Source organism: Mus caroli, unplaced genomic scaffold (assembly GCF_978045245.1).
Source record: "Mus caroli unplaced genomic scaffold, Mus_caroli_1 scaffold_6, whole genome shotgun sequence".
Lineage (NCBI taxonomy): Eukaryota > Metazoa > Chordata > Mammalia > Rodentia > Muridae > Mus > Mus caroli.
In genome coordinates, this window is record NW_028227261.1 from 8,064,702 (window position 1) to 8,136,007 (window position 71,306).

Genomic DNA, 71,306 nt, shown 5'->3' on the forward strand with positions numbered 1-71,306 from the left:
CTGTCCGTGGTGCTGAAACAGTCCCGGGGCTGGCCTCTGTCTATGGATTCCTCAATAGCCTCTCTCAGGATTTCTAGACCAGGAGATAATTTTTATTCCCTATCTTGATAAAGAGGCGTGTGGTTTCTTTTGCTCTTGTATAAACACGGGTGTGTGCATTTGCTGGGAGAGTTGTGTGCTTAATTTCATGTTCTCTGGGCCGTTGCGCTGCATTTAGCTACCCCTGCCATTTGCCCTTTTGGAAATCAGAGCTTCCCTATTCCTCTGATGCTGTTGAGCCCATTGCACATCCGTCCTTCCTTCCTCCCACGCTTTCCTGGGAGATTTCATCAGGGCACCTCTGAGTGCATCTATTTTGGTGTTCTCACTTGGCAAGCAGGAACAAGAGGCCAGATACAAAAGGACACTAAATCCAAGAAGTGGGTTCTAGTAAACCTGGGGCCAGCACCTAACACTTCTAACTGCCTGTCTGTCTCATCCCCATCACCCCATTCTTCTCTGGGGGTCATGGCCTCTCCTTTCAGATCTCTTTTTCTATACAGAACAGAAGCACTGTCTTTATTTCCGGCTCATTGTGTACCACTTACCGGATGTATGTTTTGCTTAGCCTCTTCTGGGATCACCCCCCTCATAGCGGCGCAGATAAGAATGGAAGCCCCGAGATGGGAAATGGCTTTTACCAGACCACAAAACAGGCATGCGACTAAACTGGAATTAAAATGAATTAGAACTTGGTCTGGGGGCAGTGGCTCAGTTATCAAAGTGCTTTCTGTGTGAGCCCGAGGACCTGAGTTTAGATACCAATAGACTGAACTGGAAGTGACGTTGTATGCTTGTAATCCCAGCACTGGAGAGAGACAGGAGGATCCCAGGAGCTTGCTGGACAGACAGTGGGAGACTATGTCTCGTAAAATAAGACAAAGGGCTATAGGGGAAGACCCCTGATGTGGATGTATGGCCTGCACATGCACCCCAACCCAGGCACAGAAATGTACATGATAAGAGCCCTAGAACTTCTGGGGATGTCTCTTCCCTTCCCTTCCCAATCCATCATAGCAACAAGAGCACCAAGGGATCTACTTGCAGCCACAACCTGGAGACTCTAATGATCCTCCCACAATGTAACTGTTCCAGCTGAAGCCACTCATTTAGGTCTTTGGCACAGTCCTTGTCTTTTCTCTCAGTGCTTTGACTCTGCTACACGAATGTCCCTCTGGGTCTGGTCCTAAGTGACATTCATTCTCAAAAGCATCAGCATGACTGGGTCTTCTGAAGGTGTTGGGAATCAGAGCGAAGACCCCCAGAAACACGGGTGGGGGCTGTGGGGCATCTTGTCAGGAGATGATTATGCGGCAGCGTGAATATTGATAGAGCTGTAATTGGCTCCCTCTTTCAGAGACTGAGCGTCTGCAGGCCCAGTGCTGAGGCTAATTGTTGCAGGCAATTAATAACTTGGATTGTATTCACTCTGGCGCAGGCTGCCTGCTTCCTTGGAGAAGGCAAGTGAGGCTGGGAAAGGAATGCGAGGCCCGGCTGCTTGCAGAACACTGGGGAAGAAAGGCAGTGCTGCCCATGTGCCATGCCCCATCCCCAGCCCTGTACAGAGCAACCCAGACTGAAGCTGGCTTTGTCGTCTCCCCCCAGACTTCTTTCTTCTCCTAAATGAAGTTCAGCCACTCTTTCCTTCGGGAGTTCTGTAAGCTCAGACTCCCAACTGGAGCTTTAGGGAAGAGCAGGCCAGGCAGAAGAAAGATCAGATTTCAGGGCAAGTGCAAACCTGGACCCCAGAAGGCCTGGAATTCAACCCAAGTTCCCCCACTAACTTGTTGTGTGACCTCAAGAGGACAATTTAAGCAAACTCAGGTTAGTTTACCAAGCTCTTTCCTAACTAATTTCACAACTGCTAAAACACAACCAATCATTCTATTATTTATCTTTCTGACTGCATCAAATTAAACTCTGCACAAGAGACTATCGAACAGTTGCCTAGAAACACGTCCTAGTCTGTCATAAAACTTGCTGCAAGTGTAGAGAAGGCAGAGCTCCTCATTAATCCCATCCTGCAGATGGGTAAACTGAGTGCCAGGTGAAGCAAGCTAACGAGCCCAAGTTCACACAGTTAATGCAACACACATGCACACAAACCAACCCCAGATTGCCCCAAAGTCACAGTGTTTGCAGATTAAAAAAAAAAAAAAAAAAAACTACTTCCAAAGGTATTTATTCCCTTCCACCATGCTGGGACAACATGTTAATGTCCCATATTTTTAAAGATAAACACTCCCAACCCTCCCCATATGCTTAACCCTCAGCTGCTCAGCCATCTGGTGAAGTAACCTGATTTGTGCACAATCTTTCTCGCTGATGGAGCAAAGAAACAGGAGAAACTGGTATCCTGGCTCTGTTTTTAGTAGGAGTTTGAAGAAGACCCTGATGTTTACCGAAATCCACAGCTATGCAATGTGCTAAATGCTGCTTTCTCATAGAGATGTTCTTATCTGGTAAACCTTGATGGCTACTGCTGGCAGGCAGGTACTTTCACAGGCTCCATTTTATAAATAAGAGGGGAGGGAAGGCCTCAGCAAGGGGAAGTGACTTCCTTCCCCAAGGGCACACCGCAGCTTGTAAGGAGTGGACTGGGAGGCTTAGCTCTGAGGTCCTGCTTGTGCATAGCTGCCGATCAGACAGAGGAGCATTAAAGGAAGAGAGCCGGGGACAAAGTGGCCCTTTATGGCTCCCATCCCTTTCAAAAGAAGACTTTTCATTTAGTCAGGAAGACAGAGTATTCAAGAAATAGCCCCTGGGCACCAAGAGGCATTTAAATCAGACCCAGGAAATACTTCTGGCAGAGGGAACTGCAGAGCCAGAGAGGACAATGGGGAACTACATTCTCTGCCACCTCATAGCTGGGCCCATCACAGGGCCACTGGAGTCACCTCTGGGGAGCTTCTGGAGGTGAGGGGTTTAGGGGAGTGTTCAGGGAAGTGCCTGAGATGGAACAATGATTTCATATAAGGGGATTAGACAAAGAGAGAAAGAGCTGAGATCAGCCCTAGAGAAGGATTCTCACCGCTTTCCACACTTTGACCTGTTCCACTGCCACGACAGGCTCTCCTTTACAGCAGACATATTTCAAAGGCCTGGTTGGTTCTATTTGCATTTTTAAACCCTGCTGATGGCCTGGGAAAATCAGATCCTTTCAGAATTTCTGAACATCACTCTGCAACACACACACACACACACACACACACACACATACATTCCATGGTCAGGTCCCCTGCTTCTGTACATTCCCTTTGAAGAAGGTCCCTTACCAAAGGCAAAACTAGAAGTGGCCCTCTGGAGATTACCTGGAGGTCTAGAGAGGGGAGAAAGGACTCTAATGAAAGCAGAGAGAGTGTAATCAGGACCCATATCAAATCTACTAAATATAGTTCCCGGGAGAATGGAGGTCATATCCACAAGCAAGGGTTGGTGGGAGGCACAGAACCCTGGGAACACAAATGGGGTGTTCTGTGATTCTGTCAAACTGCAGGGAACAGCACAGGGACTTTGGGGGGGGCATCTTTAAGGAGGCTCCTTGAAACAAACTGAAAAGAACTGAGCCATTCACCAAGAAAAGCAGCCTCTGCTCTCGGCTGGGCTTGGGAACACTTTGTGTCTCCCACTGCTCCCTTAGAAACAAACATTACCCTGGATCTCCTTCCTCCCTCCCTCCCTCTTTCTCTGCCTTCCCCTGGGATATGTTAGGTGGAGCTGGACATTTGCAAGGCACTGCGGGGCTGTTCTATTTAGAGTACCACTTTGGGCTTCTGCTCCTGTGGCAGTAATATACACACCCGCCATTCTAGGTCTTAGTATCTATCTATCTATCTATCTATCTATCTATCTATCTATCTATCTATCTTCTCTCTCTCTCCCTTTCTTGGATCCTTCCTGCCAGGAGCATTTCATAACCCTAATGTCTTCAGGGCGGCATGAATTCACTGCAGATCTTCTGACAGACTTGATGGCTGGCCAGTGGGTCCCCTGAAAACCATTTCTGAGTATGTGGTGCAGGGACGAGAACACCTGGGTAGAAACATTGGCTCTGGTCATTTGCATCTGCACAGATGAGTTCCGGGGCATCCAGGGTCATAAGTAGCTAGATGTCCACCTGACCGCCAGCCAGTGAATGCAGTTCCCAGGGACTGTGTCTGAGAAAGCTGGACAGGTGCTACAGAATCTTTCTATAGAACCCCAAAGTGAGAGGGGTTCAGAGAACTCCCAAGCTGCCTTCTTAATTAAAACTATGTATGTATGTATGTATGTATGTATGTATGTATGTATGTATCGTATGTGTGTTTGGAGGGGATGTTCATGTGTACCACAGTGCACGAGTGGAAGTCAGAAGACAGCTCGCAGAAGTGAGTTTGCCCTGGAGATTGAACTCAGGTTGTCGGGCTTGGCAGCAAACACCTGCTAAGCCATTTCCCAGGCCCCTAGGTTTCCTCTTTCAAAAATATAGATGGGGGCATGGGCTACACAGCAAAGAGCTAGGGGCTTTCGATATTTTTATTTTATAATGATCCTGCATTCTCTTGTATAGAGTGGGGACTTCTTGAAGGCCAAGATTGTGGCTTACATGCTTATCTTCCTGGTTCGTGTCATAATCATCTGGGTGGCCTCTCAGCCGGCAGTGATGTCCCTCCTGCAGCGGGAGGCTGGCGCCAGGTCCTTTTAAGGGTTCCCTTAGCTCTCCTTGGGTGACAACAAGGCCAATGTCTTTGGAGCACTGAAAGAGAAATGAAACCAGGGATAGCCTTGGTTTCTAGGCTCTTTCTTCTTTGGGTATCTTTTCAGCAGGGGGTGTCAGGCGAGCCTTCTGCTGTTACTGGACGAGTGCCTGGTCCCAGGGGCTGGCAGAGCTCTGGGCTCTGCTGCCAGAGAGGTGAATAGAGGAGGGAGGAAGAGATGGTGCCAGGCGCCTGGGCTTGGCAACCACCTCCGGAGGGCACCCGGGGATGCCCTCGAGTGTCCAGTAGGCTGGTGAGGCGCCAAGGCTGGGCAGATGGGACTGAGAACAGCCAGCAGGAGCGCACGCCTGGGAAAGGCCTGGGTGCCCAGAAACCTCGGGGGCCAGTAGGGGACATGGCCAGGTCCGTTTGCAGAGACTAAGACTGACCCCCAGGGGTCGCTGCGCTGTGCTCAGTCCCTGCTCGCCAACACGGGAAGCTGGCTGTACCACCACGCGGCTCCCGCAGGGGGAGCGGCAGCCAGGGCGGCGCCTGGCGGCGGAATCGGGAGACAGCAGCGCGCGGCGGAGAGCAAGCCTAAACCGGACGGTGACGCAGAGCCCGCAGGCGCTGATGCTGGAGGCGCCAGTGGCCGGGGGGAGGCGCGACTCTAGAGGCTGCCCGGGACACCCCCGCACCCCGTGGTAGGAACCGGGACCCAAACAAAGGCGGGCAGCAGATAAAAGGCGGCGGCGGCGGCGAGTGCTTCGCGTGCGCGCTGGGGACGTAGTTGTCACGGACCTGGCGGCGGTCTGCACGCCAGCCGAGCGGAGCTTGGGGGCCGCTGGCCTCCTACAGCTCTGAGGACCTTTCCTCCTGAAATTACCCTCAAGGGACAAGTGTTCGCCGCGGGGTGGCCGAAGCCCCTTAACCCCTGGGGCACCCGTGTATCAGCCTAGCTCGGCTCGGTCAGCGAGGTGAGTGCAACGGCCCCTGGGCGCCATCGGAACTGGGGATGCACTACTCTGGAGAGGGGAAGGGTCTAACGTGCCACATGCGCCCGGTCTGGGGGCGGGGGGCAGTGCGGGAAGTTCTCTCGCTCTCAGGCCACCCTCGGCAAGGGCCTCAACGCCCCGAGAAAGCCGGCTGATGGGACAGAGTTCAGATCTCAGAGCTTGTCCCTGCGCCCGAAGCTTGCACCAACGCGCTGGAGACTGGCTGCAGCTTCGGTCTGCGGGAGCATGTTTAATGTCCAGAATCATCCTGGCTCCCTATCTCCATACCCCTGCTCGTCTCGGTAGGTGTCTGTCTGGGTTCATAAAAGTTGAACGTCAGCCTGAAGCCATCCCAAATCCAGCTGTCCGCCGGGGCTTCAGAGGAGGGAGGGAACAGGAAAAGGTAACGGGCGGCCTCTGTAGCTGTCCCCTACTTGAGCGCACTCACACGCTTGGAGGGACCTTCTTTGAGTCTTGGGCTGCGGTGAACCCGCTGCAGGTGCCGCTGCGTGCCAGGACCTCTGAAGCTCAGACAGGCGATGGAAGTGGAGCGCTAGAGGGTCCCTGGGTTGACCCAGAACATCCATAAAGACTGTGATGGGGTGGCATCTGAGTAGCCATGGAGCACAGTCAGGAAAAGATGACCAGCACGAGCGGCGGCGAGTCCCAAGGGCTAGCCCTGCCGCTGGGAGAACTTTTCCCAACTCTCCTAGGAGACGCCTCCCCGGAGGCTTCCTCTGCTGGATCTCTGTCTGGTACAGGGATGCTTCCTGAGTCTGGGTGCGGGTGCTAGTCTGGTTGCACTCTCGGTCAGTACCTCGGACAGCGCACTGAACCCAACAGCCCCAAGCTCCATGCACAAATGAAGCACACGCTATGTATAGAACACTCGTGAACACTCCACGCACAAATCCACACTCCTTTCTGATAAATATATTCCCATCGTGGCTCGTAGGCGCACACAATGCACACAGAGACCCAGGATTCACTCCCACGTGGACAAGCCTAATCTTCCCACAAGCCCCAGTTTGTGGGCCAGGACTCATCCCTCTTCACGCTCTCGCTGGAGGATGCTAAAATAAACCGGACACCAGAGACCACTGCCTAGGACCCTCACTGATACCTCATGACATGCAGGAGCTCAGGCTGTGTGGGTCACAGACACTGGCGTGCACATACACAAACACACAGGCTCAATCAGCCCCCTCCTCTTCTACTGCAGACCTCCCCGAATCAGAGTATCTGCCAAAAGGAGAGAAGCAGCTGTTAGGCTCAAGGGAAGCTCCGGGCAGCAGCCCAGGCAGGCAGGCAGGCAGGCAGGCAGGCGCCTCACAGTCTTGGTTTGAAGCTCAGTGTCCATTTCGGACTCTCCACCCCCATGACCACTCAGACCTCTTCCTGGCATATATTCTGCCTCCAGGGTCTGCAATCTTTGCTAGTGCTCTTTGCTGGCTGTTCTCCTTCCCAGGGTTATCTTTCAAATGCACACCCTTTGCTCTTTCCCGTCCATCATCCTTTCTGGCTGCCTTCGTTCCTTTTCCTGACTTTCCATTGCTAGAGTCTGTGCTCTGACACCCATGTTGGCACCACTGGCCCTTGGGGCACCACCGACTCGGGTTTGCTTCCTCATCTGCAGTTTCCATCCACCCGATCCTGCCTCTCTGAATATTTGCCGCTCTCTGCCCAATAGCTTCGGCAGCTTTTTACTGACAATCTTGGGAAATTTTCCAGGGCCAGAGCCTCAGGAAAGTGTCTCAGGGTGCCTCAGAACCTGGAGATCGAGAGATAGTACTGGGATCACAGGGGGCCTCAGTCATCACTGCCCCTTCAGCCCACCCCCCTCCCCAGGGCTGTCGCTTTGAAGGATCCTGACCCATACCCCAGCTTGCCCTCTGACACTCTCTTGTTATCCTTAAAACCCTGGAAAGACTTGAGAAAAGGGAGAAAGGAGAGTTGAGGGAGAAATGAACCAGAAGTGGGGATTCCTAGACTCTGGTTTTAATTGGTCATAGGTGCCCAGTGTTCCCCTGGACAGACTTCTGCCATACTCTCAGCTTATGCAGGGCTGCCCATGGGACTGCTTTTTTTTTTTTTTTTTTTTTTTTTTGGTTTTTCGAGACAGGGTTTCTCTTTATAGCTCTGGCTGTCCTGGAGCTCACTTTGTAGACCAGGCTGGCCTCGAACTCAGAAATCCGCCTGCCTCTGCCTCCCGAGTGCTGGGATTAAAGGCGTGCGCCACCACGCCCGGCTGGGACTGCTTTTTGATTTGATTATGAAGAGTGCTGACTCTATAGTGAATGTCCCAACTTGAATGAGCTTGAAACCAGGGTTGTAACTCACAAAGGTTATGGTGCCTCCCACTGCTTCCTGAGAACTCCTCACCTCTGCTAAAGACACCTTGTTCCTGAGTGAGGGAGGCTCAGTTCATTTTCTTAATAGGACCAGAGATGCCAAGTAATTTTCTTACATCACACTGCTCAGGCCCGGTTTCCATGGAGGCAGGCACTGATGTGGCTGTCTGTGTATCTATCCACTGTGCCAAGCCCTTGTTTCTGGAAATGAGGATGTCCCCAACTACCCTGAACACCTGGCCATAAAGGCAGATGGAGTTGCTGGGTTGACGGTCCTTGTCCCCAGACACATGGTCTTGCAGAAGGGACTGTCTAAGATAGATCACCAGTCGGTATGATTTTGACAATCAGCCTCGAGTCTCTAGGACTCAACCAAGCAGGCTGCTCTTGATCCGTGCCATTGAGGGAAGACAGGCTTCGGCACCATTTGGCTAGGCTGCTTCTCACAGCGTCTTGATTTGAGGGCTGAAAAGTGAGATGCCTAGAGAGATGGTGGGCTCCACAAGGGAACTACCCACCCATCACTGGTTATAAATATAGTCACCCCAACATGATGGTCATGGCAGTGGCATAGGAGCTGATAGTAAGAGCCTTGGTGTTGATAACTGACAGCCGCAGCATTTTAACTGGAAGCTTGGTTCTCTATCTCCAGATCCTTTCTCTCCTCTTTGAAGTCATCTCCCCAGCAGTTCCCCCTCGGTGCTCCCTTTCCACTGTGCTCAAGTGTGGGCAGTGAGAATCACTGTCCCTGTCCTAGATGAGTGAGCAAGCGAGGGAGGGGGCTTGTCATCTGAAACCCTCCCTCTTACTGCCCACCCTCCCCTCACTGGAGCCTGTTTCTGCCCATGGAGCATAAGAGGCGTCAAAGTCTGTCAAAACACCCTCCAAAGCTAGATTCCAAAGCACCAATATCCCAGAGAAAATAAATAAAAAGAGCAGCAGCAGCCCGGAATAGAAACACGCACCCAGTCACAAATATGCATGTTTTACACGAGTCGCATTCCACGGGCAGGCAGTGCAGCACGCACTCCAGATGCTCAACAAAGGCCAGAGGCAGGGCCGTTGCCGTTGCCGGGACCAGTTCGGGGAAGCCAGTGGAATCTTCCCAGCAAGCTTGTGCCCCACACTGGGAGACCACAAGGTCACACTCCCCTGCTGCCCTGGCTGGAAGATGCCAGGAGGCAGATGGTAGTTAATGTGTTCCCGAGGCTGTGTCACCAGTTCTTTGGGAAGGGACACACAAAGCCAGTGGTCTCCTGTCTCCTGTTTACAGTGAGAGGATGGCAATGGCAGTACCCGTAACGGCTGCTGCCAATAGCTGGATGCCTGCCGTGTGTCAGGCATTGAACACGTATACACATGCGGTCATATTTAAGCTTTGAGATCTTCTCATGGCATGGGGGTTGTTATCCTCGGGATTTGTGGGAGAACAGGCCTCTGCACAGTAAAAGGGACCTCACAACCTGACGTGTCCAAGTTGGGACTGAATTTTTGTTTGTTTTGGTTTTCAAGTCAGGGTTTCTCTGTATAGCCCTGGCTATCCTGGGACTCACTCTGTAGAGCAGGCTGGCCTCGGATTCAGCATTCCTCCTGTCTCTGGCTCCCAGGTGCCAAGATTAAAGGTGTGCACCACCATACCAGACAGGACCAAATTTTGATTAGAATGCAGCAGAAGTCTCCATTTTGCCCAGGATTCTGCTTCGCTGTAGTTATTTCTTTCTTGTTTGTTTAATATGTTTTGTCAAGAAAACCACTTATACTTGGTGTAGCAGTGCACGCTGTAATCTCAGGATCAGGCAGGCTACTCAATCCAAGCCTGGTCTGGATTATGTAATGAGACTCTGTCTCAAAAATAAAATAAAATGAAATGAAAAAAACAGACCCAGCTATGTGAAAATTTACAAGGAATATAAATTTCCCGCCTGCGTGTTCACGTTAGCATTGTTGCAAATGTCTCTCAGCAATCTGAGCCACTACCCTGCACCAGGTACCTGTGGTTTCTGAGCCATGACTAGGCTCAGGCTAGGTCTGAACACCTCACCTCTGCATCTTAGCCTCTGTCTCCTGCCTTGGGAACCCAACCAGCATCCTGAGAGATGGAGTCCCACTGTAAATCTTGGGCTAGGAAAAAAGACAGCATAATCCAGAAGAGGTTGGGGCCAAACAGACTTTGCAGACAGGGAAGTAACTTCAGAGAAGGCAAGTAAGTTCTCCATCGCCACACAGCATTCTCGTACCAGAACCTCTCAAAGAGGCTTGTTCTGGAGCAGTCCTGGTGGCCCTAGGGGACTGAACTGATACATACAGGCAAGTGAGCCTGGCAGTGTCCCTTCAAGGGCAGAGATGCAATTCCTCCTGTTATAGTTCAAGCCATCCCTGCATCCCTGTGGATGCCAGCTTGAAACTCTCCTTACCCCAGGCCTACAACAACCAGTAACTGAGGTGCATACAGCATGCCAGCCATGTGTCAAGCATGTCGCTGAATGCCCTTTGTATTCTAATGCCCACAGCCACCCCGAAGTTAGGTATTCTTGTTCTATTTCACAACGGAAGGAAGCAAGTGAGACTAGGGGGCTTGAGTCGCTCGCCCAAGGTCATATCGCTAGTTAAGGAGCAGATGGGGCCCGGCAGAGCCCATGCAAGCAGGTTCACTGTGAGATGAGGAGAGGGAGGATTTGGGACCAGAGCCAGAGGGAAGGTGTGGCCGCTGGGCAGCCCAGGCGATTTCTATGACACCTCTCCAGCCTTGTGTCCATTGCTGGTACCAGCAGCCTCTGTGTTCCTGCCAATCCCAGGGAAGCATCTAGGGCATGCTGTCGGAGGATACCCTTAGGGGATCAGGGCATGAGTATCTTACCATAACTCCAGGTAGAGAAGTCACTAGGAAGGGATATCATGGCATGTGGGCCCATGTGCCCTAGATTCTCACACCCTGCTCCCTCCTTATAATGCCCCTCTCTCTAAGGAAGGTAGCCTGGGAACCTAGGAAGTCTGGAACTGCTCTGGCAACAGGCTCAGGTCTCAATGTATCGAGAACTAGGAGGTAAGGACAATGGAAAGATCCGTATGAGTTCCGATGCCAGCCTGTGCCATCCGAGTCCCCTACAGAGAGCCAGGCAAGGCTATCCCAGGAGACAGAATCAGGGTCTTAAACCTCCTGGGAAAGTCTTCTTTAATCCTCTGCAACCCTGAGTATCTATGTACAGCCCCATGGTGTGCCAAGCACCGGACGTTCAAAGATAGAAAGCTCTGACTGGAGACTTGTAGAGTACCATGGAGTCAGTCCCCTACCCCACCCCTGACCCCTGACCCCTGACCCCGAGAGCAAAGGTGATCGATCGGTGATATGTTATTGTTCTCTTGTGTCCCACCAGAAACAGAAAAGGGACCCAAAAATTTCTGGGACTGAGGACCTGATCCAAGCAAGTGGTCTCCCCCAGTTATGGGAATAAGTTTCCATGGGTGCTATAGTAACCAGCATGCTATTCAGCTTCCTGTCTTGGTGGCCGTGGTGGGAGACACCATGGGGCCAGCTCTTCCCAGATGACATCTGGTCTTAATATCTAGCACACACATATGGCACCTGGTCAGTAGGAGAAGAGGCACGACAGGCAGTGGGCAGCCAGATCTGCCCTGAAGGAGAGGTAGTACTTTCCTGACTCTGGGGAAGGTACTTACATGGAGTCCAAGGACAGAAAGATGATGCTAAATTGGGACACTGGGAAGTGATGTTTCCCAATTGCCCTGACCTTGGTACCATCTTGAGGGGCTTCTTATGAGCCTTGCTGGGGTTGAGCTGCAGAGTAGACACCTCAGTGGTAAGAATGACTCCCCAAAACAGGCAGCATACCCTGAGGTTTTAAAATGTTATTTATTTCCTGTGTATGAGTGTTTTGTTCACATGTATATATGTGAACTACATGTGTGCATAATGCCCACAGAGGTCAGAAGAGGTTGTTGGAGCTGGAGTTATGGGAGTCGTGAGCCACCATGTGTGCGTGCTGACTGTCTGCAAAAACAAAAAAACTCAAGAGCCATCTCTGCAGCCCCAGGCTGCAGACTTTGAATCTTTGCGACCCAGGTGGCATTCTGTAGATTTTGTCTTGTCAGTCAGCTGACATCCTGTGCTCACCTGGCAACAGATGGCACTTACTATGTCCATTATAGGGAAGAACACAGGACATGCAGAGAGGTGAAGTGGGAAACAAGAGAGACAGGATTCGAACTCAGACAGGGTGATGACAGACCGCTGTGCGAGGAAGAAGTCCGCAGCTTGACCTTCGCTAACACAATCTGTGAAAGTACCTTTGGATCCTCAATAATTGGTGGTTTATATGTCTGGCTCTGGATGGGGACTGGCTGTTTGCACTCCTGACTTGCCAAGGAGCCAAATGGATCACTTTTCTGATATCCAGATGTGGACAGCATCTGGCTGACTGACGGGCCATCCTTTGGCTTTCATCCAGATGGTTCCCCATTTCCACCCGCTGTAGACACAGGTGGGTCCCAGGTCCCTCTGAGTATAATAGCATCCTGGATGAAAGCCTTGGTTTAAAAGCTTCATTGTGTGGTTCACAAAAATAGGATACTGGTTTTGGCTCTTGCCTGCAGTCCAGACCTGAGAGAAATTAAACTAGAAAGAAATCCAGCTTTGTAAAAGCATCAGCCACCAGATAAAATCCTTTCTGGTCTGTCTGGGGACAAATACTACAGTTGTAAGTAACTGCTACGTGCTACTTGCAAGGCAGCTTGATTGCCCTAGCAGGTCTGACAGAGGCTTGGAGCAGACCATCCCAAGTAATAGCTGTAATCTATGATAAACAGGGAGATGTCAGAATCAAAGATGATCTTGGGCATCAAGAACTTGAGAATGGGTCTAGGGTGTGAATTTCATGAATCCTTTGGGAAGAAGAATTTCACAAAGTCAAGACTAGGATGGTTTAACAAAAACAACAGTCCTTTTATATAGAAAGTACCAACGGGGTGGGCTGGATGCAGGGGTGGATGGGTACATAGATGGATTCATGCCTATATGGATGAGTAGGTGGGCAAGTTGATACATAGATGAATGGATGAATGCATGGATGGATGAGTGGGTAGGTAGATGTATACATACATTCATGGATGGGTAGATGGATGGATAGATGGATGAATAAGTGGATGGATTTACACATGCATGGCTGGCTGGCTGGCTGGCTGGCTGGATGGATGGATGGATGGATGGATGGATGGATGGATGGATGGATGAGTAGGTGGGTGGGCAGATAGATGGGTGGATGGATGGATGGATGGATGGATGGATGGATGGATGGATGGATAGATGGATGAATAAGTGGATGGATTTACACATGCATGGATGAATGCATGGATAGATGGATGGATGGATGGATGGCTGGCTGGCTGGCTGGATGGATGGATGGATGGATGGATGGATGGATGGATGAGTAGGTGGGTGGGCAGATAGATGGATGGATGGATGGATGGATGGATAGATGGATGAATAAGTGGATGGATTTACACATGCATGGATGAATGCATGGATAGATGGATGGATGGATGGATGGATGGATGGATGGATGGATGGATGGATGGATAGATGGATGGATGAGTAGGTGGGTGGGCAGATAGATGGATGGATGGATGGATAGATAGATGGGTGGATGGGTGGGTGGATAGATGCAAAGATGGATGAATGGGTGGATGAGTGGATGGATGTATGGACAGATGTCTACATGGATGCATGGATGAATGGGAAGGTAGGTGCAAGCATGGCTGGGTAGGTAAATGATGGATGTATATATATATTTTTTTTTTTTATTTATTTATATATATATGTGGGCACATGGATAGGTGATTGCATGTATGCATGGATGGATGGTTAGATGGATGGATGGAGCTAATGGACTTTGATGATAAGGGCTTTGACTGGCAGGGCCAAGCCACAGGTACTGACAAAGGAAAGGGTCTTTTTCCCTATCCCTATCTTCAAAGAACTTCCCTTACTCCTGGAAGAGTTGCCCTGTTACTAGAGGAGGTTCTGAGTCGGGGAAACCCGGGGAGGGATCTTTGGCTCTAGATTAGAGACCCTGACAAATTCCTCTCCTGGAGGGATGTATAGTAGAGGAAGCCAAGTCCAAGTCTAGGGTCATGGCAGGGCCTGCCTCTGTGGGGTGGGGAGCAGCTGCTTTCCTGCTACTGCCAGTTTACCCAGGGGCAGCATTTGGATAAGAATCAGGGATAAGAATCAGCTCGGTTTGTTTGCCGCCCTCACCTGCCCAGAAGACTAAGTAGATTTCTCCTTCCTGTGCAGTCCTCCATCAAAGCACGCCTGGAGTCCTGTTCATTGTGTGGGTCTCCTGCACTGAGGTGACATGGAGCCTGCAGACAAGGAGAGGAGATTTGATCCTGTGATCCTCGTTCTCTCACTCCATCTCCTGCCTCACCCCATTCTGAGGGACCCTCCATTATGGGATCCCCTTGGCTCCTGGCTATGGGACCTCCCTTCCCAGCAAGCTCCAGTCTTCTCTCACTACCTACATCTTGACACTTTAGGGATTCTGGAAGACAGAACTGGGTTGTCTTTGAAGCTCATTAGATTCAGCCTACCTGTTTGACAGAGGGCAAACGGGAGACAGAGATGAGACTTTGGTAATATCTCAGAGTGAACAGGAAGGGTGGTTGCTGGAAGAGGGATCAGGTGGCCTTACTGGGTCTTTCCAGATCTCTGGGACTGGAAGCAGCAGTTGTCATCCCTGGGGCCTTGGATCTCCTCAGTATTTTTTTTTTTTGATAAAAATTGCAGAGTTGAGGCTGGACTCTTGAGGTTCCTCTCTCTACCCAGATCTCTTGACCTCAGCTGCTCAGCTCTGACCATTCCTACCTGTCTCAATAGACAATGGACTCATCACCGGGTGGGTTGAGGGTCAGAGCAATGCCAGACTCCTGGCCAATCCTAGGTAAGGAGGAATACTAGGCTCTCCTCCAGCATTGACCACACTCCTTCCATGGATGATGGAGCTGTCAATCAGTGGTCACTGGGAAAGCCACTGACTTGGGCAGGGTACAGAAAGGAGAATTCATCAGGACACCGTCAGTGCGAAGCAGGATGTCAGTCTCTTGGGTTGAAGTTTCCATTCACCTCTCTCCTGGGGCTGCTGTCTTGCCGTCCCAGCTGGGACTCTGCCAAGATTGTACCTAGTATGACTCGGACAGATGCTAGGTGTGCACACCAGCCGGCGCACAGTGCACGCACGTGAACACCACATACCAGTGAGGGTCGGTCAGAAGGGCTGATTTTTAGAGCCCAGCATTTTCAAATATTTCAAACTCAAGTAAAACCTAACAGTGAAAAGTTCAGGTCCAAATGAGCCCCAGTAGTCCTCTAAAAGACGCAGTTTTCTGCTTTGCAAATTGGAAATCATTCCTCGGGGTGGAAAACATGAGACCTAATGGTCTGCAAGCTGGAAACTGCTGCAGAGCCGCAGTGTCCGAGTCCCCTAGGTTGGGAAGACCTAGGATGGGCAGAAAATGGCTCTGGCGTGGGTAGCTGGAGCCTGGGTGGCCTCTTCCCATCTTCTGCCTCTCTCATCTGGGACTGGCATCCTGTGTGCTCTACAAGCCTGCGTTCTCAGGGGAGGGGCTCTGCCCGGAGGTCTCATTCTCTTCCCACCTGGAACCAGTCACAGGGCTCCCCCAAAGCTGGAGCACCCTACTTTAAGCTCCTGTTCATGTCAGAGCTTCTCTATTCCCTCCAGCTTCTCTCTGAGAGGCCACGGACTTGGACTCATGGGTGGAGTGTAGGTGTATCTGGGGCCTTCTCCAGAACACAGCTGCATTATGTCTCAGAGGAGGTGATGGCACCCAACACATACCTACTTGGCTATTCAGCAATCTCTGCTAAGTAGTCTGATGTTACTGCATTGCCCTGCAGTGCCATTTCCTCTCCCCCATTACACAGTAGCTTGTGATGGGGTGGGGGTGGGGGGAAGGAGTAAGGGCGGAGCTCCCCCAGCCCTCAGCTCCCTTTGCCCTGCTTTCTTCACTTCCATTAAGGTAATTCTCCCCCACTCAGTATCTGGTAGGTACGGCACCTACAAGCTCAGAGATGGTAGACAGCTTGTTCTAAGTCACACAGCAGGTCTGTGGCAGGCCAGGACCTTGCTCCAGCCCCTGGCCCATTCTGCTGCTATGGGTGCCCATCACCTGCCCCTGAGCAACCCACCTACCTGGACCCTGAGCAAGCACCAGGAAGAGCTGCCTGGAACCGGGGGTGGTGGGGGGAGGAAAGCAAGAGTGGTTTTACATATTTGCTAATCAGGTCTTAGAGAGAGAAGAGCCCTGGGCTCATCAGCCAGGAAGGAATCCAATTTGGCTTTTATAGCCCTGGTTATTCACCCTCCATTGTGGGCTCTTCTCTTTTTTTATTAGCCCAGAGAACTGCAGAGGCTGCTGAGCCCCAGGGGTCCCAGGCTCCAGAGCCCCTCATGGCACTCGGGACAGTGGCCAGGGTGTGTTGGGAAGGGGTGACAGGGTGGGGTTTCTGGAAGCTTCTGCCCCTCCCAGCAGGAGTACCTGGGAGCCTGTTCTAATTTCTATCTCTATTCATGCCGCCGGTTACATTAAGCTTTCATTGTCTTGTTCTCTGTGATGCCGAGGCTGCTGTAAGGGCCCCAGAGTCTGGGCTGATTGATGGGTCTGGAAAGAGGCCTGAGCTGCACAGGTAGGGGAGAGGAAAGGCAGAGAGGAGGAGAGAACAGTGGGTGGAGTCCCTTTGGCAGCCAAACAGGGTGACTAAAGGGATGGCTCCTGCCTCTAGCCTGCAGAAACTCAAGCCGGCCCTACCCTGCGGGCAGCTGACGGGCTTTGTGAGCTGAGAGCAGATGAGAAACAGAATAAATGAGAAAAGCAGGGAGAGAGGGATGGCTCAGCAACTAAAGGCTCTTGCCTCCAAACCTGAAGGCTGAAGTTCGAGCCCTAGGATCCACGGTAATGAAAGGAAGAAATTGACTCCAGCAGGGTATGCTCTGACCTACATATACACGCATGCACACACACACACACACACACACACACACACTGAATAAATGTAAATTTTAAAAAGCACATAGTGTGTGCAAGGTTACACAGTAGGGCTCAGCTGTCAGTAAGCATCCCACCATACTATCAATGGAGAAACATTCCTGCCTCAGACACCCAGCTAGTGGCAGCCGCAACTCGAACCCAGGTCTTTCTAACTTCACAGCTCTGCCCAGCTCACCCTTCAGCCCTAGAATCAGACCCTGGCTTTAAGTCTCTAATAACCTCTTGTTGTATGGGGGCGGGGACCACTCCTGTCCCATGGAGCCCACCAGAGGGAATCAACAGAAAGGCAGAAATGTCATTGTGAGGGTTCTCTGGAGACACTGGGACAGTATCCTTGGCTGATATACAGCCCAGAGCAAGGCTTGTTTGCCTGATATATATTGAGCTGTTGAGTTTACGAGTCAGCGCCCAGTTTTCTCAGCAGCTGTCAGCTTGGGGAGGACGGCCGTCCTTCATCTGCTCTGTCTCAGCAGCCTGCCCTTTCTGAGAAATGAGAGGCTTGGGCAGGCTTACCACAGCCTTTTCTACAGCCCCTCCATTTCCTCCTCCACCCCACCTAGGTTCCCAGTCAGTAAGTTCAGGTCCATTTGAGCCAACAGGATGGTACTTCCTGGGAGCACATCTCATGCAGGAAGTCTAGACATCTGTCCCAGCCGGGCAAGGGTGAGTGGAGAGATCTCAGTTGGGTCTTTTTGGAGGAAGGAAGAGGGTTCTGAGAAACACCATCTGCCTTCCTTTATAGGTCTGGGGGCTGAGGCAGAGTATTCACCAGTTTAGAATCTGAAATTTTTTTTTTCTGGTACTGGGGACTGAACCAGAGCCTTACACATGCTAGGCAAACACTTTTCTGTTGAGCTATATCTCCATCTTAGGACCTAGGTTTCTTGAGAGAAAATTCGGGAACTGCCCTAGTTGCTACTGTAGGCACCCCTCCCCCCCATTTCCTCTCTGCTTCCTATTCCTCTATATTAGAGTTCTCTAGCAAAACAAAGCTCCTGGATATATATTTATTCTCTGTGAATTTTTTTTTCCTCCTATAAAATGGGGCTGCTCACATGCCTTTGTTTCAAAGTTGATATGAGGCCGACAGAGATGGATAAAAATCCTCGTAGCACAGTGGAACCAGAACTAATTATGATGTTGCAATTATCTTAACGAGTGTCAGAGATTCTAGCTAAGCTAGCCAGGTTTTGGCTTCGTCCCACACATGTGATTTTGTCCCCCATTGAGCATCTAAGCCATCAGCAGTCTCCGAGTTTGATACAGAGTTTCCAAGTCATAGAAAAAGCCTTGGGATGCAGGCATTGGGGAAGGTAGAGCCAGGGCTCAGGACAGCCGTACCTAGGAGCGCCTGTGATCTCTTTGCTTCAGTCTCTTTCCCATGAGCTGGACTTGTGAAAGGGGCAGGCCCACAAGTGTGTGTGTGTGTGTGTGTGTGTGTGTGTGTGTGTGTGAGAGAGAGAGAGAGAGAGAGAGAGAGAGAGAGAGAGAGAGCGCACTCCAGCAGCAACAGCAGAGTGGAACTACTTAACTCAAAACATCTCAGTTTGAACTTCTGCCCAAATCTCTCAACCCCAACGTGAGAGGATTCTAAGGGCTCTGAGCTGTTTGTGGACCGGAGCTGAACCAGGGAAGCGAAACACAGCGAGTCAGGGAGAAAAAGCTGATTAGCTCCTAATTGCCGTTAAATTATATATATATACATATATGTATTTTAAGTAGAATCTGCATGTCTAATGTGATTTTTTGATTACATTTTAATAGTCTGGCTGGGATGAAGGAACGAAGAAGGAAGGAGTCTGTCATCCCTGGCTAGGAAGAAAGTTGCAAACAGAAAGCTTTGGCTTGGGCCTCCTGCCAGGGCACTGCCATGATGGAGAAGTAGGGAGCTGGGTAGGGTGTTAACACCACCTCCCACCAAAGGTCCTTTCCCTGAAGAGTTCAAACCCAGCTTCTCTATTTTGAATGTGTTTATCATCTCCAGGCCTGCTTGTCCCCTGGCGTTGCCAAAACAAACAAACAAAACAGAAACAAACAAACCTACTCCAGGATCTAGTGACAAGATGGAAAACTTCCAGGCAAGAATCCTGGCCCCATTCTGTTGGAATGATCTTGGGTGTCACGACACCTCAGTTTCCCCAGGTGGGCAGTGGAACCGCTGCACTTGATATATTTTGTTTTGTTTTGTTTGTTTTTTTTTTGAGGGGACACATTTTAACATAGCCCAAGCTGGACTCAAATTTGCCATGGAGCTGAAGATGAACTCTAAGTTCCTGATCCTCCCCCTGCCTCCCTCTCCTGAGTGCTGAGGTTAGAGGTCTGTGGTGTGTGGATGCTGGGGATGGAAGCAGGGGATTCATGCGCTTAGGCAAGCTCTCTATAACCAAGCCACACCCCCGGGTCCTTTGCTAAGGGTTTGTGGGCGGTTATTTACTTCCCTCTTCTTTTAAGCCGGTTCCCTCTGCCTCAAGGGACTGAGAGTGTCTGCACATCTTCCCCCCCTCCCTCCAGCCCAATGTTCTGCTTTCTCACTGCTGTGTCCTGGTTCCTTGGTTTGCTTCTTGAAGGCCAGCACTCCCTTCCTGACCCCCAACACCAAGTACATCATGACTCTTTGAAGAGGTAAAGGCAGCTGGTAAAATATGCACACACACACACACACACACAATCTAAATAGCTTTTATTTCGGATTCCAAAAGTAAGACTGTACCCGATCTTTGCAGAAAATTTGGAAACAGACAAGCATAAAAGAGAAAATAAAAATCACCCACAATCCTCTGAAACAGTGATAGCCGTCCTACAACGCCTTGAGTTACAGCAAGACTGGCCTTGAAACTGATTGTATCAGCCAGATAGTACAGTAGGTCATGACTGGCATTCTAGCGCTTGGGAAGTAGAAGCAGGAGGATTGGGATTTTGAGGCCATCCTCAACTATATAGAGTTTGAGGCAAGCTTAGGCTACATGATATCCAGTCTCAAAAACCATAAGGGCAGAACTGCAGAGCTCCGTGGTTAAGAGCACTTACTGCTCTTTCAGAGGACCTAGGTTCAGTTCCCAGAAACGACATCAACTGCTTGTAACTCAAGGTCCAAGGGATCCAACACCATTTGACCTCTGTGGGCAGCTGCACACTCATGATGCACATAGACTCACACACCTACTGACCTGAATACAAACAGCAGGAGTGTTGGTAAGATGGGGTAGGAGGTAAAGACAAGCCAGTTAACTGAGTTCAATCCCTGGGATGCACATCGTGGAAAGAGAGGACTGACTTCCATCAAGGTGTCCTCTGAATGCCATGTGCACAACATGGGTGGGTTTCTGCACGCCTACACAAAGTGAAGGTACCATGGGTGGGTATATGCACACTTACACAAAGCGGGGGGGGGCGGGGGGAGGAGAGAATAGAATGTAATAGAAAGGCAGGAGGGGAGAGAGAGAAGGCGGGAGAGAGAGAACTTGGTACATATTTTCCTTCTTTGCTCCCTGTTAAGGGATAATTCTCTTGATTTTTCCCCCTTCTTCTTTCAAGTCTTGGACTGAGTCTCCTCTGTCATTCTTTCTATTGTGTCTGTCTCTCCTCCACCCCACCTCCCATTATCCCACTCCCCTGCCTCACTCTCTTCTCTGACCTTACCCGTCCCTCCATCCTCTTCCCTACTTTCTCTGACTGACAGCACTCCCTCATTCCTGGGTTGCCCAGCTAATTGAAGGGAAATGCTCCAGACAATGCCAGTGGGAAGTTCGACAGCCTCAGCCCAGCTGCCTCTTCCCTTTCTGCCTGGTGTCCAACTGGATTAGGAGTCTCCCTCCATCAAGGGCCTGGCTACCCCAGGGATCCCGAAGGTGGCCTTTGGGCTACCCTGTGGGAGTCCTCACATCTCACTGAGAGGTGCCTAGCCCTTGCCTGTGCTCAGAGGGCTGCAGTTGCTGGGGCTGCATATTAAGTGGTCTAAGCTTGACAAACAGTGGCTGCAGCTGCTGCATTCAGGGAAGAACTGAGGATATACTGAGGGCTCTGTGGCAGACACCTAGCCTTGGCACAGTACCCTGGGCAATGGCTGAGGGTGTTACACTTCCAAGGGGAAGAAAGGAATCTAATTGGCTGGCAGATGATACTTAACATACTACACAGACCACAGAGTACTTCCACTTCTGACCCCACAGTCCTTTGAGGCCGCCTCCATTTTATGGACGATAACTCTGAAGTTTAGGGTGACTCCAAGTCTTGCCAGTGTTCCAGTTGCCAAGACCCAAATCAGGGCCTGTCTGATTCCAGAGATCATTTCCTCTCCCTCTACTCTGACAAATTCCTGAAGGTTCTTTACCGTTAATTGTTCACTATACACAAGCAGTTGCTATGGAGCCACAACTTAACATCTTAGAGCAGCCTTGAGTTCTAAAGTGAGACAGAGGAACACAGTAAAGATTGAAAACACACACACATAGCTAGAAGCCTTGCTGGCCTTTACCCACCAAAATAAATAAATGTCTTTTCTGTTGCAACTGGCTTACAACCTACCCCCACCCCCGCTTTTAAATGTATGCACATGACTATTTTGCCAGCATGTATGTATGTGCACATATGTGTGCCCCTAGGAACTAGAGCTACAAACCTTCATGAGCAGCCATGTGGGTGCTGGGAATTGAACCTGGGTCTTCTGCAGGAGCAACCAGTGCTCTCAACCGCTGAATCATCTCTCCAGCCCCAGTTCTCCCTTTTCTTTGATCTTGAAAGACAAAATCACCTCATTGGGTTTAATGGGAAAAAGCAATGCGGTTTTCCCGGGAGGAACACATGTTGTTGGCTTCCCTAGAGCGTGGTGAACATATGACGCAACTCCACAGTGGAACTGGTCTCTGCTTGTGGTACCTAGGCTGGGTGAAGCCTGCCCTGTCAAGGCTGCTGACCCGTCCCTTTTCCCTAGGGTATGGACTCAGAGGATGATCCCCTGCTGCAGGATGTGTGGCTAGAAGAGGAACAGCAGGAAGATGAGGCCTGCAGGAGTGTCCCCGGGCCAGGGCTGCAGTCCGGAGCACAGGGCTGCTGGCGACGCTGGACACTGCCCTCCAGGCCCCCGACTTTGGGGTTCTGGAGCACTCTGGGCTGGGCCTTCACCAACCCGTGCTGCGCAGGGCTGGTGCTGTTCCTTGGCTGCAGCATCCCCATGGTGCTGTCTGCCTTCATGTTCCTCTACTATCCGCCCCTGGACATCGACATCTCCTACAACGCCTTTGAGATCCGCAACCACGAGGCATCACAGCGCTTCGACGCCCTGGCCTTGGCCCTCAAGTCCCAGTTTGGATCTTGGGGGCGCAACAGGCGCGACCTGGCGGACTTCACCTCCGAGACGCTGCAGCGCCTCATCTCAGAGCAGCTTCAGCAGCTGCACCTGGGGAATCATTCTCGACCTGCATCCCGAGCTCCTCGCTCAGCACCGAGGGACACTGTTGCCACTCAGACATCAGCAGCCAATTCGAGTGAGCGACGTCGCCGGGAGGCTCAGCCCCCGGAGGGTCAAGTAACCAATCAGAGCCGGGCCCGTCGGGGCGCCTCGCACTGGGATTACTCGCGCACCTATGTGAGCGCCAACACCCAGACACACGCGCATTGGCGAATCGAGCTCATCTTTCTGGCACGCGGAGACGCGGAGCGCAACATTTTCACGAGCGAGCGTCTAGTCACGATCCACGAGATCGAGCGTAAAATCATGGACCACCCGGGTTTCCGGGAGTTCTGCTGGAAGCCCCATGAGGTGCTCAAGGACCTGCCGCTCGGATCCTATTCCTACTGCTCCCCGCCTAGTTCTCTCATGACTTACTTTTTCCCCACCGAGAGGGGCGGCAAGATCTACTACGATGGCATGGGCCAGGACCTGGCGGATATCCGGGGTGAGCAGGCGCACTGATGGAATGGGAACTATGCTGAACTAGGATGGCCAGCATGCAAGGTGTCTGTGAATGTGCGGCTAGGACACCCGCTGGGATTGTGGGATTTAGGGGAGTTAGGTTGAGTCCAGAGAGAGAAAGCATGGAGTGAGACTTAGGGGTGGGGTTGGTTTGAGGGTACCTGGAAGGAAATTTGACTTAGTTAGGTTTCTATCCCGACCAAGCCACTTGCAGAGCAAAGGGTTTATTCCATCCTCCACATCAAAGGAGATCAGGGCAGGAACTCGAGGCAGGAACCTAGAGGCAGGAACTGAAGCAGAGGCCATGGAAGGCAGCTGCTTACTGGCATGTTTGCTCAATGTCCTTTCTTAAACACTCCGGGAGTACCAGCCCAAGAATAGCACTGGCCCCAGTGGGCTGGGTCCTCTTCTGTCATGTAGCAATTAAGAAAATGTTCCCACAAGCCATCTGATGGAGGCGATTTCTCAGTTGAGGTATCCTCTTCCCAGATAACACTAGCTTGTGTCAAGTTGTTAAAATACCGTAAGGAGGAGCATGAAAGTTTAAGGTACCTTTCGGGTAGGTGAGACAGGCTTAAGAGTGGGGTTTGGGTGGAGGGAGGTCACAAGCAGGGTGGGTCTGCAGCAGGTGGGGTTATGGGATTAGTGACAGAGCCTTGGAATCAAAGGATAAACCTAGAGGGAACTGCCTGCTCTGGTGAGGAAATTGTGGTGGATTCTCTAAGCCATTCCTCTGTCCCAGATGGTTCAGTGGCAGAGGGGACTGGTGGGAGCTGGGCACTGAGCTCTTTGGGTTTTCCTGCCCCCTGCAGGCTCCCTAGAACTGGCCATGACTCACCCCGAGTTCTACTGGTATGTGGATGAGGGCCTCTCCGTGGATAATCTGAAGAGCTCCCTCCTGCGCAGCGAGATCCTGTTTGGAGCGCCGCTTCCCAACTACTACTCCGTGGATGATCGCTGGGAGGAGCAGAGAGCCAAGTTTCAGAGCTTCGTAGTCACGTATGTGGCCATGCTTGCCAAGCAGTCCACTAGGTAGGAAGTCCAGCCTCACACTGTGTGTGCCTGTTGTGAGAGGCAACAGGGTGCCTCTCAAGCCCACGTCTCCTTCCTCACAACTGGAACCCCAGGAAGTCTTTATCTCCTAGTTTGGGCAGAGTTAAGAACATCCTCTCGACTCTCCCAAAGGCCTCTTTTCTTGATCATTAGTTCATTAGTAGACATGACAGCTTTGAAGGAAGGAGACAGTTCCAAAACTCCTGTCTCAGAGGGACTGGGTATGGTTGTCCAGAAAGGAGGCAGTCCCTCTCTCCCTCTAACACGCAGAGGTTCCGTGGGCCGAATCGCTTTGTTTCTCTGGGCCTGAGTGTCCCTACTTGTAAGATGGGACTGCGTTTCCTATTACTCTGTTCATTAAGAAGAGAGAGCAGGGCCAGAGAGGTGGTTAAGAGCACCTGCTGCTCTCGGAGAGGACCTGGGGTCTCTTCTTAGCACCAAGTGGCAGCTCACACCTGCGAGTCCAGTTTCAGGGGATCCTACGCCCTCTGCTGACTTCTGCGGGCACAGGGCATGTGCATGGCGCACACACACATCACACAGGCAAAACACTCATAAGATGAATATTTCTTTTAAAGACGTATAGAGGAGCTAGGGCCTGTGGAGATGGCTCAGTTAGTAATGTGCTTGCCACGCAGGCATGAAGATCTGTGTTCACATTCCCAGGACTCATATAAACCCAGGTGTAATCCCAGTATTAGGAATGTAGGCTGGCGAGCCCCCCCCCCGGGGGGGGGAATTTGTGTGCAAGTGGGGGCTGAGGAGAAGACTCATTGGGTAAGACTCAGTGAATTAAAGCACAATGGGTGCAGGGCTCGGTAGTGAAGGGTGCTTGCTTCACCTGAAGATCTGTTCCCAGCGCCCACACCAGGCAGCTCACAGCTGCAGGAGATCCAGGTGCAGGAGATCCGCTGCCCTTTTCTGGCCTCTGACCTGCAATCATGTCCACACACACACACAGAGAGAGAGAGAGAGAGAGAGAGAGAGAGAGAGAGAGAGAGAGAATAAATTAAATCTGGGAGAAAAAAAAAAGCAAAGGCAGAAAATACCAGGAAGATACTCAAGGTAGATGTCTCATCTTTGGTCTCCAGACATACATGTACACACATGTGCACATGCAGGTAGACACACATGTGTACACACATACACACACACACCATTTAAGAGGCCAGCAAGATGGCTCAGTAGAGCCTGCCACCTAGCTTGATAACCTGAGTTGAACCAATAAGGTAGAAGGAGAGAACTGATTCCCACAAGTTATCTCCTGACATTCACAAGCACACTGTAGTATACACATATGACCACACACACACACTTAAGAAAGATCTGATTTGGAGATGGGCTTGTTTCTGGCTCACTTCTGTAAGCCTAGCCCCAGCATGGTGCCTGGCACCACTTGGTAAAGATTGGTCTAAGGCATGAATAAGTGGATATACGGATGGATGGATGGATAGATGGATGGATGGGTGGGTGAAAATACCTCAAGGAAAGGCACCTGATAGGAACTGACTATGGGGGCCACTTCAGACAGCAACGCGTACCTCAGCTGAAATGTTTGGCCACATTTGAAGTGTCAGCCCCACCCCCTCCCAGGACTTGATTTTAATGCCTTCTTTCCGATTCACAAAATCCTTTCCATTGTTGTATTTTTGGTGAGTCGAGAGAAAAACACACCTTGACTTAACGCTGATTTACACGAATCGTCACTTTTACGGCTTCGCTGATCACACCGGGGACTGAGAACACTGGCGTGGCATTTACTGTTCTCCGTCCCCTCGAGGTTTGGTTGTGTGCACTTTAATTGTATCCCTGTTTTAAACCCACAGCCGGTTCTGTCTTGCAGGTTCTGCTCTTTTCTGTTGATCTGCGTCTTTACCTTTTCTGTTGGTCTTCATTACTCTCTGCGGCTTCATGCGTCCCTCTGGGACCACTTTCCTCGGGTCTGAAGATCTCTTTTTAGTATTCTCTGTATGCTGTTTTGCTTCTGGTGACTCATGTTTTGTTTGCCTGGGGCGGGGGGGGGGGCGGGGATCTTTATTTTACTTTCATTTTTCTAATCTGTCTCACTAGTGTGGCATTCCAAATTGGCAGCTGTGTTCGTTTACTGTTTGAAAGACGCCACTCCACTGTCACACGCCTTCCATCGGATTCTGTAGAGAAGTCAGCTGCAAGTCTTCCTCCTTGCTCTTTTTCCCTATTAAAAGTTTTATTGCATTTGTGTGTGTGTGTGTGTGTGTGTACCTGTGTGCCACTGTGTGCGTGTGGAAGTCAGAGGACAACTTGCAAGAATTTGTTCTCTCTCTCCACTGTGTGGATTCCAGAACTCCTGCTGTCCATCTTGGCAGCAAGCACCTTAACCCACTGAGCCATTTTGCCCGTCTATTGTTGCTCTCTTAAAATGACTGGTTTTTTTTTCCTCTGCTTTTAATTTGTTTATTTTTTAAAGATTAATTTATTTTATGTGTGTGTTTTGCCTGTATGCATTTCTGTGAATTATGTGTGTGTGTGTGTGTGTGTGGCACCCGTGGTGCCCAGAAGAGGGCTCAGATCCCTTCCAGCTGGTGTTACAGACAATAGTAGGCTACCATGTGGGTGCCGGGAACTAAACCCAGGCCCTCCGCAGGAACAGCAAGTGCTTTTAAGCACTAAGCCATCTCTCCAGCCCCCTTTCCCCATAAAATACTCTGTATATGCTATATAAATTAATGTATACACAGTAAATGACTGATTTAATGTTCAGCTCTTTCACTCAAAGAAAAATTATCTAATTCATCAAAGTAAGCCGGCCAGAGATTTTTTTTTTCTTGGCTATTATGTATGAGGTTGAGAAAATAAAACATTTGGTGAGGTGTGATTGGCACACGACCAACTATATATACTTAGCATTTTAAAGTTGATTAGTCCTGACACATCCACTGTCAAGAACATAAAATCCCAGCATGTTTCCCTATGCCCAGAGAACCAGCTCAGACTGCATCCTGCTCCCAGCCCCCACCCCAGCAATCACTTTCCAGTTCTTGTTTTGTTTAACTCTATGCATGTGTGTATTTAAGGGCACCACATGCATGCAGTGCTCTGAGAAGCCAGAGGGGGACATCAGACCCCCTGGAGCTGAAGTTGCAGACAGCTGTCTGCTCTCAGGTGGGTCCTGGGAATCGAACTCAGGTCTTCCGCTAGAGCAGGCTGGACTCTTAACTACTGAGCCACGTCTGCAGACCCACTTTCTGCTTTCCACCATCCTTTTTAAGAGCTTTGTATGCAAGGTATCTCCCAGCATGTTCTCTTTTGATGGAACTCGTTCATTCATTCTAGCTTATTTGAATTGTACCCATGCCTTATCGTGTATCAACAGTTTATCGTTGAGCACTGAATCGTGTTCATACCATATTCTGCCCATCTGTTCACTCATTGCTGAGTGATGGCGTCGTTTCCAGGTTCAACCTTTACTGGTAAAGCTCCAGCGACTGTTTGTGTGTAACTCTTTCCGGGAACAAATACTTTGGCCTTAGATAAAAAGCCTCTTAGTGAAATGACCAGGCAATAATGGTGGGCATTTGTGTAACTGGAGAGACTTGCTGAGGTTTCCAAATGGCTTGTACCATTTTGTGCTCCCAGTGAGGGTGAGAATTCCAGGTCTTCTCCATCCTCTTCAACTTGGTGGGGTGTTCTAGTTTGCTTCTCTGTCGCTGTGATAAACACTAGTCCTAACCAACCTAGGGACAGTGAGGCCATCACAGAAGGAGGTCGGGGACCCGGAGGTAAGGAACCAAAGCAGGGGCCATGGAGGAGCGCAGCTGTCTGGCTCGTATCCATCCACCTTTTTCATACCTGTCAGAACGTCCCAGGGATGACACTGCCCACACCAGACTCTCCACACTAACAATCAAGAAAACACCTAAAGGTCAGTCGGACAGAGGAATTTCCTCAATGGAAGTGCCCTCTTCCAGGTGACTCTAGTGTGTCATGTTGACAAAAATTAACCAGCAAATATAGGTAGTACAGTTTTTAAACTGTTCTTGATTTAGGAAGGAAGAATGAGTGAATGAATGAATGAATGAATGAATGAATGAATGAATGAGTCTATTCTAATAGGTGTGTATTAGCAATCCTGCTGTCTCAGGTTTTCATTTTTTTTAATGAGTCATGACTTGGACATCCGTTGTCATATTTCTAAAGGAGATAGGACTTACTCAGCTCATGTTCTCAGTCCTTGGCTTCTTCCGGTCCCCTTGGTTTGGGCCTGTGGTTTGGCAGAGCATTGTACTGGAAACACAGGCTAGGGAAAACTGCCCACCCCACCTCACGGTGATGGAAGCTGAATGAACAAGAGGCTCAGGAGCGTATTTCATCCCTCTAGTTTCTTTGATGAAATATTGATGCAGATCTTATGTCCACTGTAAAATAACATTTGTATCCTTTGGGAATTTTATACATAGATATAATGTATTTGATCACATTCTCCCGCTCCTCCCATAACTCCTCTCAGATCCTCCTCCTCCTGCACCAGTGCCAGCATCAGCACCAACACCAATAGCACCACCACCACTACCGCCACCACCAGCACCAAACGTAATGTCTTTTTCATTTCATTGACTACTGAGGCCAGTTTGTGCTGCTCGGATATTCATGGATGTAGGACCATCCTCTGAGTACAGTAGATCTACCAGGGTCCAGACCCTGAAAGAGAACTGACTTTCCTCCCCCAGAAGCTATCAGCACCCATAGCTTAGCCAGGGCTGGGGACTCATGAGCCCTTCCCATGAGGCTCAAGCCGAAAGGCTGACTGGCTTGATCTTGTGTAGTTTTGTGCAGGCAGACACAGATGATGTGAATCCGTGAGTGCAGAGTCCCTATCAAGTCCAGAAGATACCGTTTCTCTGGTCCTCCTCTACCTCTTGTCTTATACAGTTTTCTCACCTCACTGGAGAGATGACTCAGTGATTACGAGATCTTGTTGCTCATGCAGAGGACCCACATGGCTGCTCACAACCATCTATAACTCCAATTACAGTGGCTCTGACGCCCTCTCTGGTTGCCATGGGCACTGCATGCTCATGGTACAGATACATACATAAATAACATACATACATACATACATACTGCAAGCAAAACACTCATACACATAAAATTAAAGTGAGTCTTTTTTTTTTTAAGTCTTCCCACCTCATTCTTTCCCCATCTTCCCTGAGCCTTGGTAGTATGTCCTGATTGTGGCTGACATTCTACAAATGTTTATTCTCTGTGCTGTGGCCAAGTGTGAGTTTCTGTGTTGGCTGCTGTCCTCCTGTGCCCACTTTTGGTTGGGTTTTTCTGTTTCATTTTGAGTTCACTTTTGAGCATGGAGAAGCTATGGACTGAAGTGTATTATTCTTACAATAACCCTGGTGTCAGGTGTTAGAAGGGCACTTCTTTCTCTGTGCCTCTTTCTTTTTTGCCTTGGACAAAACTTTCTGCCCACAAATGTGGCCGTTCTGTTCTGTTCCATGGACGTGCACTTTGGAACTACACAGTCGTGGTTATCATAACTTCATACCAGGTCCTGTTTCATACCAGGTCCTGTTTGTTTCATACCAGGTCCTGTTTGTTTCATACCAGGTCCTGTTTGTTTCATACCAGGTCCTGTTTGTTTCATACCAGGTCCTGTTTGTTTGTTTTCTTTCCTTCAGAGCTAGTGGTTGAGCCCAGGGTGTAGCACATCCTAGGCAAACGCTCTACCACTGAGATACATCCTGCTCTGTCTGTCTTGAGATCATTTTTTGTCTTTTTTTTTTTAAGTGTAGTTGTTCTAGATCTTTTGCATCTCCAGGTGAATTTTAGAATCAGCTCCTTTATTTCTGAAATAGATAAATGGCCAGTTAGGCCTGCGGTGGCACAAATCTGTAATCCCGAGATATCTGAGAGGCTGAGGCAGAAAATTAATGGTCCAGCCTGTGCTACAGAGTATGCTCAAGGACTGCCAGGATAATTTATCAAGACCCTTGTCTCAAGTTGTTTTTAAAAATTAAAAGTAACTGAGGCTGTTGCTCAGTGGTAGAACATGGGCTTTGTGTGCGTGAATCCCAAGTACCACGAAATAGGAAAGTCCGTCTCCTGGGATCTTGAATGTGATATATATCTTAAAATATTGCATCTTTGGCCCCCAAAACATGATTTTATCTTATCTCTAAGCATTTTCTATTTCCATGCTCCTATAATAGTAAATATTTAAAATTTATTCTCCAGCTGTTAATTTAAATTTATAATCTCCTTTGTGTTTTATGACCTTGTTAAATTTGGGGTTTGTTGTCGTCGATTGGTTTTTTTAGATTCCATTGGATTTTCCACGCAGATAAGCGTTTGTTACACTGATAATGAGAGGTCTGCTCCTTCTTTCCCAGTACAGACACACTTTACCTCTTGTTTTCTTGCCTGATTGCACTGGCCAGCATCTTCAGAACCTAGAGCTGAATAGATGGAAGGGTTCTTTTGTTTTTGTTTTTTAAAAAAATTCTTCTGGGTGACTTATTTCTTGTGCTTTTATTTTAATCTTATTTTCCTTGGTAGCCATAACTCTTAGTGGCTCCTTTAGGATTTGCAGTATGCCTCCTTAAGTATCACGGTACATTTTTAAGATGGAACCATATCACCCTGTCATACCCTCCGTGCTTCCCGTGGCCTCTGCACTACTGTGATCCACAATCTGTTATCCCACGCCACTGTATTATTTTTAAGTAGCCAGTTTTCTTTTGTAACAATAAATAAAAATGTTACATGTCTTCCTCGTGACACCTCCACTTACGGTTCATCTTCTCCTTAGTGTCTCCTGCACGCTGTCATCTGTCATCTTCCTTCCGCCAGAGGGGCCCCCTTAGCATCTTCAGTAGTGTCTGTGTACCAGAGGTAATTTCGGGCTTGTACATCTGAGGGAGTTTTGATTTTTGCCTTTGCTTTTGAAATGTGTTTTTCTGGGTATAGCATTCTGAGTTGAGCTTCCCCTGAGTGTCTGGGGACACGGCTCTGCCATTGTCTGGCGCTGACAACTCTGTCCTTGTTCTTCTCTTTGTTCCGTGGTCTGTTACGTGTCTTCTCCCCACTGTCAGTTTTTCTCCTGGTGAGAGCGTGTGAGCAGTTCAATCTGTGGTGTGTACTGCAGCCCTTCAGTTATTTAGCCTTTGGGTCAACAGGGTCACAGTTTTCGTTGAGTTTGCAGAATGTTCCAGCTGCTAGAGCATCTACTAACTGATCTGCGGGGCTGTCCGGGGTCCAGCAACGCCATCGAGGCGTCAGCCCTGAAACCCACAGTGCCTGCTTTATTTCCTGTCTCAGAGGATCGCCATTCTCTGTGCTCTGGGGCCCAGGGTCCTGTGTCATGTGTTTTCTCTCGTATCTCAAAGGGTTTTTATTTTATTTTATTTTTTAGCTTTGTTTGTTTTTATTTTATGTTCATGAATGTTTTACCTGTATGCGTGTATGTTGCCCACATTTGTGCTTGTCAGGTCCCCTGTAACCGGGGCTGTGTATGGTTGCAAGCCACCATATGAGTGCTGGGAGTCCAACCAGGTTCTCTGTTAGGAGCATGGGTGCTCTTAACTTCTCGGCCATCTCTCCAGCCCCACTTGCTCATATCTTGTGGTTGCAGCAGTCAGGCAGTCCTGATGTGAAACTGTTTTCCCACCACTGCCAAAAATGTCACTCTTGCTTGTATTTTTAAAGCAGTTTGGGTGCCGGAGGGATGGCTCAGTGGTTAAGAGCATGTATCAGTCTTCCGGAGGACTCAGGTTCAAGTCTCAGCAGCCACATCAGGTGGCTCACAAACATCTCTAATTCTAGATCCAGATCTGCTGCCTTCCTTGAACCTCTGTGGGACCCCACACATGCATGACATACACATAAATAAATAAATAAAATAAGTAGTTTGGGATGGCTGGGCGTGATCTTTAATCCCAGGAAGATCCAAGGCAGAGGCAGACAGACTTCTGTGAGTTCAAGTCTAGCCTGGTGTATGTACATAGCATACACACACACACACACACACACACACACACACACACAAAGCACAGCACAGCACAGCACCGAACAAAAGTCTAGTCAGGGAACCATAGTGAGACCCTGTCTCACCTATATATGTTTTACAGTATGAGGGAGTGAGGTTAGGGAGATTGCCCAGTGGTTAGAGTATTTATTGCCTGAGTGTGAGGACCAGAGCTTGGGTCCACAGAGCCCACAGAAACACTGATCCGTGTGGCAGCCCACCTGTCATTGTAAAGCTTATGCAGTGGAGATGGAGCCCCAGAGTGAGCTGGTTAGACAAACTAGCTGTGTCCGAGAACCCTGGGTTCAGTTGCAAACTCTGCTTCAGTGAATAAGTTGTAGCACACAAGGGAGACTCTCTGCGTAGACATTGTGCCTCCACAACCGCACAAACAGAGGTGCACATACACATACGCACGCACACAGGCACATGTGCACGTACACACATGTGAACAGGTATGCACATACCATATACACATATACAAACACACAGAAGAAAAACAGCGTGATCAGCCTGCCTGGGGTTCTTGGGGAAAATAACTTGTCTTGAACACACACTGAATTGCAGTGTGAAGCAGGGTTACCTGCAGCCGGTTTGATTGACTGTAGGCTGCTGTGGACAGTTGAGAACCGGAAGATGATGGAGGGGCTGATTGTCGCTGATTACTATCTGTGTCGAATGGTAGCTCTCAACCTAAGCTACACGTTGAATCACCTGGGAGATCTGGAGGAAAAAAAAAAAAAACTTGCTTCAGCTCCACCCAAGAAATTATGATTTAATTTGCCTGGCATCGGGCCTAGATATCAGGACTTTTGGAAGCTCAAGTGATTTTGATGTGCAGCCAAGGTAAAGAGTCACTGATGAAGGGCATCAAGTGTCCACAGTCATCTTTAATCCCCTTCCTGTCTTTCTCCTCTCTCCATGGCCTCCCTCCCCCAGCAAAGTCCAGGTCCTCTATGGGGGGACAGACCTCTTCGACTATGAGGTACGCCGGACCTTCAATAACGACATGCTCCTTGCCTTCATTAGCAGTAGCTGCATCGCGGCCCTCGTCTACATCCTAACCTCCTGCTCAGGTACCGCATCTCCGAAGGATCACGTGAGCCAGCGCCTTCCCTCCCTGCTGCTCGCACCGGCCTCTTTAAAGATGGTGGAATAGCCCTGAATCTGGTTCCTTAGAGCTGGGCCAAATGGTGCTCAGACACCGTGGTAACTTTGTGTCTGGGTGCCTGGGATATATTTAGACCATTGTGAATCATTCAAGAGCCTACTTTATATGCCATAGCAGACACCCCTTTGCCCCCAGCTCACCTCACCTGCTCACCTACACAGGCCTCCTGCCCAGCCCCTTCTGTGGGAACGAAAGGCTTCAAATTGGTGGTACAGGAAGCTCAGGATGAGGGGCTGTGGTCAGGGTCACTGAAGGGGGTGGGGGGATGTTCTGCGAGGGCCCTCCCCATGGTCCCTTCTGCTCCTTGCCCTGCCCAGTGTTCCTGTCCTTCTTTGGGATTGCCAGCATCGGTCTCAGCTGCCTGGTGGCACTCTTTCTCTACCATGTGGTCTTTGGCATCCAGTACTTGGGCATCCTCAATGGAGTGGCCGCCTTTGTGATTGTGGGCATCGGTGAGTTGTCCTCCAGCCACGGCAGGGGACTCCCACTTGAGAACGCTGTCCCTTCCAGCCACCCACCCCCCACCCCCAAGAAGGCCTTCTAGGTGATGATGAGAGTGGTGGGGAGATAGGAAACTAAGCTTTGGAAGAGTGGCGGGTGGGCCGGGCTGCTTGATGGATGGGGCTTGAACTCAGCAAGGCCACGGTGGCTGGTAGGTGGGACTTGAGACTTTATGGGTGGGTTTTGGAGACAGTGAGTGGAGCCAAGGGGTGATGCTTGGCCACCCAAGTGGGTGGGGCTTGGAGAGGCTGGGTGAGGCTATGATGTCTGGTGGGTGGGGCTGAGGACTTAGTGGGTGGGGCTTGGAGATGCTGGGTGCAACCAAAAAATCTGGTGGGTGGGGCCAAGGAGTCTGGTGGGTGGGGCTTGACCTCTGGATGGAGCCAGTCAGAGGGCCTTGTTAAGCCAGAGGTGAGCCACCTGGCACTGGACCTGAGGCACACAGAAGTGGGACCTGAGCTGAGCTGCCCACCTCCAACCCCGGCCTGTTCTTCCTGCAGGTGTGGATGATGTCTTTGTATTCATCAACACATACCGCCAGGCCACCCACCTGGAAGACCCCCAACTGCGGATGATCCACACCATCCAGACTGCAGGCAAAGCCACCTTCTTCACCTCGCTGACCACCGCCGCCGCTTATGCGGCCAACGTCTTCTCCCAGGTGAGAAGCCTGCCCGTGGTCCTTGTCCCTGCTTCCCATCCGCCCACACGTGGGTGGCTCCTGACCCCAGCACCTTCATCTCAAGGTCCTTGCTCTGTGACTCTGCTGTTCTCTTCTGTGACTAACATGTGGGGCTGTTACAGCAGTCCAGTTAGTGAATATGCACTCTAACTCTGCCCTGGGTGGGGCACCACCATTTCTTTACCATCTGATCTTTACAACCCAAGATAAAAGCTTCACCGGCTCTGTCTTCCTAGCACAGAAACTGGGGCCCAGAAAGGTAAAGGGACTCTATTATGGTCATAGAGCTAGCAAATGGTGGACCCAACAGTCTCCTCGCTCCTGGCCTGAGCTCTTCATGCCACTTCATGCCTGAGTTTGATCTCTTGTACATTCTGTCTGTCTTCCTCTCTCCCCACCCCCCACCCCCCTCACTCCCACTTCCGTATTCCTGAATGAGGCAACGACATCATTGGGAGACTTTGTGACTTAGCCACATAACTCATGTAAACCTCTCTGGGCCTCAGTTTCTCAGTAGATTATTCTGGGTCTGAGATGAGCAGATAGTGAAGTGATTTCACAAACTTCAGGTCTGCCTGCTGATCGGTTAGGGTTTCCACCAATCGCCACAGCCCTGGGCAGGTCCCTGTGAGATTTCAGAGGCTCCCTTCTTCCCCATGTTGGGTACCAACCTTCCCTTCCCCTTCATCATCCTGCAGCCTGGGTTTGTGTGATGTGTCTTCCGTAATGGCCACTACCAGCTGCTTACTCTGGCCATTCCCAGATGGCTGCAGGTCGACCAGAACCTCTGCCCTCAGGTGGGGCAAGCGCTTGCTTCCTCAGCTGCTGTGGCTTCTGGCATCCTCCAGGCCCGGTGCTGTCGTCCTGGAAACTGTTCCTATGTCAGTCGGGAGAGACGCAGCTTTCTGGTTGTCTCCGGACATAGGGACATGCAAGACACTCACAGTGCCCTGTCCTCACTGCCTCCTGGCTGCAGATTCCAGCTGTGCATGACTTCGGCTTGTTCATGTCCCTCATTGTGACCTGCTGCTGGCTGGCTGTGCTGTTCACCATGCCTGCGGCCCTGGGCCTCTGGAGCCTCTACATGGCGCCCCTGGAGAGCTCCTGCCAGAACAGGTGAGCATCCTTCACCCTTCACATCCTAAGTAGCCACCACACCCCGCCCTCTCTCTCTCTCAGCCCTCTAGCATTCTTGTGTGCCTAGCTCTAGGCTAGGCAGGGGACAGGAAAGCTCTTGTCCAGCAGCAGTGTAGTCACATGTGAACAGGAGGTGGGCATACGTTCGCACATCTTTAAAACCACCATCTCCTTAGTGAGCCTTCTCTGCAGGGCCCTAACCTAGGGAATCACGGGCAGCTTTCTCACCCCCGGCCACCCCTTGTGTCCCCAGAGGAAGAGTAGCAGATGAGGGTAAGTGGCTCCAGAAGAAACTCAGCCCCGGGCCGGGGGTGTGGTGGCGCACGCCTTTAATCCCAGCACTCAGGAGGCAGAGGCAGGCGGATTTCTGAGTTCGAGGTCAGCCTGGTCTACAGAGTGAGTTCCAGGACAGCCAAGGCCATACAGAGAAACCCTGTCTTGAAAAAACCAAAAAAAAAAAAAAAAAAGAAGAAGAAGAAGAAGAAACTCAGCCCCGGCTCTCATCGTAGTCACTAGTGCCTCTCGTGCAAGGCAGGAGCAGCCGATTGCTACTTGGGCTCATACCCTTTCCTTGTCCCCATCCTCTCTGACTGTCTCGACTCTTAGCCTCACGCCTGTTCACTGCCCTCCACAGCTGCCACCAGAAGTGCGGCCGCAAGAGCTCCCTGCATTTTCCCGGGGACCTGTTCACGGCTCCGGAGCGGGCTGGGGGTGGCCCTGCTCAGGGTCCCCTCCCCTATCTGGATGATGATATCCCCTTGTTGAATGTGGAGGATGAGCCAGGTGAGAGCGGGCTGGCCTGAGTGGGGGTGACTTTCAGGGGGACGTTTGGGGGATAGGCTGGCCCCAAGGGACCCAGGCCAGAAGGCCAGTGGAGGCCCTCACCTAGCATGTGGGCTTTGCCAGTGGGCTGGGGCAGGCTGTGGCTCAGACTCTGACTGGCTGCCCACTCTGCCTGGCAGCGTCCCTAGAGCTGGGAGATGTGTCACTGGTCTCTGTGCACTGTGAGGGTCTGCAGCCCACCCCTGATGGGAACAGCAGGGGCCAGCTCCTCGCCCAGCTGCAAGAGCTGCTGCACCACTGGGTCTTATGGGCAGCCGTCAAGAGCCGCTGGGTGATCGTAGGTGAGTGTGCCCCAGTCCCTTCCTGAAGGCTGACACACCCACATACTCCACACCCTACAAGCAGCAAGCACTGAGAGTGGAGTAGCTCTCAGAGGTCTGAGCACAGCCTCTTCTCTGCCTCCTCCTCTTCCTGGGTAGGCTGCCCCTGGGCCTCTTCGGCCTCTGCTTACAGGCAGCCATGCACCAGGCAAGAGAGCAGAGTACTCGGGCTTGACCCTGGAGTAGACTAGCTGGCTGCGTTTGAACCCCAGTTCTGCCCTCTGCCCTTGGATGTGCCAGCCAGTCTAACACTTGAGTTCTTGGTCTAAAATTGAGTGTGATAGCAGTGGCGGGGGCCAGGGCATAGCTCAGTACATACCAGGCCTGGGTTCTGTCTCCCTAGCACCAAAAAGAAATAGGGTCTAGGAAGAGAGAAACTGTAAGAATTTTGACGCATATAAAGGTCTTGGCCTGGTGCGGGGCCTGCCAAGTGCTCCGTGTGATCAGAACTACTGCAGGCAAACAGAAGTGCCAGCTCTTCGGGAACAGACAGATACCTGAGACACCAGCTAGCCCTGGTGGAGGAGCAGTCGTTTGCTTGTAGCTTACAGCCAGACCCCAGCAACTCCACCAACACAATCACTGTCATTGCCTCTGTTGGGGCTATCTCCCTCCCTGCTTCCCTCTCCTCCTCCTCCCCCTCCCCCTGCCCTTCACACTGATAACCATTTTGCCAGGATGGGGTGCCAGCCTCAGATCCCTCACAGGGCATCATCTCACACAGCACTTCCTCACAGGGCTTTTCGCCTCCATCCTTATCCTGTCCCTGGTGTTCGCCAGCCGGCTCCGCCCCGCCAGCCGGGCCCCACTGCTCTTCCGGCCGGACACCAACATTCAGGTGCTACTGGACCTCAAGTACAACCTGAGCGCCGAGGGGATATCCTGCATCACCTGCTCAGGTGAGGATCCCCGCCGCCCGGCTGAGCCCACCTCCCTCCTGTGCCGGCTGAGCCCACTGTTGGCCTGAGAGATGGCAGAGGTGCAGTAAGTGGGAGGGTCGGACTTCTGGGCTCAGGGGCTCTATGCTACAGAGTCAGGGACAAGCCGTTACACTAGCAGATTTGTGGAGGAAGGATCGAGTGCTCTGTGGGCATGAATACCCTGGAAGGCTGCCCAGAGGAGGTGTCTAAGCAGATACTTAAAACATGAGAGTCATCAAACGAATAGAGCTGGGGAAGGAAAGAGTAGGTTAGACCCAAAGGAGAGGGAGAAGTTCAGTCAGGCCAGGCTGGCAGGGACAAGAAAGAAAGGGTCTAGGCTGAGGGCTGTGGCAGTGATGGGGAAGGGCAGAGCCAAGACTAAGGGGGAGGGTTGCAGGAGCTGAGACTAGTCAGGGTTCGGGGGGTTGTGGGGTTGGTGGACCAGATGGAGGTGGGCAGGAGACTGGAGCCTTCTCTACAAGAGTCTTAGAGGAGCTAAGGAGTCAGTTTGGGGGTGATTTAATACATGAGGGGTGCTGTCAGGGCAGGTGTAGAGAGGAGCTGGAAGGAGGGAGTGGCTTTCAAGGTGTCTGGTCTAAGCCCTTAGCGCAGGGAGAGTCAGGGTGGAGCAAGGGCGGACAAAGGTCAAGCCATTCTGCCCCCCCAGTCCCCCCCCCATGGGTAGAAGGGAAAAGAGACAAGGTTTAACTGAACTGGATGCCTGAAGCTTGGGAGAAGAGCTCCACTGCTGCTGCCATAATTACCTTCGCTTAATCAGGGCATTGTTCCTATTAACCCAGCCTTCCCTTGGTCATGGCAGGAGCTGAATGCATGATAACAGACTGGAGCTCTGACAGGTACCCAGAGCCTTGCATCTCATAGTCAGCTGTAGCTCAGCCCCCCGGGTCTCCACTGGGGCTCCACCTGTTCACAACACACACTCCTAGGGACCCCGTGCCTGTCCCCTGCCACCTCCACTTCCCAGCAGGACAGACACCAGAACAGCCATCTGTAGGAGAGTCACCTCACCCCTGTACCTGGAATGCACTCTGAACCCCTTTTCATGGAGACCTTTGGTATGGCAGCAAAGAGGGCAGCTCTCCTGGACGCCCCTCACTTCCTGGTCCCTGCAGTTCCTGGTTCTCAAAACCACAGCTTTCTCCTCTGCCGATGAGGTCGATAGCCCCTGCTTCGGGATGGCTATGAAGACTGCTATTTTAAAGTGTGATGCCTCTCTCAGTTAGACAAAAACTTTACCTGTAGCACTATGACAAGGCAAGCCATTGCCCAACCTTACCCTCACCCAGTAGAATTGGGAAAGCCAATTTCCAAAGGGGACACATGGGAACATCGTTGCGTGTCCCCCTCCACATGGAGACGTGATAAACATTTGACATGTTCCTTAGTTTTGCTGAGTCTCCCTCAAACCACTGATGTCCACTGCCTCCAGCCTCTGGCCCTTCATAGATCCTGGCCTACCCTCCTTGCCTCCCAGGCGTGGCCAGAGAGGATCCCATGTCCCTGACTCAGTGGGCCGGTGGGGGGCAGGTCTGTTCCAGGAGAAGCCCCACAGCCTGCAGAACAATGTCAGGACATCCCTGGAGAAGAAGAAGCGAGGTTCTGGGGTTTCCTGGGCCAGCCGCCCTGAGACCACTGCACAGGGTGAGTGGGTGGGGTCCATCGATGCACCCTGGTACTCTCATGTCTGCCTCTATGTGGAGAGCCGGTCACATCTAGAGCCTGTACTCCCGTGGGAACTGGAACCTGTGTCCTTGGGTCGGCTAAGGGACAGCATATGTAGACTTTAGAACCCTCACATCACCTCAGCCACCCACCCTGACTAGAACTCCAGGCTTCTACCTACCGCAGCCTCCTTGAGCCTGCTCTGGTCACCATCCTAAGAGTCCGTATGGGAGTGTCCTGAGCCTTGGCTCACCTCTCCTGGGGTCTCCATTAGAAAGGTTGCTGGGACAAATATACAAGGGAAAATAACCCCAGTGGATATTTATGTTTGTCCCTGTCACTCCACAGTATTGTCACCGTGTCATTAACAGACCTAGCCCCACCTTTCCCATTGATGGCAACACTACCCTACTCCATTGCTGCTATCTTTACCATCATGAGTGTGACTCCATCTGTGACTGCTACCACCTCCCACCGCCTGCCACTAACTACCCCACCCTGTCATCGTCACCTGCCACCATCACTGCCACCGTCCTACCCATGACTGTCACCTCCCACCATCCTTCCTTCCGACCCTTTCTAGTACAGAGGGACAGCAGCAACATCTGGGGATGAGCCTGAGACCAGTGCTTAGCTCCTCGGCCGACAGAGCCAAGGTGGGCTTCTGTCGCATCCTGAGGCTGCTATGGTCACCGTCTTCTCCTCTTCCATCCCTTGCTTACCCTCAGAGTCCATGAGCACTGTGTACATCTCCAAAGTGAAGAGCAAAGGCCACCCAGCGGTCTACCGGCTCTCTCTCAATGCCAGCCTACCAGCACCCTGGCAAGCTGTGTCCCCTGGAGATGGAGAGGTGCCCTCCTTCCAGGTGAGCCCATGCTGTCATGGCGTTAGATATTGAGGAGGGGCTGTTGGTGCCATACTGGTGGATATTGGCCATGTAGGCAGGGAGCAGGGCCCTTGAGGATGGAGCTGTTCCTGGCACACGAGGGTCTGCCATAGCAGTCAGATGGGTGGCGGGGTCTGCAGATAGAGCTGGATTTGAGTCCTACCTCTGCCTTGTGTAACCTGGATGTTGTTGGGCAGGTGATTCAGTCTCTCTGAGCCTCGGTTTCCTGATCTACAGAATGGGGATATAAAAGACAATGTTGGTTGTACAGGGAACAAAGAGCTCTGTACCACCTGACAGTGGAGTGCAGTAACTGTCCACAATGGCAGCCCATAGTTCATCCCATCACAAAGAGATTGCCCAGAAGACAGCCTCCCATGGCCACACCCAGATTCAGTGTCCCCCCCTAAACAGGATCATTCCTGTTCCTTTAATCCTTCCCGCCATCCAGATGACTGGCACAGAGGAACTACCTGTCCTCCCGCCACAAATGCCACTCCTCCCTCAACAGCCCTACCTGGCCTCCCTTCTCAGGATGCCCTTCTCCCTCCCACCTCTCTCACCTGATGGTCTTGTCTGACTGAATCTGGCCCAGCCAGAATCTGACACCATACCCACTGCCATCTCCACAAGGCCAAGGCCTTGCTCATCCTGCCTAGGCTCCGCACCTTAGATTCAGGCACAGAGCCTGTCCCAAGAAGACACCTAGTGTCCTAGTTTTTCTCTTGCTGTGATAAAAAAAAAATAATAATATCCCTGAAGAAAAACAACTTAGAGGAGAAAGAGATTTACTTCAGCGTATAATTAATTGTAGGTTACAGTTCATCATTGTGGGGAAATCAAGGCAAGAACTTCAAATATCAAGTCCTATCACATCCACTGTAATGAACAGAGAGAAATACATGCGTCCGTGTGTTTACTCACTTGCTTGTGCTCAGCTCTATTTCTCCATTCTTAGACAGTCCAGGAGCCCCTGAATAGGGAATGGTACCGCCCACAGTGGGCTGGATCTTCCCACATCAGTTAACTTGAGCTGTCTTCCAAGGGCATGTCCACAGACGATCCCAATGTAGACAGTCCTTCATTTAGACTCTCTTCACAGATGGCTTTTGGTTGTGTCAAGTCAACCGTTAAGGCTAGCCCACTGGAAAAGAAATGAGGTTCAGAGAGGAAGGGGGTGAAGGGAGAGAGGAGAAGTTGACCACTTTCAAGTTCAAAACTAAGCTTCTGAGCTCCGGGTACCAGGACAGGGTGGGAGACAGGCCAAGGAGGGAGGGGACAGACCTTGAGGCTGGGCAGGCTGAGGCAGCCTCCCCGAGTCACGTGTCTTGTCTCTGTCAACCCACTGCTTAGGTGTATAGAGCGCCTTTTGGTGACTTCACCAAGAAGCTGACCGCTTGTATGTCTACAGTAGGGCTGCTTCAGGCGGCGAGCCCCTCCCGCAAGTGGATGGTGACGGCCTTGGCCTGTGACGCCCGGAGGGGCTGGAAGTTTGACTTCAGCTTTTATGTGGCCACCAAGGAGCAACAGCACACTCGGTAAGGGCCATGCAGACGTGGCGCCCAGACCACCATGACTTCGCTTCACTTCCCTCTCTAAAAGTGGGGACACTGGCAAAGATGACTGGCCCACAATCCCCACTCCAGTTTGCCACATTTCCTGTCAACTCTGCAGGGTCACTGTGGCCATCTGGATCTACCTCATGGCCTTGTCAGTCATCCTCTGTACCCAGAACATTCTCCTCATGTCCTGGAGTCTTATGCCTCTGGATTCAAGTTTCTAGCCTCATGCCACCTCCCAGGGGAGGCTGTCCCTATACAGAGCCCCTGCCCCATCCCACATCACCTCATTCAGACTCTCCATGCAGCACCTGCTGCTATTTCTGCCCCCAGTTGCCACCTGCAGTCATGTGGGTCTGGCATGTGACCGCTCCAGCCCCAGAACTGTGTCCCTCAGGGCATTCTGAGGGATCCTTCAAGCTGCACTTCATGTGGTGTTTGTCACGTGACAGGCTCTCAGTAGGTCTCTGCTGACTGGATGAATGTGTTCCCACACTTCCTGTCCAAGGCGCTCACCCACTCTTAATAAGCAGCTGGCTTCCTGTGTCCGTTTTCTAGATTGTTGGGGAGTGGCATAGGTTGTATCCGTTGTCGTTTCTGCTTTATTCTCAGTCTCTACCCCGTGGCACGCAGCAAGTGACTCATGCTTGCTGAATGAGAGCTCCGTTCTCCACCTCATGGGTTCCCAAGTCCCCAGGGCAGTCTTGTCCCAGGCCTTACACCCTCGAGTTATGAACATAGCCTTATTTATCAGGGAAGGCTGCCTTGGCCCAAATATCCAGTCGTTAATTTTACAAACACCCATGTGGCTATGTGTCAGCATGCTAGGGGCAGAATGGGGTAATGAGCACCTCCCCGGGAGAGAGGCAGCTTCCTGGCAGCCCAGGAGCCACACTCAGGAACAGGAACCGCTCAGCTCCAGTTTCAGGAGAGCATCCCAAGCCAGGTCTATACTGCGTGTGCTACCTGGAGGCCGTGGTCTGACAAGGAACCAGTTTCAGGGCATTCAGCTCCCTGACCCTAACAGGTTGATTCCACTTAGATTAGAGGGGTGAAGAGAGGAGGCAGCAGGCGGTGAGGTGGCTCTAGCTGGGTCCTCTTCCCACCTTAGCATCCCTGTCTCAGGGTAGATTGTCTGCTCCTCAGCCCAGGGCCGGGCTTAGCACGATATGTACAGCCATGGCCTGGGGCCTGGCAGTTTCCTGGATCCAGTGGCAAACTCAAGGTGCCTTGAATCCTCAGGTTCAGTGGGTCAGTGGGTCAGTAGGTCAATAGGCTGCAGGTGGGGCCCAGTAAGGCTTGCCCTAAGTCCTTCCTGAACTCTGGGAGACAGTTTTAAAGTGGACACTTGCGCTTCCTCCCTTCTTGTGCTAGGGCAAGAGACTGAGAGCCAAAGGGAAGAGCCTTGATCAGGGTCAGGTTGGTCTTGACAGAGGCAGAACTAAAACAGGGCTCCAGCCCCCAGCCCCGGGCACCCTATGCCCCTGTGCTGGGGGAGAGCTCACCCTCCCTGGCCCCTGAAGTGACCTCCGTGTCTTGCCTCCTCTGACCTTTCCTGGACTTCCTAGCCTATGCTCCTCATCCCACCTCCTTTGACTTGGCCTCCCTGCCTCCACAGGAAGCTGTACTTTGCTCAGTCCCACAAGCCCCCCTTCCACGGGCGCCTGTGTGTGGCACCACCTGGGTGCTTGCTCAGCTCCAGCCCTGATGGGCCCACCAAAGGCTTCTTCTATGTGCCTAGTGACAAAGGTACTTGGGGCCAATCCCTGGGTGGGGGAGGCTGCGGGGAGCCTCAGAACCCTGGGCCTACCCTCAGTATTGGCTGTGACTTCCCTCCTGCAGTGCCCAAGGCCCGCATCTCTGCCACCTTTGGCTTCAACCCTTGTGTGAACACGGGCTGTGGGAAGCCTGCGGTGCGTCCGCTGGTGGACACAGGAGCCATGGTCTTTGTGGTGTTTGGCATCATTGGACTCAACCGCACCCAACAGATGGACAACCATGTTATCGGGGACCCGGTACGGCCACTTTGGGCAGATGTGGAAGGTCACACAGCTGCAGCACACTCTTGACTCCTACACAGCTCCTCTAGCCACACAGGACCTCCACAGGCCTCTGAGGGAGCACTGCTCCCCTGGAGGGGGAGCACTGACTGAGACTTACTCAGGAATATGGGTACATTTGGGGACCCACACCGGCTGCCTCGTCTTCATTGGAGGCTAGAACAGATGAGAGGAATCCTGTGTGAGGCCTGTCCTCCTCTGGGGTGGGCTCTGTATGTTGACATCACTGACCATGAGTGACTGAAAAGCCTGACAGGTAGACTTACAGGGTCACTAGAGGTCATATTCGGGTTGGACACAGGCATGGCAGGTACAGCCTATGAAGGAACAAAAGGAAGATGATGATGTTTGTGTTTCTGGTCAGAAGGCTACTGCACACATTCAGAGCAGGGGTGGGAGCCTGAGGAAGGGACAGGCAGGCATGCAAGATAGAGCTGGCTGAAAGCAAGGGAGAAAAGCATTAAGTCCAGTTGAGAGGAAGAAAAGAGGTAGGGACAAAGGGCTTCAAGGTAAGCTATTACGGGAGCAGAGGCGCCAAAGGCCGCCGAGCAAAGGGACTCATGGGTATCCACGTGAGGGTGTGACATGGTGGTAACACAGGACAAGGGAGCTGCTGCAGGGTCTGTCCCTCGCGGTAGGGAAGGGGAGTTTGGGACTGAGTCCGCAACTCACTGAGTGCCCGGGCCGGTGTGTCTCCTTGGGAAAGGGCAGCGTCATCTACGACAGCAGCTTTGACCTCTTCAAAGAGATCGGGCACCTGTGTCGCCTCTGCAAGGCCATTGCGGGCAACTCGGAGCTGGTGAAGCCAGGCGGGGCCCAGTGCTTGCCATCAGGTATGTGTGGTCGTGGCTGGGGACTGTGTGAGGTCATGGTCCGCTTGATAGGACTAGATAATATGTGCCTAGAGTTTGGGTGTCTGTACTGGGGTGTGCCCATAAGGCACTCACAGCTCTGTACACACATTTTCCAAATGTGCACAGGCTTGCAGGAGAATCGGAATGCTGCGGGGGGGGGGGGGGGGGGGAAGGCTAGTGAACCGTATAGGTAGGTGGCCTCCAGGGGGAGCTCTTTCGGAATGGAGGGCAATTGGCTCTCCCAAAGGCTACTTGACTGCAGTGATCCAAAATGCTACTTTCCACCTCAGTGGCAAGTATGGGTTGTAGGTCTCTCAATGACAACTGCCCGATGTTTGCAAACACTGGAAGCTTGAGAGGCAGGTGACTATGTGCACCCAGGTGTAATGTATGGGATTGACCACTTTTCCTGCCGCAACCTCCTCTTTGCTTCTCCCTACAGGATACAGCATCTCTTCCTTCCTGCAGATGTTGCACCCCGAGTGCAAGGAGCTGCCCGAGCCCAACCTGCTGCCAGGGCAGCTATCTCACGGGGCAGTGGGTGTCAAAGAGGGCCGTGTGCAGTGGATCTCCATGGCCTTTGAGTCGGTGAGCCTGGGAGCCCCGTGTAGTGTGCTTATCTTGAAGACATGTCCCCATCCACTCCTGTCCCTCAGCCCAGACCAGAGAAAGATATCCAGGCTTTGGCCTGAGGTCATAGTTAGCAGTTGACAGTGTCAGGCACCACCCAATCCAACTGCACATCTTCATGCTTTCTAACAACTGTAGGGATAAAGGAAGGCCAAGAGACTCTCCACGGTCATCTTCATGTTCCGTGGCGCTACCAAAGGAGGTACAGGAACATGTGTACACAAACATGTACATACTTATACACACAGGCAATATCCCCTAACCTGACTTCCCTGAGATCTGGCACTTTAGCCACTCAGGCTTGACAAGATGTCCTGCTGCCTCTGTGTGGAAACCAGGGGTCCAGCCTTTACCTGACCTTGGTGTAGTTGACTGATGTCATGGATCAGATCCCCAGTTCCCTTTGACCTCATATTCTCCACCTACAAAACAGTATTTAAAAGCCTTTCCCTAGCTGGGCAGTGGTGGCGCACACATTTAATCCCAGCACTCAGGAGGTAGAGGCAGGCAGATCTCTGGGTTCAAGGCCAACGTGAACTACAGAGTGAGTTCCAAGACAGCCAAGGATACACAGAGAAACCCTATCTTAAAAATCAAAAACAAAATGAACAAACAAACACTGGAGAGATGGCTCAGCAGTGAAGAGCACTAGCTGCTCTTTCAGAGGTCCTGAGTTCAATTCCCAGCACCCACAATAACTGTAGTGTCATGGGATCAGATGACCTCTTCTGGCGTACAGATAGATATACATGTAGATAAAGCATCCATGTACATAAAATAAATAAATCTTTTTAATTTTTTTTTTCTTTAAAGCCTTCTCTCTTCTGGCTGTTATGGAGATAACACACTTTGCAGAGAGTGGCAGAAATAGTAACCAGGTGACAAGTTTAAGGGAATGACTGTTCTCAAGCCCCCAACGCAATCTCCCATGGTCAGTGTTACTTAAAGTAACAGACCATGATGCCTCTAATCCAGGTCAGGTGGACTAGAGAGCCCTAACCCAGTGAGGACAATCCCAGGCTGAGTTGGAGTTGCCTTTTTTTTATTTTTTGGTAAAACATTCTATAAAACTTAGTATCAATATTAATTGGTTTTTTTGTTGCTGATACCAAAAAGGGGGCTGGGGGAGAAGGACAGAGATAACTTATGAAAGACAAGATGTATTCCAGTTCATGGTTTCAGAGGGTTCAGTCCATCGTGAGAGGAAACAACTCGAAGCGATGAGAATGCCCCTGGTACTCCAGCCATCTCCTCTCTTGTTGCTCCGTGGGACCACAGTCTGTGGGACGAGTCTTTCTCCCTCCCTCAATATTTCCTAGAAGACTACAAGTTTTCCTTGCTATCTCTTGGGTGTTTCTAAATATGATACCATTAACAATAAAGATAACGTATCAATTTAAGCCATAATCTTTTACCCCCAGTGCCCTCAAAGGCTCATGTCCATCTCACAATGAAAAAATGGATGCTTAACAGTTCTGACATTTTTCAAAAGACTTGACTTCAGAATCTCCTCAGAGACTCAAGGGAAGTTCTTAGCTGTGAGCCCCTGTAAAATCAAAAAGACAATTACAAGCTCCATGATCTATAGCTGTTTGCATCCTGCATTCATGCAAACCAGCATCATATTGATGATACCAAGGTCAACTCCAGCCCTTGGACTACAGCTTCAGTAGCTTCTGGTGCCCAGGTAGCTGAACTTGGGAAAACACTTCCCTGGGTGGCCCTGTGTTTGTCAAGGAAAAGTCTTCCAAGTGAGTGGTCATTTTCATGCACTGGAGTCTATAGCGAGTAGAGTCTTAATTCCTGAGATGGGATTAAAGCTTGTCCTACTGTCCCAGCTCAGAGTGCTTGGGTTTTCCTTAATGATGCTAATTTCCATGACAACCCTGCAGCTTTCAACTAGCTTCCTTTGTGAACAGACTGCATATTTTTCAGATCCTTCTGTTATGTTTTTGTTTTTGTTTGTTTCATCCTAATTTTTACTGTAAATCCAGCTAAATGTGGGTAGCATTAACCATGTCACAGCTTCAGTGTTATGCTGTCTTGAAATGTCCTCAATCAAATTAATTAATCCTCCACCTTTAAATGCCTCCTCTCAAGTGTTTTAATGTCATTTCCAGTGCTGTTTGTCCTATTCAGAGTTTATGTTGCTGCAATGAAACACCAAGACCAAAAAGCAAGTTAGGGAAGAAAGGAATTATTTGGCTTACAGTGTCACATCACTGTTCATAATTAAAGGAAGTCAGTACAGGAACTCAAATAGGGAAGGAACCTGGAAGCAGGAGCTGATACAGAGACCACAGAGGGGTGCTGCCTCCTGGCTTGCTCTCCATGGCTTGCTCAGCCTGTTTTCTTATAGAAGCCAAAACCACCATCTCAAGGATAGCACCGCCCTCAATGGCCTGGACCCTCCCCCATCGATCACTAAGTAAGAAAATGCCCTCAGATGACTCTAGCCTGTGACAAGTTGACATTAAACTGTCCTTCACACTGCTATAAAATACCCTGACAAAAGCAACTCAAGAGAGAAAGGCTTTACTTAAGTTCACAATCCCAGGTTACAGCCCATCCTAATTAGGAAATCACAATGACAAGACCTTGAGACATCTGGTCAACCTGCACTTGTAGTCAGGAAGCTGAGAACAATGAATGCATGTGTGCTTGTGCTCAGCTTTCCACTCTTTAAAATTATTATTATTATTATTAGTAGTAGTAGTAGTAGTAGTAGTAGTAATGGCGTTTTCCCAGCATGCATGTCTGTACACCACAAGTATTCAGTGTCCACAGGGGGAAGAAGAGGGTATCCAGTGCCCTGTAACTGTGGTTACAGATGGTTGTGAACCACTCTGTGGGTGCTGGGAGTCAAACCCAGCTCCTCTGCAAGAGCAGCTGGTACTCTTAACTGCCCAGCATCTCTCCATCCCCTCAGCTCTAGGTTAATATAGTTCAAACTTCTCTAATGAGACAATGGTGCCACCTCCAGTGAGTAAATCTCATCTCATTAATGTGCTCAAGCTGATCCTCCCACAGATATGCCCCAGGCCCACCTAACATAGACAGGCCCTCACTGAGAGCTTCTTATCAGGTGTTTGTAGATTATCTCAAATTGACAATTAAAATCATCCATTACAGGGACATAGACAAGATGTATACAATGATTTGCTGTTGTTATTTTGCCAGAATATAGCATGAGTGGACTCTGGACTAATTCCCAATAGATTAGTCTATTCTCAATTAGACTCTAGTCTAATTCTCTAGTTCTTTGCTCCCATCTGAAATGTCAAGCACACAGTCTTTACCATCCACATTCCTGTCTGCATTCTGGTATTCCAAAATCCCACCAAAATGCCCCAGTAAGCTCTGCTTAGAATTTTTCTAGCCTTCGGATCCAAGCTCTCTCAGATTCCTCCTACAACCTCTAGGAACCCCAGAGCTGCATAGTCAGACGTAGTTACAGCGACCCCACTCCTGGTACCATTTTTCTGTATCATTGGTATTTTATTACTGTGACCCAAATGATTGACTGGGAGTAGGGAGGAAGAATTTAGTCCACAACAGCCAAGGCAGTGTGGTAGAACAGAGTACTACCTGCCATGGTGGGCCATGAAGCAGAGGAAGAATGTTGACATTCTAATAGCATGTTCCTTTTAACATTTTATTCAGTTTAGGACCCCAGCCTGTGGAATAGTACTGCTCACATCCGAAATGGGTCTTTTCCTCTCAACTTTTTTTTTCTCTCTTTTCCTCTAACTCCCTGAATATACCCTCAACATATCCGGAGGCATGTCTCAACAAATCCTCATTGACTCTAAATCCAGTCCAGTTGACAACAGAGATTGGCCACCCCACATTTAAACCATTTTTGTGACATTAAAAATCATTGCCAACTGGGCAAGGAGGCATGCAACTTTAATCCCAGTGCAAATAGATTTCTGTGAGTTCGAGGCCAGCCTGGTCTAGATAGGGAATTCCTAACCAGCCAGGAGACCCTATCTCAAAAAAGAAAGGAAAGCGTATTGTCACTGTTGAGACCATCCATCTGCAAAATGTCAATCTCCAAGTTCCTGCCCTTCCTCCCAGCCCTTGGCAACACCATGATACTTTGTGTGTGTGCTTAACTACACTGAGCATATCACACAAATGGAATCCAACAGATTTGTCCTTCCCATGAGCATCAAGTCCTTCAAGGTCCAGCCATACTGTAGCGTGTGGTGGAACCGCCTTCCTTCTCTGAGGCTGGTGCCACAGTCAACTTGAAATTAGAAATGTTCTTGAGGGCTGGTGAGATGGCTCAGTGGGTAAGAGCACCCGACTGCTCTTCCAAAGGTCCAGAGTTCAAATCCCAGCAACCACATGGTGGCTCACAACCATCCGTAACAAGATCTGACTCTCTCTTCTGGAGTGTCTGAAGACAGCTACAGTGTACTTACATATAATAAATAAATAAATAAATAAATAAATAAATAAATAAATAAATCTTAAAAAAAAAAAAAGAAATGTTCTTGATCATCTCAACCATCCACCACAGCATCCCCTGCCAAGCTGACCCTCGGTGCACGCACGTGTGCACGCACACACACACACACACACACACACACACACACACACCTATGGGTAGACATGCTGAGGCTGAGACTGTTTCATAGGAATAGGTGAACTGAGTCAGGGAGGCAACAGAGCAGAAAGTCCTAGATCCCTTTTAGGACGGTGCACTGTGGCCTAGCAGACTGCCCAAGACCCTGTGTGCTTGCATCCTCAGCCAAGAGGCAGGCATCTGACCAGATATACTGAGAGCTGTGAGGAAGGCTGGGAAGGGGGGTGCTTGAGAGCCCAGAGAAGGCCCATCTTGGACAAAAGGGATGCTCTTCAGAGGAGATAGACCCTAGTCATGTCTCAGGGTCATGTGGAGGGGCTTCCTGCATAGGCAGAGTGGCCCATGGGAGCATGGCGTATTCTAAGAGAATATTATGTTGAGAGATCTCAGGGTAGCAGATGGGATGGCTCAGCACCCACATCCTCACTGGTGGCCAGAGTAGCTGTCCTTAGGAGCTGCAGAGCAGACCCACTAGTCTCACCACCCTGTGTCCCCTGCAGACCACGTACAAGGGCAAGTCCTCCTTCCAGACCTACTCAGACTACCTGCGTTGGGAGAGCTTCCTCCGGCAGCAGCTGCAGACATTCCCCGAGGGCTCAGCCCTGCACCGAGGCTTCCAGACCTGTGAGCACTGGAAGCAGATCTTCATGGAGATCATAGGTGGGTGTGAGCCCACCCCTCCCCCATGCCAGGTGGGGGGCAGCCACACAGAGGCAGCTACCCACATCGAGAGCACAGCGCGGTCTCTCTGGGCAGCGCTTCTGTTACCCCCGAGTCCTGGGTTGGAACCTCAGTCAATGGCCATGTGGCAGCCATTGACGAGAGGCCAGAGTGTGGGTCCTCTCCTGCCGGTTGCATCTGTCCATGTGTGATCTTGAATTTGGCCACCTGGAAAGTAACACTGGGGCCAATGAGATGGCTCTGTGGATAAAAGCCCTTGCTGTGCAAGCCTGGTGGGCTGAGCCAATCCCTGAATCCCACGGTGGAAGAAATGAACCACTGCACAAAGTCCTCTGACTTCTACACGTGTGCTGTGGCACATGGGCACGTGCCTGCACGCATACAATAATAATTTTTTAAAAGTATGTCATGGCCCTTCCTAGGCCACCACTCTCTGGGGGTGTGATGGTTTGTATATCCTTGGACCAGGGAGTGGCACCATCTGAAGGTGTGGCCTTGTTGGAATAGGTGTGACCTAGTTGGAATGGGTGTGTCACTGTGGGTGTGGGTATAAGATCCTCACCCTAGTTGCCTGGAAGTCAGTCTTCCACTAGCAGCCTTTGGATGAAGACATAGAACTCTCAGCTCCTCCTGCGTCATGCCTGCATGGATACTGCCATGCTCCCACCTTGATGATAATGGACTGAACCTCTGAACCTGTAAGCCAGCCCCAATTAAATGTTGTTGTTTTTTATAAGACTTGCCTTGGTCATAGTGTCTGTTCACAGCAGTAAAACCCTAACTAATACAGAAGTTGGTACCAGGAGTGGGGTATTGCTGTGATAGGCCTGACCATGCTTTTATTTGAAAGAATGTGGATTTTGGGACTTTGGATTTGGAAAGCAGTGGAATGCTTTAAATGGGGCTTAATGGGTCATCCTAGTAGGAATATGGAAGAGTTTGTTGCTGGGAGTAATTTGAACTGTGTTGACCTGGCCCAAGAGATTTCAAAGGAGAAGAATTTCAGAATGTGGCATAAAGACTGGTTATATGGTATTTTGGTGAAGAATGTGGCTACTTTTTGCCCTTGTCTGAAAAGTTTGCCTGAGGCTAAGGTGAAGAGACTTGGATTAATTGCATTGGCAAAAGAAGTTTCAAAAAAGCCCAGCAGAGACTTTGTTCTCTGGTTAAGTCTTATGAAGAAAAGTTTGAACAAGCATAGCAAGCTTAGAAAGGAAAAATATAAAATATATGGTTTGAGTATTAAAGGAGTACCAGGAAGTGAAATGGAGCAAAATCTTGTGTTTTAGGAGATAAAGATTAAGGGAGTGGGACCTTGGGGCAAGATCCTACCCAGCTAAATTAGATCCAGGCATGGTGGTACACACCTTTAATCCCATGAGACAAGCATGCTGATCTCTACATTCAAGGTCAATCTACAGAGCAAGAACCAGGATAGCCAAGCTTAGGTAGTGAAGGATTTAGAAAACATAAAGCTAGTGATAATGTAATAATACAAGGGGATCATGTTCTAGTTCCTGTAAGCAGCAGAACTCGGCAGCTTCAGCCATGTGCCTCTGGCTCTAGAGTTAAGAATGGAAGGAACTACTGGGAAAATTGATGCTGGTTAGCTGGAGCTAAGGAATTAGCGGTGATTAAGAAGAGACCAGCATCGTTGAGGTGAAATCTTCTGGAAATTGTTTTCTGGGAGCACAAAGAAGCTGTGTTCCAGAGATACCCAAGGTTGTACCTCATGCTGCGGCTGGACTTGGTAATGTGTAAGAATCACTCAGGTGGTACTGCTTGTGAAGGAATGAAGGGATCATGGAGAGAAGCTGAGGCTTAGCACTGTGAGAGGCTAGGGAAGCCCATTGGAGAAGGTAAAGCCTCAGCTGTAGTTGATGGCCCAGGATTGAAGGGGTCATGCAAAGGATTTGAGGCTTGTCACCCTGAAGAGAGCCTATGAGAGGCTATTGGTGAAGCCTAGTTGGAGTGGAACACCCCAGTGTATTGGAGATGTCAGTACCATGGGATGATCACCAAGAACAGCAGCTGTAATGGAGTGGATCAACCTGAGCATAGAGTGCTACAGAGGACAGAGATGGAGAAGTGATGCCAGTCCTTAGGAGGAGTCCAAAAGATCAAGTGGAATCCCAGACACTGAATCAAGAAGCTGTAACATTGAAATTGCCTTGGAGACTCAAAGATGTCAAAGATGCCAGAGCCATGGGATACATGCTGAGGAAAGCTGCTAACAGGGAGTGGAACCAGCCCAGGAGAAAGCAGTTTGTTGCAGTCAACAGAGGTGAAAAAGGAGTGGAGATCTGAAGATAGCTTTGACATCAGCCATGGAGATGCAGAGTTTGGAGTTTGCCCAGCTGGTTTCCTGCCTTGCTTTGAGATTACAGTTAATTAAGTTGGATGAATCTCAGAAGAGACCTTGAACTTTGGACTTTTAACATTGTTGTGACTGCTATAGACTATGAGGACTTTGAAAGTTGGACTAAATGCATTTTGCATTATGCTATGTTTAAGTGTGGCCCCCATAGACTCATGTTTTTGAACAAGTCTATGGGGACCAGGGAGTGGAATGTGATGGTTTGTATATCCTTGGACCAGGGAGTGGCACCATCTGAAGGTGTGGCCTTGTTGGAATAGGTGTGACCTAGTTGGAATGGGTGTGTCACTGTGGGTGTGGGTATAAGATCCTCACCCTAGTTGCCTGGAAGTCAGTCTTCCACTAGCAGCCTTTGGATGAAGACATAGAACTCTCAGCTCCTCCTGCGTCATGCCTGCATGGATACTGCCATGCTCCCACCTTGATGATAATGGACTGAACCTCTGAACCTGTAAGCCAGCCCCAATTAAATGTTGTTGTTTTTTATAAGACTTGCCTTGGTCATAGTGTCTGTTCACAGCAGTAAAACCCTAACTAATACAGGGGGCATGTTTAACTCCTCAAGCTCCAAATAAAATTTACCTGTGTGCAGTCCACACTTCAACAGGGAGGCCATGTGCCTCGGGGTGGCCAAGCTGCTGTGACTGGCACTTCGTACAATGCTGGTGACCTCTGTATTGGGGGAAAGGGGAGCTTCAGTCTCCTTGCCCTGCAGCCCCCTGAGCTCCCTTCTCTCATACCTTGCAGGGGTACAGAGTGCCCTGTACGGCCTGGTCCTCTCTCTACTCATCTGTGTGGCTGCGGTGGCCGTGTTCACCACCCACGTCCTCCTGCTGCTGCCTGTGCTCCTGAGTATCCTAGGTATGTGTGGCCAGGGTGACGGTGCACCAGGGATGGCATCGGCCAGGGCACATGGCAGGAGACAGCAGGCTGGGTGTTGGTATGTGGTTGCTGGGACAGTGGGACAGGCTGGTGGGGGTTGGGATCAAGTAGGGGTCTTCCCGTCCTCAAGGCAATGACTTTCTCTGAGCCTCTGGCCACCCAGTCTTAGCAAAGGCCTCCTTGCAATCCTCACCCCTATCTGTCTGTGGCATCCTGTAGGTGAGTGACATGTTGCTGTGTCTGCGTCCTCCCTCCTCCCTCTTTCCTCCTCCCTCCTCCCGTCCCTCTCTATGCCACTGAGTGCCAGCATCCCTCTTGACTCCAGATGTCTCCATTCCCCAGGGACCCTCTAGTACCACATGGGTGGGGAAAGGTCTAGGCTATACCCTTGCTGTCCCTCTTACAGGCATCGTCTGCCTCGTGGTGACCATCATGTACTGGAGTGGCTGGGAGATGGGTGCTGTGGAGGCTATCTCCCTGTCCATCCTGGTTGGCTCCTCTGTGGATTACTGTGTCCATCTGGTAGAAGGCTACCTGCTGGCTGGGGAGAACCTACCCCCACAGCAGGCTGAGGTAAGCAGCCCCATGTACGTCTGAGCCCTGACTCAGCTCCCACCTTGGGACAATGGCAGGGCCCCTAAGGATAGATGGATACCCCCATACCAGGCAAGCCATGTCTGATAACCTGTTCCCAAGACTGCAGTGTCTCAATCCTCAGCTCTAGGTGCACGAGGTGTTTTTCCAGTCACGAGACCACAGCCAAAGCTTGCTGTGGAGCTAAGGAGGGGCTTGGGGGTAGAGTTGTTCTAATTAAATACCTATTGCCGTGATAAAGCAACCCCAACAAAAAGCAGTTCAGATGAAGAAGGGTTTGTTTGACTTATAATTCCACTTTGTAGCCCATCATTATGGACAGATCAGGGCCAAAGCCTCAGACGTCTAGCCACATCCTTCTTTAGTCTGGAGCAGAGAGAAACTGAATGTGTGCTATCTTGCTTGTTCGCCCGCTCACTCACTCACTCCCTCGCTCACTCTCTTGCTGGCACTCAGCTTGACTAATCCACTGCCACACAGTTCACAATCCCCTGCCTAGGGAATGGTACCACCCATGGTAGGCTGTGGCCCCCTCAACCCAACCCAATGTGGACAGCCCCTCACAGAGATCCTTCTCCCAGGTGATTCTGGGATGTGTCAAGGTAACAACTAAATCTAACATCCACAGTTTCATTTTTTTCCTATTTTGATGTGAAGACTTATAAAAATTAAGACTGACTAAAATCAAGTCATCTACACTTTTAATCACTTTTCGGTTAGAAGGATAGAGTAACTCCAGTCAGAGCTCCCATTTTTTGAGGATCCACCATGCTTACCCTCCTGTCCTACAGCCTATCAACATGGGATGGGAGCCTCTCAGGCAGAGCCAGCCTGGGGCAGCAGTATACGCTGGTGTACCCCCACAGTCAAGCCCCAGCTCTCTCTCTCTCTCTCTCTCCTGTCTCAGGATCCCAGCTCTCAGCGCCAGTGGAGGACCCTCGAGGCCGTCCGGCATGTGGGCGTGGCCATCGTGTCCAGTGCACTCACCACCGTCATTGCCACCGTCCCACTCTTCTTCTGCATCATCGCCCCGTTCGCCAAGTTCGGGAAGATCGTGGCACTCAACACGGGCGTGTCCATCCTCTACACTCTCACCGTCAGCACCGCCCTGCTGGGCATCATGGCCCCCGGTTCCTTCACCCGGACCAGGACTTCCTTTCTTAAGGCCCTGGGTGCTGTGCTGCTGGCAGGAGCCCTAGGGCTGGGTGCCTGTCTTGTGCTCCTGCGCAGTGGCTACAAGATCCCTCTTCCCAGCGGGGCCTCGCTATAGCCCTGTGCTTGCGTCCAGACTCACTCGAGTTGCCTTGCAGCGGGGGATGAGAGATCTGAGACCCAGGGGCTCTCTGATTTCTGGTCGAATTCCAACTAGCTCCCCTCACAGGCTTCGTGGAACTGAAACCCGGAGCTGTGGGGCCACACCACCTTCAGCACAGCTCAGACTGGAAGTAAAGTCAGATACCCCTATACTATCTGGGCCCCTTCACTGAAGTTTGCCTGGCCCCTCCTCCTATACCTGGTCACCACCAAGCAGGTGGCTTCCTACCGGGGTCTCCTCTCACACTGCTTCAGTGTTCGTGACTTGCTTGGGTGGGCATTTCAGGACCAACTATTCTACAGATGTGGAAACTAAAGCACCAGGAGGCAGGGACTGCTCTGTGCTGGATCAGGGCAGAGCCAGAATTGTCTCAAAGCACAGGTCTCCCTGGGCTTTTGGCAGGAAGAGCACAGCAGATCCAGGATAGGGGGCCCACCCACCCCCCAGCTCTATGCAACCAGTGCTTGGTGACCCTGCTGTGGGCCAAGCCAGCAGAGACAGAGGCACTTCTCGGGATCATGCATGTCCTAGCCCAAGCCCCAGCCTCCGGGGCACCTCAAAATCCCTCCCTGGAGTTGTGGCTCTACTATCCCTACAGATCCAAACCTTGGCACCCCCACCTGACTGAGAGTGAATGACTGGTGTGTGGCGGGGTGCCGCACAAATGGGGAGAAGCTAGCTGGCTATGCCTGCCGCCTGCTCATGGCAGATGGTCCCTATTAAAGTGAGACGAAACTGCAGACCGCTGCTATTAACACAAGCATTTTCAGCCTCGCTAGCTCCATCATGTCCTTAAAATTGAAATAACTAAGTGTTCACACGCAGCCTGACACAGAGGGTGACACCAGACCTGGGTAGAAGGTGTCCAGTACAGAGATGGGAGCACTTGGGCTCAGTGTGAGGCCAGGGCCTCCCAGTGAGAAGTGGGTGGAACCCAGGAGATGTTTGTGCCTTTATGGGGTCCATCCGGACCCACAGTTGAGCATTTTTGAAAGCTTGGCATTGTGACAGCCACCAGACTTCTTCCTGGGCATAGACGTTGTGCTTTTTGGGTCTTAGAAAGCTGGACATAGACTGAACAGGACAGTTCGGGGATCAGGATAGATCCCTGAGGGCGAGAAAGGACTCCAGGGTGGTCTACACATCAGCTCACATGGTCACCAGTAGATGTGCAAGGGGAGGCTGGGTGCAAGACTGAGACCACTGTATTCTTGCCTAGTTGTGCCTGGCGTGGCATGGTGCCCAGTGTTTGTTGAGGAAATATCAAGCCTTTAGACCCACCATCCACAGTGAAGAAATGAAGTGATCAAGCGGGTACTGGCTGGCATGTGACACAACAGACGCTCTTCTTGGAGTTGGTATTCATTCCCTGAGGCACCATGATGGCACCACAGATGTCTGCAGCAGAAGACCCTCATCTCTGACAGCAGGGCTGTTCCCTCCGAGAATCCAAAGAGGGGATCTGATCCAGGCCCGCTGGCTGCTGGGCATCTGCTGGTCTCCGTGTGTCTGTCATTTCATGTCCGCATTTCTCTAAGAGGGACATCTGTCATACTGGAGTTGGCCCCACCCAAATGACTTCATCTTAACCTGGTTGGCTATAGAGAGTCCCCCTGTCCCTGGGGACTAGGCATTAGGATCGCAGCACACTTGGGAGGCAGGGTCATCACACACACAGGCGTCAGCTCAGTTTGAGACAGGGTTTCTCTGTGTAGCCTTGGCTGTCCTGGAACCTGCTCTATAGAGCAGGCTGACCTCAAACTCAGAGGTCCATCTGCCTCTGTGCTGGGACTAAAGGCGTGCGTCACTGTGCCTGGCAGGAATGAGTTCTTTTTCTAATCATCAGGTGTAGATGCATGCAAGGGAGCCAAGGCCTGAGCAATGGTTTTTCCTGGACCCTGAGCCTGACCTGGAGCCCAGGTGTGTTCTAAAAGCACATCCCCAACCACCAGAAAAACCTTTCACAAAGGCAGTGTTGCTAGAGAGTTTGGAGGCTGTAGTCAGACCAAAGGGTCTACTCTGGAACTCTTGAAGCAAGTTCTTCAGTCCTCAGTAACGCTGGAGCCCTGGGAGGCTTGTCACTGAGGGGACGGTCTCAGGAAGCGGGATGGCTCTGACCCAGGGCCTCAGGATCCCCTTGTGTACAGGTTTCATGAAACTGACCACAACGTGGAGTGTTGAGAGGTTAAGAGAGTTGGGGGGAGGGGCCTGTCAGATTGACAGCATATCTCAGGATGGATGTCGGCAAGCTCTTGTGCTGAGATCTTCCCAGTAACTCAGTTTAATGTGGAGCTGGGTCATTTGCATGCTGTCCATGTGATGCTTGGCTTAGGAAGATCTCTGCCTGGCCCAGTTAAGGGCAGACCTCTACCTTTGCAGAGAGCTGTGGGGGTGTAGGAGGGCGGAGGATGGAGGAGACAGACTCGGGCTCACTAGCTTCTGCGCGACTCTGTGACCCGTGGGACTCCCGTCAGTTTATAGATGATGAGTCTGGTTATCAGAGAGGGCAAGTGAGTGTGCACCCTGGCCTCTGGCCATGCTCACTGTCTCTCTCCTACAAAGATGGCATTCTGAACACCCAAATTGTGTCTTCTCAGCCCCACTTCCCTGGCTGTCTTCCTTCCTGGAGGCGCTGTGTGGTGGCTGATAGACTTAGTTCCCACCTGGGCCTCCCTGGGGCAGGGACAGGCCTGGGAAAAGGAGGTGGTGACAGTTTGGGTGCCCTAGGGAACTTGGGCCACACAGCTGTCTGCCTCTTTAATCCCCTTCATCTTCCTCGTAACTGTTGGCACCACCGGGTCCCAGAGGCACCAACTCCCGTGAATAGAAGCTTGACCTTCCTTTGACAACGATGTGGGCTGCAGTCTTAATGAGCTTCACTGAGCTTAATGAGATCTCTGTTCACTTGAGCTCCGCATCCCAGGATGTACAGGCGTCGACATGCCAAGGTGACAGTCCTGTGTGGAGGAGGAGCCAAGGGCGTGAGTGGGGTCTGAGTGAATGAAAACCCTTCACCAACCAAGCATCCCATGGCCCCACTTCTCCACTGAGACCAGATGTCAATGGCAGCTGCTTTTAGGGGGTACCTATTCTGCTTTTAAGGGGTGCCCCCTGCCCCTTTGAAAATGCCCAGTGTGCCTCAAGAAAGTGTCTTTGTTGTGTTCCATTAAGGAAGCTACAGCCAGAAACTGTTTCTATCCCCTCTAGCTGACCACAGCTATGAGATGGACAGAACTATGCCCATCTCCACATCTGCCAAAAGATGCTGTGTTCTGTCCTGGGGAGAGTGGGGGTGCAGAACATGCTTTTCCAAACAGAGGCCACTCTCTATCTGGTTGGTAGATTTAAAAGTTTTGTGGTGAGGCTGTGGGAAAGCAGGCTTTTGGGTATCGCCTGTGTAATCTGTTCAGCCATGCAGAACAGTTTGTCAGTAGCAGAATTATAGCCACACCTCCCTTTGGATTCAGCACCCCTGTCCTGCAAATTGAAGGGTAAACTTAACCCTGTCAGAGTGCAGAAGGTGTGCATTGAAGACCAGCCTGGTTTATCCAAGAACCAGAGACCCACACATCCAACAGCGTCAGCACAGGGACGGGAAAGTGAGCTACGTAGGTCTGTGCTCTGTGGCTGAAAATGAACAAGGGCGCTTTCTCCGTCGGGGGATGGAAAAACTGCCAACGAAGATTAAATGAGAGAGAGAGAGAGAGAGAGAGAGAGAGAGAGAGAGAGAGAGAGAGAGAGAGAGAGAGAGAGAGAATATTTGTAAAACTATGCAGCTTATGTGTTTGAAAACTACCCAAGCAGGGGCGAACGTGTACACATTTTTTGTTTGCATGTGCATTAAATAATCCTGGAGAAGAGTACAAGGAGGAACCGCAACAGTGGTTACCTGTGTGTGCAAGGAGGGGGATGCTACTAGGAGGCAGAAACCTCACCATAAATCTCTGTGCGCTCAGGTGTTCTAACTGCAGGAATCGATTGCAGAGATGATTTTCTTGTAAAGAGAGGGGTGGCTGACACTGGCTTCTTGGGAAACTCCAGCTTCAGGAGGAAGGAGAGAAGGAGTTTCCCTGAAAGGCCCTAACAAACACAAGCTGACATTTGTTACATCTGATACCCTTCCAGGAGCTGCTAGTGGCAATGTCTGGTACCCTGCCACCTTCTCCAAGCAAGGTCAGGGCTGGAGCTAGAGAGGCTGAAGTGGTCAAAGATGGTGGCCTGATGCAGTCCCTGGCCCAGGTGTAGACAAGTGGGCAAGGAGATGCTCAGATCGGGCAGCCCTGGGTAGCAGGTCAGCTGGGCTCATTGCCCCCTGAATGTTCTCACAATGTCACCCTCATCCTGCCTCTGCTGGCCTTGTGTCCAAGCAAGTCACACATTCTGTCTTTACATGCTTGCTCATCCGTTAAATAGAATAATACCCACTGAGCGTGGCCTTTGTGTTTCAATAAGATGATGTTTGCCCAAGCGGTAGCCACGGTAATACCTGTCATGCCATCCTCCCTGCCGTCTCTCTTATCAGACAGGTCTCTCCCAACCCTGGATAGATGGATGTGCTTAGCATTCCAAAGCTCTTCGGTAAGCAGGAGCTACCCTCCCCGCAGCTGTCCCTCTGACTGGGGTGGAATATGCTTCCTTGTCCTATGGACAATAAGCCTGCCTGTGGGACCCATGCTACTCAGTGGGATACAGCAAGCAGGGAACAGTAAAGTCTTGAAATACTGCTGTGCTCTGTTTTGTCTTTCTGAGTTAAAGGGCATGGTCCCCAACCTTACTGGCTCCAGGAAGCTGAGAAGCCTGTGTGACCAGCCTGATCCCATGTCTGGCCTGCAGCCAAGCCATGATCAAGCAGAGATCAGACTCACTGCTGACAATAAATGATTAATATTAGAAGACCCTGTGTTTGGGGATGTTTGTTATGCAGCAGTATGGCAGCAATAACTGACTGAAGCACTACTGCCTGGAGCCTCTAGAGCTAAGCTGAGGGTTCCTCAGGGCTCTGCAAGCTCTACCCAATCATGCCCCCATTATCATCTGAAGCCACACCCTCTACTTTGGCTCTCAGGCCTCTGTAACCAAACTTCACCCCTAATACGTGCGATGCTATGACTCACCCCCAGCCTTTCTGCAGCTGTCATCATCTTGAACACACTGTACTGTGCAGTGCCTTCTTGCCCTGAAGGAGTCGGCTTCCTCTCAGAAGCCTTTGTGGGGACCCCAAGTGTGGGTTAGTCACCACATAGAACCTTGCTGCTTTCCCCTTGCGATGTTTGTAATGACTGCTACTTGGCTGTCTACCCCAGTGGATGAGGGAGTGCTCCATACAGGCAAAGGATGGATATCCAAGCTCTTGTGTGATATGATCCTTGGAGCAGTAGCTGAGAGCTTCCATCTGACCCTCAAGCAGGAAACAAAGAAAACTAGACCAAGTCTGGCATGGACTTTTGAAACCTCAAAACCTACCTCTAATGATACATCTCCTTCCACCAGGCCACACCTCCTAATCCTTCCTAAATAGCCTACTAACTGAGAACCAAGCATTCAAGTACCTGAGCCTATAGGCTCATTCAAACATCCACAGGGACAGGGCAAGGTTTTGGGGTAGAAGGTATCATGGTGTCTTTACCCCACCCTCTACCTTCTTTTTGTTTTTTAAGTTGCAGCTATATATCACCAGGTTGGCTTCAAACTGCCGGCGTATCTAAGGACAGCCTTGAACATCTGATCCTCCCTCTGTCTCCTAGGTGCTGGCATTACAGGCTTGAATCACCATGCCCAGATTCTTGCTTTGACTCTAGAAAGGCTCAAGAATGTTTCAACACTGCTGAATCCTAGAGGCACAGTCATTTGACTCCTAGCTTCAGTGCTTTGACCTTGAACATGCCCCTTTGTCTCTGAGACTTGCATATATGTTCTTTCTTGGTGTCTAACAAACCACTTCAAAGTCTACTGGCTTAAAACAACTACCCTGGGCTAAAGCAATGGCTCTGCAGTTAAAATCACTTGCTGCTCTTACCAAAGGACACAAGCCTGACTCCCATTACCCATGTTGGGCAATTCACAACCATCTACAACTTCAGTTCTTGGGGACCCAACACCATCTGGCCTCCGGGGGCACTGCACACACATGCACATACACAAAAACTTATTCTCTCTCTCTCTCTCTCTCTCTCTCTCTCTCTCTCTCTCTCTCTATCACACACACACACACACACACACACACCACACCACACCACATACCACACACCACACACACACACACACCACACACACACACACACACACACACACACACACACACACACACACACACACACACATCACTTAAAAAACAATAAAAATAATCTTTACAAAAAGTCAGGTTTAGCCGGGCATGGTGGCACACGCCTTTAATCCCAGCACTTGGGAGGCAGAGGCAGGCAGGTTTCTGAGTTTGAGGCCAACCTGGTCTACAGCCAGGGCTACACAGAGAAACACCCCAAAACAAAAGAAAACAAAACACCCCAAAAACACAAAAAGAAAAAGGTCATGTTTATCTCATGATTCTACATAGTACCACATAGTAAGCCAGGCTCTTCAGGGCCCCTCTAGGTGGTCTTGTTACCCTAGTGGGGCTCTTTCATAAATCTGCATTAAGCTGCATGTTAGATGGGTCACTGTATTTGGGGGGATTGGAGGCTTGGCTAGCTTTGAACTGAAAGATGGGTCACAAGACCATGGGTCTTCCAGCATCCAGCAGCTCAGCCTTGTTCACAATGCCAGGTTTCCAAGAGTATGGGAATGTACACATAGCCCCCTTTTATGAGCAGAACACCTCTGCAAAGTGATATATTGAAATCCTGGCCTGTGGTATATTAGTGTGTGGCCTCATTTGGAAGCAAGCTCCTTACAGGTTGAACCAAATCAAAGTGAGGTCATTAGGGTGGACTCTGCTTCTAATGAAGGGTAACTGGTACAGTGGCTTGAACTGTGCCCCAGCCCAGCCCAAAATTCACATACTTGGGCCCTAATCCTGGATGCTCATGTGTGATTTCCTTGGAGACGGGGCCTTCAGTGAGGGGGTGAAATGGAACAAGGCTGACACATGGGCCCTGACCCAGTCTGGCTCCTGTCCTTACAGTTAAGAAGATATCTGTGTGCTTATATCAAGAGCAGACAGAGCATGCAGGGCTGACCACAGAGGACACAGGGTGTAGGTGCCATCTGCAAGCCAAGCAGAGGGGCTTTGGCAGGACCAGCGCTGCCAGCACCCCGTCCTGTGTGATGTTATGGAAGAAAAAGAATACAGCTGACGCCCTATGACGTGACATCTGGGACTGGGTGCGATGGCTCAATGAAACACAAGTGTGAGAACCTGAGTTCAGATTCCCAGGCCCTGTGTTGTCAGGAGTCTATGAAGCTAATGGTCTACAGAGGGACAAGATAGGGACAGAAAAACCTACAGATACTCACGGGGTAGCTAGCCCAGCATACACAGTGAAGAACAAATGGGGCACCCCGTCTCAGCAAGGTGGAATGAGGGACCCAGTGTCAGAAGCTATCCTCTAACTACAAAGGCACTGTGGCACACAGACCAATGTTCACACACATGGGTGCGCACCCTCACACACAGAGAGGAGGCTGTTTGATGAGGGAATCTGCATATAGGCACACATAGAAAATGTGGCCATACAGAGACACAATTGCAGGTAAGGTTGAGGACCAGAGCTGTGTATCTTCATGACAACGGACACCTATAGACTACAAAGCACCTGAAACTGGGGACAACCAAGGATGGGGTCCACAGGCTTCACCAGGCCATGGGCAGCTACCATCCCACTTTCCTGTCTTGAAACAGTAAGATCTTACATGTCCTCTTTGGTGCATTGGTAGGGCAGCTAGACAACCAAAGCACCAGCATTCTTTCTGCTGCAGAAGGGTTGCTTGCATCTGACCCAGGCCTGGCATCAAGTCCAGGCGGACCAGGAAGTGGGGTCTGTGGGGTCAGATGCCAGTGGAGGGATGCTCTCTATCCATCCTATCAAAGGAGCTGAAGAATCCGCCGCCGCCGCTGCAATAGATAGCAGACTTATATTCTGTGGGAGAGATGAAGGCACCCTGTGGTTCACAATCAACCACTCCCAGAGCTTCGTCTGTTGAACAGGGCAAGGACACACCCCGCACAGTGTTGTTACCGCCAAGTCTCAGTAGGGTGTGTGGCACAAAAGCCACGGCGCGATGATTTGTTGGAGTCAGTATTTTTTTTTTAAGCAAAAATCTTTATTCAAACTTTAACTATAATTTCCAGACCAGTGCTGGCATGGAGCAGAAATTCAGACTAATGAATTCCAGCTGTCTTGGCATCGAGGTCCCTGCCTGCCCACAGGGTCCCACCTGATGCTACCGCCTATCCACAGGTGCCCAGTCCACAGGAAGAAAGCGGCCTCTGACGGCAACAGCCTCATTCCTATGACAGCTGCTGTGGAAAACCCACAGGCCATCAGCCAGTCTGAGATCCCTCATCGCAGGAATCTGATTCACAGGCAATGCTCCTGCCTCCTGGTCCAGACAGAGGCAGTGACCCCTAGTGAGTAGGGCCCTGTGCCTGCCACTCTGAAGCAGGCAGAGGCAGCCGAGAGGCAGGTCAGCCCTGCTCTACTCTACCCTCCTGGCTGAGCTGTCACTAGTCTGGAGGCAGAGGCGTATGGCAGGCTTGCAAGCGCTCGCCAGAATCCCTTTCTTGCCCTAATTATTTCAAACACTCGAAGGCTCTCGGGTAGCTGCAGGTCACAAGTTCAAAAGCACAAGAGAGATGGCCAAGCTTTGTGTCAGAAAAAAGCCAGGGGAGCAACGACAGCCACACTCACACGGGTCAACCCCCAAAACCCAATTTATGAAATAAAAGTCTGGTGTGACATTCAACTAAATTAACAATTTATAGATAATTCACAATGCTCATGTCATTAAGCAAATGCACTTTAAATTGATTTCAAATTACCGGGCTAATGATTTCCCTCAGGACCAGTCTCCTCCAGCCCCCAGCATGGTGTCTCTAATAAGAGGTAGGTGTGTGATAACAGCCTCTTTATTCCATAATTGAAGCCATAATTGAACTCGAGGTCACATCCAAGGGCCCTATTGATCCTCACAGAGAGAGAAAGTGCTGACAGCGGCCATCCTTGGGCCAGTGGGGCTAGCCAGGCCACAGAGACTCCTGCAGTTGCAGCAGATTTGAGAGCATTTCCTGTATGACCTGCAGGTAACCTGGACAGCTGATAGGAAAGTTAAATACCCTTGAGACAGAGTGTTTCTAAACCCAGATTCAGAACATTCCAAAATGGGTAGAGAACCCAAGGGACCCTTCAATGTTGAGAATTCACATGATCCCAGGATAAGTACTACACCCTATCATGACTCCCTCTCTGCCTCTCCCAGAGCCATGCTATACCTTGAGACCTTTAACTCTAACCTCAGCCCAGCCAAGAGCTCCATGGGTGTCAACTAAGAAAGACAGAGTATAATGTCAAGCACGCTGCTGACCTAGCCCTGGGTCCATGAGCATCTTCTGCACCATCTCAAGAGAACTCGGGAGCTTCACTTTATTCTGCACTAGCCTTTTAGATATTTTGAATTCAGAGATCTTTTCTCCAAAGAATAAGTGAGGGCGGGGTAGTGGGAGGAGAAGCAGCAGCAGAGAGGGAAAAAGGAGGCCAGAGGAGAGGAAGGGGGTTGGGAGGCCAGAAACCCAGTGAAGAAAAAGAATGAGAAGAGAAAGGGAGACAGACATATGGCACACAGAGACGTGGAGACACAGAAGAGGCAGAGACAGCAGCAGGAAGTACAGAGACATGCAGCCACAGATATACACATATATGAACAGACACACTCATATATAGATATACACACCTATAGACAAGACACATAGATTGGTACTTCTCAACCTTCCTAATGCTGTGACCCTGTAATACAGTTCCTCATGTTGTGGTGACCCCCAAACATAAGATTATTTCATTGTCACTTCATAACTATAATTTTGATACTGTTATGAATCATAATACAAATATCTGATATGCAGGACATCTGCTATGCAGCCTCTGTGGGAGTTGCAACCAAGGTTGAGGACCACTGATACAGACAGAGCACACAGCCATATGCATATACACAAGCCTATGAACTCTCCCAGACAGACATACACACACACACACACACACACACACAGAGACATACATGGCAGATTGGTTTCACAGAAAAGTAAATGCAGAGTTGAAAACCTCATGACTCCAGAGTCAGAATGTATAGTCATCAGGATAATATAGACAGAGCCTTCATGGATAGATCAATGTTGAGGATGGTGTGAAACATCCCACGTGTGTCCTTGCAATTATTGTGATATGGCACAGATACAGCTTGCGCCTTAGACTTACCTAAACTCAGAGGCTGGGTGATGGCTTAGTAATGACTTAGTAAGAGCACTTGTAAGTGTGAGGACCAGACTCAGTAGCTAGTCATGGCCTCATGCACACTGTCACCCCAGTGCTAGTGGGTTCAGGAGTGGAGACAGGAGGAACACCGAGCTTGATGCAGACAGACAAACTCCAGGTTCAGTGACAAACTCTATCTCAAGGGAAGAAGATGGAAACTGATAGACGCTCAGTGTCCACCTCTGCGGTCCTTGTGTGCACACAAAGGGATGTGTGAATGCTCACACACACACACACACACACACACTTTCCTAAACACACCGCAACAGCAGGCGATACATTGCCCATGGATCTCATACGACTCGGAGAGAACTGAAAGCAGAAGTGAAAGTGTTTGCCCGTTTCTCTGCCTTTGTCCCCTCCTTGTTTTGGGAGCATGATACTCCCTGCAGATTTTAAGTTATCTTTTGAGTGTCCAGGTGGCTGCGGGGGCGGAGACCAAGCCCTGCTTGGCTGGATTCTTCTCTCAGTCAAGTTCTAACCCAGGATGTGGAAGATGAGGAGAGGGCCATTCGCTCTGAGCTGTGTATCATCTCATTCAGATTCCATTACAGCCCAGGTCATGTCAGTGAGAGAGGAGAGAGGAGAAGGAAGGTTTGTGGAGAGAATGTCTCTGTCCCAGGCAGAGGTTAGCAGGGAAATCATCTAATCGATATTGATCAGTAAAGTGCCCCAGAAAACTCTCAGGCCACAGTTATCCAGATGGAGACTTCAGAGCATCTTCTCCCCTGGTCAGGAGATGCAGGAAAGGCAAAGCCAGGGAGGAGATATTAATTGTTTTAATGACTGTAAATAAATGTGACCAATTTGAAAACAAATGTCTGTGCCATGACCCAGCCATCCCAGTCCTGAATACATATCTGCCACATCTGTGTGTTTTTCCCATCCAAAAATAAATGTACAAAAACATTCTTAATTCTCTTCCAAATGGCTCACACTGGAGACAACCCCACTGTCTATCCATGATGGCACAAATGAATTACTGTGTTTTTATCTCACGCAAAAGTGCTATCCATCAACGAAAAATAAACACTGGTACACAACATACCAGAACCGAAGATTAAAGGAAGGAAGGAAACGAAGCTGGGTGTGACCACCCAGTGCCCAGGGCAGGGCCCAGGCACAGTCGGAAATGGAACGGAGCGTTTCAGCACGTCGGACAGAGGTCGCCTGGGGACGCCCTTGGGCACGATTATTCCGCACCGTGGCCAGCGTCCCTGCTCATTATCTGGCTGTGGAAACTGGCCAGGTCAAGTTCTCAGAGAGCAGTCTTTCCACTGTTTGCTGTTTACACGCTGCGCTGCTGTTTCCAGCTTTTTATAACAAATTAAACTCTGACAGTGTTGAAAATGTATGTGTAATGAGAAGATTGTCTTGGAAAACACCCAAATCTACCTCCCACTGCCATCTTCTTCCTCCAATCCAGGTCTCTCCCTAGGATCCTGCATGTCAGGAAATGCTCTGGTAAATCGTGTTCCTGGTAGCTGGAACTATCAGAGTACACGCAAAAAGAACAGGACCCTTAAGGCTTACCTTATTTTCCACTTAAGAATACTTTCCGGGAGAGGGAAAGGAGACGCTGTTTTAGATCTTAAGTTTAAAATTTGACAGTGGGCTGAAAAGATGGCTCTGTGGTTAAGAGCACATATGTATTGATCTTGCTGAGAACCTGAGTTCAGTTTCCAGCACCCACACCCTGCAGCTCATAACCTCCTGTAACTCCACTTCCAGGGAATCCAACACCCTCTTCTGGATTCCAATGGTGCGCGCACACACACACAGACACACACACAGCACAGGTACATGTGAATGCACAAACACAATGCACATGAACACATACAGGTGCACACACACACATATCATCAATTCACACACTGATCTCCTTAACCAATTTTTAAATAATTTATCTTTATTTTATGTGTATGTGTCTTTTGCCTGTGTGTGTGTAGTGTACCTCATGTGTGTAGTGCCCACAGAGGACAGAAGAGGGTGTTAGAACCCCTGGAACTGGAGCTACAGATGGTTGTGCGGGGGGTACTGGGAATTGACCCTGGGTCCTCTGGAAGAGCAGCCAGTGCTCTTAACCACTGAAGAATCCCTCCAGACTCAACACATTGAACTCTTATTAAAAGACTACTGTGTGCTAGGCCCTGGAAATACAGTGGCTAGCCGACGAGCTCTCCTACTCGCAGGGAGCTTACCTTCCAGGAAGCGTGGTGTACACGGACATAAGCAAAGCTGGAATCGTCTCAGTCTGTGGAAACTAAAAACTTAAGTGTCTTGGGTGGGAGTCACTGGATAGCCAGAGACAACTATGATCAGGTGACATCTCAGATGAGAGCTAATCAATGAGAAGAGCCAGATGTGCAGAAATCTAGACAAAATGCATCCAAAGAGAAGGGTACAACCACCAGGAAGGGGCCGAGGTGGTCACAGACGCGGTGAAAGCAGAGTAAGGGAAGGCGGCCACTGGGAGTGGGCAGGATGAAGGGACATAGAGAAGTGAGGCTGGGATGTGGCGGGCTTGAGGGCCAGATGGAAAGGAAGGGCAGGCAGAGCCTTTATGTCTCTCCTTGGGATTATTTCTCTGAAGAGAGTGTCTCATCAAAGTCAGCGGGAGGTGTGAGCTCGGGGCATTGGGGTGCCAATCGGGAGACCACACGCTATCAGTTATAAGTGAACAAAAGTGGCGGCATGTATTTACAACGTGGGTGAGTGGGAGTCAGTCAGTCTGGAAAGTGTTTGCTATGTCAGCACAAGAGCCCGAGTTCAATCCCTAGGCTCACATGGAAAAGTTTAACACATACATACAATCCCAGCATTGGGGAAGCAAAGTCATGTAGACCCCTATACCTGCTAGCTGGCCAATCTAGCCTGGCAAGCTACAGGCTAGTGAGAAACCCTGCCTCATAAAACGAGGTGAAGGGGCTGGGTAGATGGCTCAGGGTTTGAACACTTGCTGTCCTTGCAAGGACCCGAGTTCAGTCCCCAATGTTCAGTCAGGTGGCTTGCAACCATCTGTAACTCCAGCTACAGAGAATCTGATTCCCTCTTTGGGCCTTTGTAAATGCCCCACACGTATGGATCTGTTCACACCAACCACACACTCATGCACACACACACACACACACACACACACACACACACACACACACATAGACAAGGCATAAGTTAAAAAAAAAAACTTTTTTTAAATGTGAAAAACACTAGCGTCTACATGCACACACAGCCACATGTATCTACACACACATAAACACATACAAATTGAACATGGGTACCACTTTGCAGCCACAGGACTGGAAAAACCACAGTTGGCAAGCCTGTGCCAACTATAAAACAAGGAATTCGTTTGGACCTTGTGACCCTCCAGTTGCAGCATTTGTAAGTCCATAAGTGGCTCCTGGCCATACTTTCTACCTATGGCTTTCATATCCATGTGTCTCTTGCGGTCCTAAAACTCTCAAGAATAAGCAGTATGTCTTGTGCCGGTTCACTATCACAGATTGGCTGTAAAATGGCTGTGTTTAATCACTTGGTCCTCAGCCAGTGCCACTGTTCCAGAGCTCATGGAACCTTGGGATGTGGGGCTTGGTTGTAGAAAGCGTTATCTCTGGGCTGGGCCTTGAGATTAACAGCCAAGTCCCACTTTGCATCCTGTCTCTACTTCCTGACCTACCAAGATATGAGCAAGCTGTCTCACACTCTAGCTGCCATGACAGGCAGCCGCCCCAATGGCTACATCTCCCCCATCAGAATGGACTATACATTTAACTGAGAACCAAAATAATACCTCCATCCTTGTCGGAGGCAAGACTGCAGAGACAAGAAAAATTAACTAACATGGTTTTCTAGAACACTGCTTTACAGGCAGGGACAATGAATCCTGGATGCCACATGCAAATGTTCCCACGATTTCTGCTGCTTCAGCTACAGGGTGCTGAATGAGGGTCCATTATAGTGTGCCCAGACACACTGAAGCGGAGGGCACTAACAGTCTTCCTGCCTCACTCTCCAGATGTCCTCCTCATCCTGTCCTCCCAGTCCCTCCCAATCCTTCTCAGGTCCGGGTTGGCCTGCAGAGTCCTGGCCATCACCAGCAGGCGTGACAGGACTGGGAAGCTGTCCCTGCCCCAGGGATAGCCTTTGTTTCTTTCAAGGCCATTGTCAGAGCTCCTCACACAGACTCCTCCTCTGTAATTTTTTGTCTTGGCTCATTAGCATGGAGAAGAGGAGGAGGACACTGTGGGCTTTTCCTGAGAGCACTCATTCGGAATGTGTTTCCTGCCAGGCTCCTGGGTCTGGAAGGATGATGTTTGTTATGGAAATTAGCACTGGCCCATACATATAAATCTAGCGCGGACCACTTTACAGGTTCAGTCCTCCCCGAGCTGCACGAGAGGAGGCAGAGTTGATGCTGGGCTGCAGGCACTGAGGTCTCCATCTCTGAACTGGCAAGGCATGAACCTTGGTGACCGGAAGAGCCCAGGTCACCAAGGGTCAGGTCCTTGAGAGTTTGTTGTGTGCCTTGTACTGTAATTGGGTTGTACTTCTGGTCCCATTTAAAATTTTTATTTGTGTGTGTCTGTGTATGGGGGGGGGGGGCGGCATAATCTGTGGAGAGCAGAAGAGGGAGTCAGAACCCTGAAGCTGGGGGTACAGGTGGTTGCGAGCAGTTCATCAGGCGATTGTTGCGAGGCCTGTGGTAGCTGGTTTTATGTCAACTTGATACGAGCTATAGTCATCTGAAGAGAAGGAACCTCAATTGAAAAAAAATGGCCCCACAGATTAGCCAGTAGGCAACCCATGGTCTTGGGTGCTATAAGAAGGCAGGCTGAGCAAGCCATGGGGAGCAAGCCAGTAAGTAGCATTCCTTCATGGCCTCCGATTCAATTCCTTCCTCCAGGTCTCTTTCCTCCCCAGATGGCTTCTGGTGATGGTGTTTTATCACACCAGTAGAAACTTTAACTAAGGTAGAAGAAATCAAACTCTGAAAGAGCAGCAAGTGCTCTCAACAGCTGAGCCCTCTCTCAAGATCCAACA

At 50.4% G+C, this 71,306-nt stretch overlaps 1 protein-coding gene across 1 annotated transcript; it reads left to right on the forward strand.

Annotated features, from left to right (window-relative positions):
• The first annotated feature begins 5,374 nt into the window (after positions 1-5,374).
• On the forward strand, positions 5,375-57,376 carry Disp3 (dispatched RND transporter family member 3). Its single transcript, XM_029475798.1, has 21 exons — positions 5,375-5,692; positions 22,073-23,036; positions 23,866-24,085; positions 33,057-33,193; positions 33,606-33,740; positions 34,290-34,450; positions 35,448-35,587; positions 36,243-36,391; positions 36,571-36,732; positions 37,509-37,670; positions 39,240-39,353; positions 40,103-40,239; positions 41,614-41,798; positions 43,438-43,568; positions 43,662-43,834; positions 44,586-44,712; positions 45,176-45,321; positions 50,458-50,617; positions 53,763-53,876; positions 54,304-54,470; positions 55,399-57,376. Exons 2-21 carry the CDS (start codon positions 22,076-22,078, stop codon positions 55,759-55,761), a joined length of 4,044 nt encoding a protein of 1,347 aa, XP_029331658.1. The 5' UTR covers positions 5,375-5,692; positions 22,073-22,075; the 3' UTR covers positions 55,762-57,376.
• The last annotated feature ends 13,930 nt before the right edge of the window (positions 57,377-71,306 follow it).

Excerpts from the sequence above, each read along its gene's own strand:
- Disp3 (XM_029475798.1), top strand. The coding sequence starts at position 22,076 with ATGGACTCAGAGGATGATCCCCTGCTGCAGGATGTGTGGCTAGAAGAG. Across the intron at positions 36,733-37,508 it reads GAGCCGCTGGGTGATCGTAG|GGCTTTTCGCCTCCATCCTT; the intron begins GTGAGTGTGCCC and ends ACTTCCTCACAG. Across the intron at positions 54,471-55,398 it reads TACCCCCACAGCAGGCTGAG|GATCCCAGCTCTCAGCGCCA; the intron begins GTAAGCAGCCCC and ends CTCCTGTCTCAG.